The sequence below is a fragment of the Panthera pardus genome, unplaced genomic scaffold (assembly GCF_024362965.1).
Source record: "Panthera pardus isolate Hobbes unplaced genomic scaffold, ASM2436296v1 HiC_scaffold_1, whole genome shotgun sequence".
Lineage (NCBI taxonomy): Eukaryota > Metazoa > Chordata > Mammalia > Carnivora > Felidae > Panthera > Panthera pardus.
In genome coordinates this window covers 4,821,978-4,894,066 of record NW_026526654.1, presented here as the reverse complement: position 1 = coordinate 4,894,066, position 72,089 = coordinate 4,821,978, and the positions used below count along the sequence as shown (strand labels likewise).

The following is a 72,089-nucleotide window of genomic DNA, read 5'->3' as shown; positions in this document are numbered from 1 at the left end:
CTGTCTCAAAGTTTTCATGGGTAATTGTTAAGATAACTTTCAAGGTCCTTGGTAACCTGAAACTTTCCAAATAGGATGGGATGCTAAAGCTTTGATTATTGAACATAGGTTTGTGTTTTTAACTTCTTATTGCTGAGAAACTAAGGCTATTTGGACCTATTGGAAAACATGCTTTGTACTTAATTGGTTCATGAATTTACCATCTAAAAAATTCTGATGTAAACACCTCTCAGTCGGCTGCTAAGTCCTCAATTGGAGACTAAGGTTTCCTAAGAGTTAAAATTTTGCTAAGTTTACTTAAGACTGAGGAAAATAAAGAAAGCAATCCTGTATGTAGGAAAGTAGGAGGTATATAAGAAAGATATAAGGAATGGAAATACAGTTTTGTTGAGGGTAGAAGAAAGTAATTTTGTCCTAAATGAGACTGGATATTTGGAAAGAAATGGCTTTGGGATAAAATTTGAAAGCAAAAGAAAGTTGTAGAAGGTTGAGATGAATGGAATTTTTATTTTTTTTTTAAATGGTCTTTAACGTTTATTTATTTTTGAGACAGAGAGAGACAGAGCAAGAATGGGGGAGGGGCAGAGAGAGGGAGACACAGAACCAGAAGCAGGGTCCAGGCTCTGAGCCATCAGCTCAGAGCCCGACGCGGGGCTCGAACTCATGGACCATGAGATCGTGACCTGAGCCGAAGTCAGACGCCCAACCGACTGAGCCACCCAGGCGCCCCAAGAGATGAATAGAATTTTTAAAGTACACTGGTATAAGGTTGAAATTCTGCTTTTCTCTCTGCTCAAATTACAAAGTTTTCTTGAACTGTTGATCTGCTTTTGATAAGACAATGCAAACAAAGGTTTATCCTCTGGGAAAGTCAAAGTTTTAGGTTACATCTTTTTCAGGTCTTTGATTACTTAGTTAAAACTTCTCAACGTTAAAGGAGCTAGGTTTTGATAACAACTGTATAATGCTATACATTCATCTTTGGGATCTTTCATTGCCACTTTGGTTGAATAAATAAAATTTTAAGATTTGTAATGATCTATAATCCTATTTAGGATGCACTTAGGACTTCTGAGGTTTTAACAAACTTCTCAGGATTTAAATGGTAAATGAAGTCTTCTTGACCAATTAGGCCCTTTTATTTGGGATGCTAAATTACTTGGACAGGCACTGTCATACAATTGTAAACCTTAGGTTGTATTGCACAGGTAAATGCTGTAACTGCCCAAATATATGCAATTCCTAAAGTTTTAATGTTTTGATATAAGGCCATCACTTAATATTCTGATTACTTGAAATGTTATGTGTCACAGAGATAACCAGATTTATTTGTCAACTGCAACATAATGAACTCTCATCAGATCTTTACCGATGTCCATTTCTGAGATTTTGCCATTTATAATCATTCTTATTCTCTCACAAAACATGTTTATCCTTCAAGGATATTTATAAAAAGGACTTTGAGTACAAATACACGTATTCAACACCTTTAAGATTAATACTAAAATGGGTAAGAATTTCCAGAACTGAAAAGCTGCATTCAAATTGAACAAGAATTAGGCACATGGGATTAAATGAACTGAGGAAGATTATAGTTTTGTGATTCTTGTTGAAACTATTGCTGGTTCTCTAATGTTTCTTCTTCCAGGTAAGGAAACTTTCTCTTAAGATATCTATGATATACAAAAATGTCATAAAGTATTCATTTGTAAACTAAAGCATTTATATTTTCTCTCTACATAATTCCCCTGAAACTCAAAAACTCTCAATGAATACTCTTTCTTTTATGGCAATTACAATTGTTTGCATAAGTTCACTAAGAATCTGTTCATCTTGTAACAGGTCACCATTGGAAATACTGGTTATTTTACTAAGGCTTTGGCTGGAATGTCATATTTGAGGGTGACATTCATAGACTCAGATATGACCAGACAGCTTTAAGGAATTAGGGTTGGCCTTATTAAACATGGTGCCATAAAGCCTCTTGGAAATGTTGGTCTGGTGCCTTGCTTACAGAGTTCCCAGTAGCCTCACCAGGTGAGTAAAGAAGGTCACTTCCTGGCAGGTGCAGGGACCTCAGGATATCTTGTGGAACACATGAAGAGGAATTTGCCCAATTCTACAGTTATTGCAGGCCTGTCTGATGGCAAGTATTTGGCTTGGCTTCTGGCCTGGAGAGGCTACTAAAAGTTCAACCTGGAGATTCCTTATAAAAGATTCCAGCAAAGCAAACTTTAAAAGGTTCTCATGATCAATCGCTATTCTTGCTGAGCTTATGTAAATAATTAAGCCAGATTTGTTAAGACTGGATTTGTTCTACAAATGTATTAGTCTCAATTTGGCTATCTCTGGAAAGGAGGGGTTTTTAGAGAGAACAACTATGTTTCAACAATACACCGTTACGGATGTTAAGTTCTAGTTATGATTGTCTTTAAATGTTTGTCATTTGCCTAAACTAGACAACTTGAGGTAAACTTCAGAAAAAAATGTCACAGTATTTTATGTATAGGCAATCTTCTGTGCTTGTTATTCTATGGGGATAATAATAAGACCTCATGGGCATATGATTATTTAAACAACTGGAAAACAGGATGGATCTCTAAATATGCAAACCATGTTTTCCCTAAACCTGATCTGACAGTTACCAGAATCCCGCCCCTTTCGAAGACTTGGAGGTGGACTTTACAGACTCACAACCAAATAGATGATTCAGTTTCAGGTATCACCACATGGATCCAGCACTCCAGAGTTAAGAAGGCCAACTCAGAGGAACCCTCAACCTGGCAAAGTGCTCCAGATCCAGTCAACACGCTTAAGTTGATCCTCAAAAAGACACTGGCCCCTGAGATCTTCAGCCCTACCCCAGCCACACACCAGAAGCTGGTTGGCCTGCGCACAGCAGAAGCTTTAGGAATCAACATGTTGACCAAGCCCAGGGGTTTGGATGCAACCCTGCCAGCCCTTGCCCCTTGCTGGCATCATAGTCCTGATCTTACTTCTTACTTTTGGGCTGACAGAGACTACACCAACAAGCTGGACATGAGACAAAAGATGCATGCTGGGTCTCACATACCTCTTCTGGATGGGAAGATTATTAAGTATTGCCTGTATATTATGGTAACCTCTCTCACCCTCACAACTGCCTCTTACCCATTTTGCTCCCAGGATTGTTATATGACAATATGGGGGTTAAGGGCGTTCAGCTCCTTCACCTCCTTCCACAAAAATTGCTATTATGGAAAAACACCAACTATCTGTCAGTCACCCAGTGCCCCAAGGACTAAGTATTGGACCATAGCGATAACTCAAAATAACCCATGTCACAACAAAGGGCTCCAGAGATGGAATCGAGCTTGCTACACTTACCTTCCTGAATGGGCAATCTCAGGAGTGGGAGGGGCGCATGACAGGGCCCTTCAAAAGTTTATAAAGGATACCCAGGACAGGGAAATACAAGCCATAAAGGCGACCACTCCCCAGGCAGCCTACCAGGGTTCGAAACTTTCAGCCCTCAATCAGATGCTTACCAATTCTCCACTTCAGTGTTGGGCCAACACAACTCTACAAATCCTCCATAAAACAGATACTCACACCCAAACCTACCAGATGTGCTTGCCCCTCAGGAAAATGGCTTACTTAGCCACTACTATACCTTTGACCTGGGAACCTCCTGAAAATCTCAAAACCAACACCTCTGTCTTAATTGGACCCCTGGCCACTGGGGTCCATCTCACAAATGCCAACAATCTAATCTGTACAGTCCCTGAAGGTATGAATGGTACCTCTCTATGCGGAAGAAATATAACCTTAAAGAGGAATGCAATCCTATGTTTAACCCCTGGGGTGTTCTATCTGTGTTCTAATTCAGCCTACTGATGATTAGAGGCCAGCTGGACTCAGATATGTTATTTCATCTTCCTAACCCCAGAGATATCCATATACACTGAAGATCAGCTCCTAACAGACTTTAGCCCCAAGTCCTGGACTAAACAAGCAATCCTGCTACCCATTCTGATAGGAGCAGGAATTGTGACAGGAATAGGAACTGGAATAGGGGGTGTAGGTTCATCTATAGGACTATACCATAGACTATCTCAAGAGCTAAATGAAGACATGGAACGGGTGGCAGATTAGCTGGTAACCTTACAAAGCCAAATAAACTCTCTGGTGGCAGTGACCCTCCAAAATAGGCAAGCCCTTGACCTCCTCACTTCAGGAAAAGGAGGGACTTGCATCTTTCTGGGGGAGGAATGTTGCTATTTCATAAACCAGTCAGGAATAATTACAACTAAGGTTAAGGAACTCAAGGAAAGAATTCAACATAGACAACAGGAAAGTATCAATCAATGGAAAGGATGGGATCTCACAGATTGGGCATCCTGGCTTCCTGTCCTGGCAGGGCCCCTCCTCTCCATAATTTTACTTGTATCCATCAGCCCTTGTATACTTAATGCTGTGGTATGTTTTATTGAAAACACTGTTGCTTACCAAACTACTGCATGTATCTTAGCCTTCAGAGAGTACCAACCTGTAAAACTGAAGGGTGATGCCTACTAAAAGTATTTTTTAAAGGCATCAAAGGGGGGAATGTTGGAGAAGTGAATAAAGTATGCCAAAGATAGGGATAAAATGGGGATAAAACAAACTCTGGTCTCGAGTTTACAGACCCCTCCTCCGGGCTCTTCTTCCTTTGTTTGCTGTGTGCACAAAAACCCCCACAGATATGGAAGCTGATGACTATAAATTACCCTCCCCACTTCCATTCAGCATTCAGACTTTGGAGAAATGGTCTCCTCTGAGCCTGCCGGTGTTAAATAAATCTCTGATCCATCAAGATCTCCGAGTGCTGCTTGGTTTTTCCGCCAACGTTCCAGCCTGGTTCTGTAACAATTTTAAAAGAAAAAACAAATGTAAAAACAAATAGCCACTACTAGGCCAGGAGATAGTCTAACCATATCATAGAATAAATCAGTGGTAAAACTCCCAGTGCTGTTTTGAAAGTAAAGATTGACCTAATGCACATTTTGTTTTTAAAAAAAACAAACTTATTTTTTTTAAGTATATTTATTTATTTTGATAGACAGAAACAGAGAACACAGTGGAGGAGGGACACAGATGGAGAGAGAGAATCCCAAGCAGACTCCACACTGTCAGCACAGAGCTCAATGTGGGGCTTGAACCCACGAATCGTGAGATCATGGGTTTAACCTGAGCCACAGTCCAGAGCTGGAAACAACTGAATGAGCCTCCCAGGTGTCTCCCAAAAGTTTTTATTTAAATTCCAGTTAGTTCACATGTAATATTTGTCTCAGGTATAGAATGTGGTGATGCAATACTGTCATACAACACCCAGTGCTAATCACAAGTTCTCTCCTCAATCCCTATCACCTACTTAATACATTCCTCCCCCCCATATTCTTGAGTTGTTTAACAGGATTTAGACCACTTGAGCACTTAGACAAGGAACTGATTTGGAGCCAGAGAACTGAGGATGCCTACCCTTGTTGGCCCTTGTGAACTAGGACTGGGACTCTGTCAACTTAGGATATTTTTTGCCCAAATTCACATTTCATTCTCCTTTGCCAACCCCCTTTATGAATATACATGCACACTGAGCTTAAAACTTTCCCAATTTTGGGGGCACCTGGGTGGCTTGGTTGGTTAAGCATCCAACTTTGGTTCAGGCCATAATCTCATTATTTGTGAGTTTGATCACTGCATTGGGCTTTGCACTGACAATGCAGAGCCTGCTTGGGATTCTCTCTCTTTATCTCTCAAAATAAATAAATAACTTGAAAAAAAATTCTGATTTTGTTGTTCATGGAGATAGTGCTTTGCGAAATATCCCCGGTGTTTTCCTTATCTTTTGAAAGTACAATCCTTCATTTTCCATTCTTAGGCTTGATTATGTCTTTTGGCTTGATGGCCACCAAGATGTGAACCCAGTTTTAAGATTACAATATAAATGTGATTGCATGAGTATTATATTATGGTAGCAAAACTATCTTCCCACATTGTGTGAAGTCCTATGTGTTGTAACCTCCTTCCATTCCCTCCTTGTTTCACATCAACTGAAATTGATATATGTATCACTATGCTTGCTTTTAACATGGCTTCTTAAGGGTAGGTATTGAGTGAGTACCTGGGGCATTAGGATGGTTGGAATCCCTGTTAGGAGATACATCCGTAGCAAGTGAGGGAGGCAGGCATAAGACAAGGGTGAAGCTTCCCCACAGTATGGCTATACCTGAGGCCCTGGGCATGCCATGGAAAACTGGGGGAAAAGGGAAGGTCTTTGTATCTAGTCAGTGGCTACAGAATTCCCCTGAAAGGGGCATAAAATCAGATTCAGCAGCCCAGTGTACATCCCATAGAAAATGCGGGTGTGAGTCATCATCAGCAGGTAGGTATTGTGGCCTTAATTGGGAACCTGTATTGAATATCAATATATCCACTCCACAGACAATCCAATATTACAATAGATAATGTAATATATGCAGAGCTCCCTGAAGGAATTTACATAGAAAACTATTATGGGGTGAATATTATTTTCCTTATTTTAAAATCTGAGTTACTTAAAGGTGACATTGATTAAATGGTATATGACATGTCATGCTCCACATGTGTGGAAGAGCTAGAATTTGAAGAAATGAATATCTAATTCACATGTCCTTTTGACCACTATGTTGTGTAATAAGTATTCATTGTTAATACTATGCACTAAATGAAATGATAATCTAATCAGCCCAACTCCATTGACAGATATGACAGATGTTATAGGACAATGGGTCAATCAAAAGACACTGTGGGCTGGTATGGGGTCAACAGTAACTTGTCTCTCTTACTTCTGTCTGGTCCTACATCTGTGTCCATTCATTTTCTACCTGTTGTGAGTAGGATGATGAGTTAAAACCAGAGATAAAGTCATAATCCTTGTTTTCAAAAGACATATTCGGGGTAATTAATCTTAAAGAAAACATATAAGTCACATTATCACATAGAAATGGGTCAAGATAGGGGCTCCTGGGTGGCTCAGTTGGTTGAGCGTCCAACTTCAGCTCAGTTCATGGTCTCTCAGTTCATGAGTTTGAGCCCTGCATCAGGCTCTGTGCTAAGAAACAGCTAAGAGCCTGGAGCCTGCTTTGGATTCTGTATCTCCCTCTCTCTCTCCCCCTCCCCTGCTCATGCTCTGCCTCTCTCTGTCTTTCAAAAATAAATGTTAAAAAAAAAGACATGGGTCAAGGTCTAGCTGGAGCCATTGGGAGTCAAAATCACTTTTAGTTCTGTGTTTGCTAGAGATAGAAACAATTGAATGTCAATTTCAATGTTCTTTAAAATCATTATAGTGTTGGTAAAATGGTATATTTAACAAAAATTGATGTCTACATCATATTGAATGTTATTTTTTTATTTTGTACATTTAATAGAAAGATCAACTGTGTGGAAATAGGTTCTACTTATGTAAATGGGTTAGAAAAAAGCTTAAAGAAGAAAACCGCCACCACAGGGTTAAAGTGCCTAAGGTTAGCTAGCAAGATATTGTGATGGAATCACGAGTAACTTGTTCTATCACCTGCAGGAAATTACTTTCCATTTAACGCCAAAATACTATTGTACTTTGATCATAAACTCCACTTGCCCCCCAGACCCTTTGCTTCTTACACATACAAGTTAAAGATTACTGTCTGATTGTTTTCTCCACATTCACACGTGTAAGATCTTGTTTTCTTCATGTTTACCACGTGGCTAATATCTTGTGAGCTCAATAAATACAGAGATGAAACCCCTGTTCAGGGCTTTTGCCTCCTCCCAGACATTAGCCTCTCTCATATTCAATTCTCTGTCCACTCTCTTACTGGACAAGAGAGAACTCCTGATTCAAAGTCTGTGACAATCAACCACCTGATTAAACAACAATTAGGAAAATGATATATTGTTTGTTTCTATTGGTAAAATGTTTAATTACAGAAATTTATTTGCAGTTAGCAGGGATGAACTTCATTAACAGCTCCATGTAGTTTTCCTGGCCCATGCTATAACAAAAACATTTCTAATTTCTGAGATGATTCCTTCAAGCATATTACCCTTCAGTGTATCACAGTTTTTGAACAACATAGAAAAAAAGTAAATAATCAACAACACATGTAACATTGGCTCTTTTAATGCCACAACACAATGGCCTAGAGTCCCTCTTAAAAGAAACTGAGAATCAAATTGTGTTTAACTTAAAACATGTTAAATGTACTTCCATCAAAGATGGAGACTCTGACATGTTCCACCTGGCATACTCCATGCAAGGAATGCAAGGTTGGAATATGCCAGCCTTTAGAGAATGGTGATGGATTCACATCACGAGATGTCTCAGAAAACTGACAGCCCGAGATTCACCACAGTGAAGCCCTGCCTTTGGAACTCATGTCTCTTTCAGCTATCATTTCATGAATCTTATCCACCTCCTTGCCTGAATGGAAACCAAACACTAATTTTCTTAACTGGAACTGCTAAACTTTTCCCCTTCTCTGTTTTTCAGGGTCAGTCTGTGGACATGATAAACTCCTTGTCCTTGGGATATTTCTCTCCCTGTTAACACACTTGGGGCACCTGAGTGGCTTAGTTGGTTAAGGGTTTGACTTTGGCTCAGGTTGTGGTCTCATGGCTCACTGCTGTCAGTGTGGGACCCCTTTGGATCCTCTATCACTCTCCCTTTCTGTCCATCCCTAGTTCAAGCTCTCTCTCTCTCTCTCCCAAAAATAAAATAAATACACACACACACACACACACACACACACATAGATACATATACACACATATACGTATATACATATTTTTTAAGTTTCATGATAAAAAGATATTGAATAAATTCCCCCCTCATTGAGATGATTTACTAAACTACTGACTACTCCCTCAACTACTGACTATATGATAAACTACTGACTACAAGAACCATAGTTTTTCTTCCTGCTGGAATTCTTGTCCCCAGCCATGTGCCCAATCCATCTTTCTTCTCATGATCCAATTTCTCTCACTTATTCTTATAGCCATACTTTTGGCTTTGTTGTCACCTAAAACTAAATCTTATCTTAAATTACTATTTTAAGCCAGTAAACTTTCATGTGTCTCTTCCTATCAATCCATATAACACAAATATCCTATAATAAATAACACAGTTCTATAAAACAACCCTGCTTTTTTTTTTTTAACTCTGGAATTCTAGTCATTATTTGCTTCACTTCCCTACTATATATATTTGCTTCACTTCCCTACTTGATATGTCTTCTTAACAGTCTGAGACTCAAAAGTGCATTCTGTCCTTGCATTTATTCCCAACTCTATCCACAGACCTAAGTCTCAACCCAAAATGAACACTGTCTTTCACTGTATGAGCCTGAGCACTAACAGCTGAGTGGTCTTTTTAAAAAAAAAATTAATTTATTTAAATTCAAGTTAGTCAACACAGTGCAGTATTGGTTTCAGGAGTAGAAGCCAGTGATCCATCTCTTACCTATAATACCCAGTGCTCATCCCAACAAGTGCTCTCCTTAATACCCATCACCCATTTAACCCACCCACCCACCCACCTCTAGCAACCCTCCTTTTGTTCTGTGTATTTAAGACTCTCTTATGGTTTGCCTCCATCTCTGTTTTTATCTTATCTTTCCTTACCTTCCCTTACATTCATGTGTTGAGTTTCTCAAATTCTACATATGAGTGAAATCATATAGTTGTAATTCTCTGACTGACTTATTTCACTTAGCACGATACACTCTAGTTCCATCCATGTTGTTGAGAATGCAATATTTCATTATTTTTGATCACTGTGTGTGTGTGTATACATATATATATATATATATATATATCACTATATATATATATATATATATATATCACATCTTCTTTATCCCTTCATCAGTTAATAAATGGGTAGAAGACATGAATAAACACTTTTCCAAAGGAGACATCAGATGACCCACAGACACATGGACAGATGCTCAGCATAACTTATCATCAGGGAAATACAAATCAAAACCATGATGAGATACCACCTGATAGCTGAGTGGTCTTAAAGCTGTGGGCAAGACCAGCAGCTTAGTTTCACAATATATCAGTGTTATCCTATTTCAACCAGGCACTCCTTTTGCACCCAATTTCACCTGTCTTCAGATACCTATCAATTCCATTAAAAAAAATGAATTTGGTGGGGCACCTGGGTGGCTCAGTTAGTTGAGCGTCTTTGGCTCAGGTCATGATCTCACAGTTGGTGAGTTCGAGCCCCGCGTCAGGCTTTGTGCTGACAGCTTGGAGCCTGCTTCAGATCCTGTGTTCCCCCTCTCTCTCCACCCCACACCTGCTTGTGCTCTGTCTCTCTCTGTCTTTCAAAAATGAATAAACATAAAAAAATTTAAAAAATGAATTTGGAATGCCATTGCCACTTTCTTCAAACCTAAAGGAGAGCAGTTGACCTTATCTCAGAAACACAAGCCATGTAAGTCCTCAGGTGAGAGTGTGTACAAGTCCCAACTATTTCTTTGAATGCCCATCAGATTACAATATCCTCTCCCTTCAGCCTTTCACAGTAAATATTTTTTTTTTCCTATTGAATGTTGATTTGAATAACATTTGCCTCAAATCGTTCTCTTTTCAACTTTGGACTGTCAGTTATTACTTCTATGTCCATTCTTCAAACTTTTGCTCACTAATGGATTCTTACTAGAAGTGTTCAAACCTACTCAGATGTTAAAATCTTACATCTTGCAAAATTGCAGTGATCCCTCCAATATAGACACTTTTATCTCAGTCTTTCATAGTTTCATTTCTCAGGGTAATTGTTTGCATACACACAATTGCCTTCCTTTCCTTGCAATCTACTCCCAGTGAAAAGAAGCTTCCATTTCCAGGAACAACAGCAACTTCTGAGTTGGGAACTTCCATGTAACCTCTTAATCCTTACCTTCTATGCTCACCACCTCCTCCTTCCAAAACATTTTCTTCCCTTAGAAGAGTCTACACAGGGGCGCCTGGGTGGCTCAGTCGGTTGGGCGTCCGACTTCGGCTCAGGTCATGATCTCCCGGTCCGTGAGTTCGAGCCCCACGTCGGGCTCTGTGCTGACAGCTCAGAGCCTGGAGCCTGTTTCAGATTCTATGTCTCCCTCTCTCTCTGACCCTCCCCCGTTCATGCTCTGTCTCTCTCTGTCTCAAAAATAAATAAACTTAAAAAAAATTAAAAAAAAAAAAGAGTCTACACAGCCACCTTACAAATATCTTTCCATCTCTATGGCTGTTCCTTCTTGGTTCACCTTTAGGTACTTCTACTCCACTTAAAATTTGTGATTTGTAATTCCTCCATGCTCTATCATTTTCAAATATGATCTATATGTTTTTAAAAAACCTCCAAATTTTGGCTTTCATTCAGGCTACTCCTCTGAGCTCCAGTTTCAGGCATCCAAACGTCCACTTGGCATCAAGTTTTGAAATCTCTCATATATGGTCAATAATCTTTTGGAAAGACATACACAGAGCCAGGTACCTATCAAGTTTAAAATTAGAAGAAGCTTTTGGATAGATAACAGAAGTCTGCTTAAATATAAGGCACATAATATATTGATCAGTGATGGACATCTGAAAGGTAAGATATTTGTTTGTTTCTTGATATTCCATCCAAAAGCCCAGAACAATGATAATTCCCTTCCTATATCACCCATTTCCTGTTCTATCTCAGATTCCAATGCCTCCTTTTCCTTTTATTCAACATTTGAAACAGTTGGATCTGATAACGACTAACAACAGTCCTCACAGGTCAAATTCTGGGAGAAGAAGAAATGAAGGCTGGAAGAAAGAGGGTAAAAAGAATGAAAAACATGCGGTAAGAAGAAATTTCATGATTAAAGGGTCAAAGTACACTTACTCTTAAAGCTTGGGGGTAGATGTGGAACATATGAATCTGTGAAGAGACCTCAAAATGGCCCCACTGCAAGAAATTAGTGAATGAGTCCAGAATTTTCACTCCTAACCTCACCATCTGGGAGGATTTTCCTGTGCTGAGTTGCATAATCAAACCTAAAATCAAGCCAAGCTCCTCTCTCATGTGGACTACTGCTATGGCTCCAACAATTCTTGATTTCTTTCACTCTTTTCTCTAAATGGCATTGAGATTTGCAAATGTAAAATATATAATGTCATATCCTATTTGATACCCTTTGATAATCATTTTCTTGGTGTAAAATCTAAAAACCCTAATAGGGCTTTTAATGACCTACAGGGACTAGCTCTTGCCTTTCTCTACAAACTTATCTCCTTCCATCCTCAAGTCTGCAAGCTTCTTCTCCTGACATTCATACCACGCTCTCTGCCTGAGCTACTACTTCCATTCTTTTCTCCTCACCCTTAAAGTGTAGGTTAAAGTACAATATAAACTTAGAAACTTCTCCTAACCCTCTATGCTGATTCAGACCTTATTGTTCCATGTAGATGCATTATCTTACACTTTGTTTCACAGCAAACATCACAAATAGTTATAAGTCAATTATTCCTTTTATAAGTCATTACATCTCTCTCTCCTTCAAAAGTAAAGGCTCCACTAAGGCAAAACCTTCCTTGGCCATTTCTTTACCATTATGTCCCAGGGGAATTCAGGCTGAAGCAGGGGATTGGCTAGATAGAGTCCTTGAACATATTTGTGGAATTAATGAATGAAATAGTAGGCAGGATTACTAGATGTCTTCTAAATATTGGCTGAATAAAAGAAATTTTGGGGGCACCTGGGTTTCTCAGTGGATTAAGCATCTGACTCTTGATTTCAGCTCAGGTCATGACCTCACAGTTCTTGAGATGGAGCCCTCCCACCCCCGTCAGGCTCTGTGGTGACAGTACACAACCTACCTGGGATTATCTTTCCCTCTCTCTCTCTCTCTCTTCCCTTCCCCAACTCTCAAAATGAATAAACAAACAAAAAAGAAACGTTGACCTCTCTTCTCTTCTTTTCCTTTCCCTTTCCTTCCTTTTTTTCCCTCTCTCCCTGCTTGCTTGTATGCTTGCTCTCTTTGTCTCTTTGTTTCTTTCTTTCTTCTCTCTCTGTCTCTCTTTGTTTTGTCTTTCTCTCCTCCTCCCCCTCCACCTGTCCCTCTGCCTCCACCTATGCCTCCCTCCCTCTGTCTTCCTCCTTCCCTTCCTTCCTTCCTTTCATAGAATTTTATTAAACACAAAAAATATGTAAAGTCTAAGTTACTGTAAATAAATCTTTGGCACTTCAAAATTCTTTCTTTGTTCTTTCACTAGGAGATGATTTAAGTCAATGATCATTATATACCTTCATTCATTTATTCCAATAAATATATTTTATTAAATAGGTGCAGGCTGAATGTGGGGCTTTAACTCATGACACTGAGATAAAGACCTGAGCTGAAATCAAGAGTCAGATGCTTAACCCACTGAACCACCCACAAGTCCCATTCCACAAACATTTAAGAAGCACCAATAGCACCAGGAACTGAATTTATAAGGCCAATCTCCTAACAATGCTTAAAAGATGTATAACATGCTGCATTCATGAGGAATATTACTGAAAAATCCGAAAGTAATGTTTGAAATCATCATGTCCTGGAACTGTACAATTAGATTCTCGTTAGAAGATGAAAGAACATGTCAAAGGACAAAATTCCCCCCAAAACGATTTGATAGAGGCAATTTATTTTCTGAGCAATTGTTGGCAAGGGGACATGAAAAAACTTTCATTATGGCTTGTGGAATTTAACATAGTGGCAAGGGTGACATTCAAGTTTGAAGTCTCTGAACCTTTCACTCATGTATTCCCAAACTTAATCTATGGCATGTTCTGTGCTAATTTTCCTTACCTAATAAAGAAACTGCCCTTCACTTTTCCTCCATAGATATCACACCTTTTTCTCATGACTTTTCTAACAGCCTCTTTGAATTCTTGATTCCTCAAGCTGTAGATAATAGGGTTCAGAAGTGGAGTGACCACAGTGTAGAAGACAGAAATAATCTTGTTGATTTCAGGTGACAGGTGGTCATTGGGGCAGACATACATGGAAATCATGGTGCCATAGTAGATAGTGACAACAGCCAAATGGGAGCCACATGTGGAAAAGGTCTTCTTCCGGCCAGAGCCTGAAGGAATTCTCAATATGGTAGACACAATGAAAACATAGGATACAAGTGTGAGAAAAAAGCAAATGCACAACACTGCAATTGACAGAATAAAGATGACCATCCTGGTGATATACACACTGGAACATGAGAGCTGCATGAGGGGAGGGAGGTCACAGAAGAAATGATTGATCCGGTTAGGCCCACAGAAATCCAACTTGGAAATCATTAGGGAGGGCAGAAGCCCTGTGCCAACACCTGTCAACCAGGAGATTGCCACTAACTTGGTGCAGATCTCAGGACTCATCAGGGAAGAGTAGTGGAGTGGGCTGTAGATGGCCAGATATCGGTCATAGGCCATCATGGCCAGAAGAAAACACTCAGTAGCTCCAAAGAACACAAAGAAGTAAAGCTGTGCCATACAGGTGGAGAAGGAGATGACTTGTCCATGGGAGAACAGGTTGGCTAGGAGAAGGGGCACAATAGTGAATGTATAGCAGATCTCCAGAAAGGAGAGGTGTTTGAGAAATATGTACATAGGCAAGTGGAGTCGCTGGTCCTGGCTCACCACTGTAATAATGACAACATTCCCTGTTACTGTGAGAAAGTAGATGAACAAGAAGATGGCAAAGAGTAGTGTCTGCCATTCAAGAAGGTTCTGGAATCCTAAAAGCTGAAACTCAGTGACACTGGACACATTTAGAGGCATCATTACCTGTGGAAGGGAAAATATTTTGGAAAACCACTTTACACAAATCATGCAAATATTTGCAGCTATTGATGTTTAGAGCTTCAGAGATGATTAAAAGTAGTTCAGAACTTTATATACAACACTTTGTTGGGAAAAATGCATAATTTCATCTTGATTTTATGCAAAAATATTTTTCATATCACAAGTTGAACGTGGATGATAGATCTTGGAAAGAACCTCAGCAAATTCCATGCATTGTGTTTTCTGAAATTTAGAAGTCTCTGGTCCAAAGATTAAAAAAAATAACAACAATAATAATAAAACTACAATAACAAAACAAAATGAAAAAAATCTCTGATGGACATCAAACTTGGAAACTAAGAATAGCAACAACAACATTTTTTTAAAGCAGGTACATATGGAAGCAATGGTTTTCTTTTCTCACCTATGGGTTTTGTCTGATAAAGAAGTCAGACAAAGCATATCTCCTATGACATCTTGGGGAAATTTATCCATTCTCCTCACAAAGAGTATTTATGGATGCCTTGCTCTCTCTGTCTCTCTCTGTCTCTCTGTGTGCACGTGCATGTGTGTGTGTGTGTGTGTGTTTGTGTGTGTGTGCACGTGCGTGTAAAGCTTTGTGCTGAGCTAACCTGCATGTCCACTGTTGTCCTTTCTTGCCCAGGTGGATACAATGCTCAGCCACTGTAATCACTCTTTGTTATATTCATTTAACGTGTCACTTTTCTTTACTTTCCTTTTCTTCATTGTCAGGGCTAGTCCTGGTTAAAGGCAACATCCACCTGCCATACATGAGCTTCCATGCAATAAAGGAAATGAGAGACAACACATAATGTTGCTATTTCAAAATTCATAACCAATAACTCCAGTGTGTCTCTAGTGCCATGGAACAATGAGTGCACACTTCCTGCATCTATTTACTCTTCCATTCTCCTCAGTGACTGTTTCATATGTGTTTTTCTCTTTTCGAACTTTCAACACTTCCTTGTCTATCTATGCCTTTGGCAAAGTTCTGAAGAGAACACTAAAATCCTCCAATGGGAATATCCAAATCCTCAGACCACTAAATTCCCCAACCTCCTTTTGTTCCTCTGTGTCTGTTTCCTACGACTTACTCCAAATAAGAGGGCCACTTCTTCTCACCTGGATTCTTTGATAGTCTCCTTACAGCCCTCTGTATCCATCTGCCCTGGTTCAGGAAATTCTCAATAAAGCAGCCAGAATGAGACTTTGAAACACAGTGCAGAGTGTGTCACTCCTCCGCTCAAAGCCAACAGTGGCACTCAGCCTCCAGAGTGTCATGGGAACATATGGTCCTGTGAATCATTCCTGACAAGTGAATAAAATAACGTGGCCAACCGATTTATCCACACATCAGGAATCAATTGTTCTGTCAATTCAGTGTTGTTTTAGTTTACTAGTTTTGCTGTCTTCTGTTTCCTCCTTACATACTTGAGCAAAATCTTTAGGAAGATTATCTTCATTTGACCAGGAAAAATTCATATAGAATGAAAACAATACTGTAACAAAATCTATGCACTTGTTATCAGACATAATACTGGATGTGTCTTATACATCTTGAACTATACAATATGTGATTACTTAAAGCCTAAGAAAGAAAAGCCAAAGACTTCACAGTGTATGAGACCCTACTTGTCTCCTCCCATCTCCTCTGCAATCTCTTTGTATACTTTTTCTCATTCTGCTTCCAGAATTCCAGCTCCCTCAGTATTGTTCAAACAACATGGGTCTTTTTTTTTTTTTTTTTTGAGAGAGCATGAACCAGGGAGAGGGGCAGAGGGAGGGAGAGAATACCAATCAGTCTGCACACTAAGTGCAGAACCCAACACAGGGTTCAATCTCACGACTGGGATCATGACCTGAGATCAAATCAAGAGTGTGATGCTCAACTGACTGAGCCACCTAGGTGCCCCCAAATAGCATAAGTCTTGACTCCCTTTCTATTCAACACATTCAGTTTTTTGGGACATTATACCTGTATATTTCTAAGTGGCTTATATCCTTTCAGTCTGCTCAGATATCACCAATTCCATGACACCTTCTCTAAGCCATTCTGGGAGCTTAGGACATCAATTCAAGATTCAAATGCTAGAAGTACCTTAATTATACTGAAGTAAAAAATATTTAAAAATATAAAATAAAACAAATAAAAATGAAAAGGTCTGCCTCCCAAAATGCTGAGTCCACTTTAGCAGCCAGTATAAGCTTAGATGTAATTCCGTAGCTCTTTTTGAAACTATATGAAAATAAACATTAAAAAATGTTATTGTTGTGGGGCGCCTGAGTGGCTCAGTCAGTTAAGCATCTGACTTCCGCTCAAGTCATGATCTCACAGCTTATGAGTTTGATCCTCACACCAGGCTCTGTGCTGACAGCTCAGCTAATAGCTTGGAGCCTGCTTTGGATTCTGAGTCTCCCTCTTTCTCTGCCTGTCCCCTGCTCACACTCTCTCTCTTTCAAAAATAAATAAACGTTAAAAAATAATTTTAAAAATGTTATTATTGCAATCTTGCCTAGGACCAACTAAATGGCCTTTGACTCCCTAAGAATTCTTTCTTGATTACTTTCTGTTACTACAGATTTATATGCTAGGCAATTGAGGTAAAATCATTTACTTAGTTTTTACATCAGCAAAGGCTCCAACTGCCTTGGTAGTGAGGAATAATTTATTGAAGTCTATAATTTTAGAATTCAACATCAACAACCAAAGCAAACACTACAATAGCGTTTATGTCACGTGACACTAAAACATACACCATGTTGATTTCCATCTGAAAACCTTTGTGCCTGTCTACATGAACCTCCCTTACCTGTCTTTCTTCCCAACGTGGAGAGCCCTAATGAGCCACTGCTCCACAACCTGCCTTGCCCTCCTCATACCCAAATGTGGGCTTTCCTCCTGCAAGTTGGAATTTGCCATGTCCTCTGCTGGGGTTTGATGCTGGGTGAAGCAGGCTTTTCCTCTCAATAACTGGGTATCTTGGGGACCTGACCCTTCTGAGAATCCTGGTCCCCAGATATTTTTCTGTAATTTGTTGATCAAACAACGGAATGAATCTTCTGAGATTCAACTCTGCCCACTGAGGCTTGGATATCTATAATACATTCAGGATAGATGAATTTTTACATTCTTTTGGAGTTTTTTTTTAATTAGAATTTGTCTCAAAAATTGAATCAAACAAGAATTCTTTGCTAAAATATTGCAAGCAGGCAAATGGTGAATCACCTATCCTGAGAATTGGACATTTGACAGTCACTTTTTGTTGAGTGGCATTTTGCCATCATATTTTAATTGCAATTACAACTAAATGAAAAGCAAAAACATAATTTATGATTGAAATTTAATTAATTCATGCAACAAAAGCAGTCAGTACCCAAGCTTAATCTAAATGTGACTCTGTCAGTTTAACAACAACAACAAAAAATGCAGTATCTGAGTTTGTCTGAGAGGTTGTCTTAGTTTGGGTTTTGGAAGATGGAATTGGAACGGAAAAGGTTTTCAATCTGCCTGTGGCATAGCAAGACTAAAAACAAAACAAAAGATGTGCCAAATATATACAATGGAATATGAGTTGGTGATCAAAAAGAATGACATCTTGCCATTTGCAACAATGTGGGTGTAACTAGAGTGTATCATGCTAAGCGAAATAAGTCAGAGAAAGACAGATATTATATGATTTCACTTGTATGTGGAATTTAAGAAACACAACAGATGAAAATAGGGGAAGGGAAGGAAAAATAAGATAAAAACAGAAAGGGAGGTAAATCATAAAAGACTCTTAAATACAGAGAACAATCTGAGAGGGTTCTTGGAGGGGAGGTTGGGGGGGGATGGGTTAAATGGTTAATGGGTATTAAGGAGGGTACTTGCTGGGATGAGCACTGGGTTTTATACGTAAGTGATGAATCGCTGAATTCTACTCCTGAAGCCAATAGTATACTGTATGTTGCCTAACTTGAATTTAAATAAATTAATACAAAATATAAAGTCATACAAAGTAAAAAAAAAACACTAAACAAAAACTAAAATAAAACAATAACAAGCAACACACACACACACACACACACACATAAATCCAAGTGTATGAAAGGCATTATAATCTGATGCATTGATATGTTATTTAATTAATATATATTTTTAATTTTTAATTTGTTTTAATATTATTTATTTTTGAGAGAGAGAGAGAGAGAGAGAGAGCAAGTGGGGGAGGGGCAGAGAGAAAAGGGGACAGAATCTGAAGCAGACTCCAGGGTCCGAGCAGTCAGCACAGAGCCCCATGCAGGGCTAGAACTCATGAACTGTGAGATCATGACCTAAGCATAAGTTGGATGCTCAACTGAATGAGCCACCCAGGTGCCCCAATATAACTTTTTTTTAAATAATATGATTCATGTGTATAGTTTTCAGAAAACTTGGAAATAGATGTAGACAAAAGTATCAGTAAATTTATTTTGGTGTGATGCACATATATGGATGTTTATTTTTAAGTCAACATCTTTCTTAATATGTAGTAAATTACAGTAAAAATAATTTTAAATGAGAAACTGTGGTGAAATAAAATGCATAGCAAATTGCCTTGGGATGCTCCTTCGGATGTGTTGTATACCATACTATCAGAAGCTATGGTGCTCACAGGTAATAAAATATTATGAAGAATATCCAGGTTACTTGGGGGTTGGCTTTATAGTACTGTCTTCCAGAGTTATCTACCTGATGTCTTACCTTCCAAACTTTGTGTGTGTGTGTGTGTGTGTGTGTGTGTGTTCTACATATGGGTAATACAGTTGGGTCAGTACTGTATAGCCTATATCTTGGCTGTTTTTATAGCTAATTTTATATAGTCTGTATATCTTGGCATTTTTGACACTACTTTTACAACTAATTTCCATAATAGCTGTTTTATAGTGCTATTAAATTTGGGAAAACAAAGTTAAGCACCATTTATAAACGACATAGTCTTAAGTGAGGTGGGTTTTTCATATCCCCCCCCATCCCCTGCCTTTCTTAAGTAAGCTCCATGCTGTGCATGGAGCCCAATGCAGGACTCAAACCTACAACCTTGAGGATCAAGACCTGAGCCAAGGTCACAAGTAAGACGCTTAACACACTCAGCCACCCAGTCACCCCTGGGCTTTTCATATCTAATCTCAAATCCAGATTTTTAATTCCTGTATGTTTGCAGAAAAAAGAAAAAAGACATGATAGAGTCTTCAAAGCAGATATATACTTTGACAGTTTTCACTAGTACTTTTATCTATACACCTCAGCCACGGCTCTACTCATGGAGATGGAAGAGTGTCCATTCCTACAAAGATCATCACTGCCAATGCATGAGGGACAGCCAGCCAGAGGGCGCATGGAACATGAGCAATATGTATATATATATATATATATATATATATATATATATATATATATACCTACTACCAGAAAGTGTTAGGCTTCACAAATCAGCCTGGCTGCCTAGTGAGAGCGAACCATGGGAGATAGGGGGCACCAGGAAGCTTCTTTCTATCATTTAAGCATGTTGTGACAACGTGGGTGTCTCTTCTCTGTCAAGAGAAGATATTAGAGCACAGGTGGATAGACATCGCCTCTATGACTAAGGTGGATAATGAGAATTAAAAACATATCATGAAATATATAAATTGCAAGCTATGGTGTACATTTGTAGGTTTCAAATGATATTAATGACATAAACACTTAAAAACCTACAAATGCGTACCTTAAGAACTTAATTTAATTTTTTTTAATGTTTTATTTATTTTTGAGAGAGAGACAGACCACGAGAGGAGGAGGAGCAGAGAGAGAGGGAGCCACAAAATCTGAAACAGGCTCCGAGCTCTGAGCTGTCAGCACAGAGCCGGATGCAGGGCTTGAGCTCAGGAACCATGAGATCATGACCCCAGCTGAAGTCAGACTTAACCAATTGAGCCGCCCAGGCACCCCAATAACTTAATTTTTGAGGTCTCTTTCTGTTTCTCTCCTTCACTGGGTCATCTTTCCCTCACTACTGCTGGCCCTCAGTTATCTTGGGTATTCTATCCAGTAGCTTTTATTTCCCAGAAGCATCATGGCTTCTGATAGTGCAATACACAATCTATCCTAACAAATGTTTATGATGGCCATTTGCTCTGTATTTTATTTCATAGTGCAGGAAGAATTCTGTTATTGATTTCTTATTTCAAAAATTATAAGCTTATTTTAACTAAAGTTTATTGCATATTAATTAACAATATTGTTGCCTTAAAAATAAATATCCATTTCTATCAAAACAAATTTACAGATAATTTTAAATATTCAAAGTTTCATCCAGAATAACATTTTAAAATTCCTCTTTTATATTTCCCAGTAAAGTTGATATTTTAGAGTTTTTTTCATTGACATATGATTGATTTGTTTATCAATGCACAGAGAAATTTGAAATTCAGTAATTATCACTTTGATATGAAGGATTATGTGAAAATTATAGATATTAAATAGTAACCAATATATATTCATACAGATATAGATAAAAACGGATGCTTAGAACTAACCAAATGTTACTAAAAATCCTTTCAAATGTTTCAAAAATCCTTTCAAATTAAAAAAAATTGATAATATTCCATTGTATTAACAACGTAATTTCAATGTAAAATGAAAAATAATCATTCTTTTATTATATAATAGAACCAATATTTCTTGACCATTTGTTTAATTTGAGTCATGGTGCTTTATATGTATTACTTCATCTCACATTAACAATAGGTCTACATATTGGGCACCAATCTACAAGTAAGAAAGCTAAGGCCTAGAAATAAGTGATTCAATCAAGGTAACTGAGCTCAAGGACACTACGAAACCATAAATTCCAACTAGAATGTCTGGATATAGAGGCCATGTTGGAACAGAGTTCTTTCCTGTTTCTCTAGGTATAGAGTGATAGAGCCTTGTCTTATGAAATATACTTGTTTACAAAATAAGGAAGGAGAGGCAAGTATGTGTAAATCAATAGACGACTCACATTTAACCATGGAGACAGACAGCTTCATTTGCAGCCTTCCTGGAACCCACTGCCTTTACTTTTGAGGGTATTCTTGAGAAACTCCTAGACAATATGGTACATGCTCAATGGTGAAAGTTGTGAGGTTTTACAATTATGGAATGAAAAAGAAGTGGGAGTATCTCATCTGATTTGAAGAATATAAACATGGATGATTTTATAGGAGGTATTAAATAGTTTTATAAGAGAAGTTAAAATGACTCTATTTCATCTTAAAAGTAGAGATACCATTAACAGATAGTGCCTTTAGCAAAATATATTTTCATTCAATAAAAACAAGGACATTCTAAAACTCAGGGTTGATATTGTTCAAACTCAGGAAATATCATCACTTGCCTAGGTATTATACAGGGAAACAATTATTGAATAGAGAGAATAGATATCCAAGTGTTTTGAAAAATGTGATTCTATGATATCATAGACAAAAGTGTTTTTTTTTTTTAATTAAATTAGGGGCATAGTTTTCTGACAACATCTAAATTCAACTTTATCAGTATGATACTGCCTTTGTAGAACTACAGAAATGAGGGGGATTTTCCAGAATGCATTCATCACAGAACTTTATTTCCAAAGTGGAGTCACCACCTCCCTAAAATCCCATTCTAATCCCGTAACATTGTTTATCTTTTATAGGGGCTTGAAGAATGAAGGATGGAGACAGAATTCTCAGTCCATCAATTTAAATTATTTACAGAGTTATTTTCAAATCTGTTTAACTTTTTTTTTTTTGTAAAATAACAATGAGAATTATCCAAACATTATATCTCATTGCTTGTTGCATTCTGTACATATTCATATAATGTGGTTAGTCCATTATAGGTATAAGGGATGCTTTGTGCTATATTTGCAATACAGTGATTGATGATGTTGTATTTTTTAGAAATCCCTAATATCCAAGGACAAACTTGGGCAATGTGTTTTTTTTAATAATTTACAGCTACTCTCTAGATTCAAGTAACTGAAAAAAGCTGATGAAATAACTGAAGCAACCAGCCAAAAGCCAGTACAGACGTCAATAATTATTCTTTTCAAGACAGCCATGTTCTAAAATGAGCAGATAATGTGTTATTATCTTGATAAACTTCCAGCACATAATGATGAAGAAAACGTTGGCTTCTGAACATCTCCATGTTGAACAGACTATAGAGACAAGGAAATTCAGAACAATTACCCCTGCATGGAACTGAACAGATTATGTCCCCAAAGATTTGCACTTTCCTTACTTTCTCTCAGGTGTATTATATGACTGGGGAGTGAGGGTTTTAGACAAGACTTGTTGAGTGTGTATTAGATGCCAGGCCCTCCAAGCACAAAAACCCATATAAGGCTTGTGTAAGGACCCATTTCACCCACAAAGACAGTCAGAGAGGCTTGCATAATTCACCAGGGTCACCAGAGGGGTATTTGCATAACAAAATGCCACTCACCAGGGTCAGAGCACCAATATTTGAATGCAGATCTATTTCAGCTTCAAATCCATAGTAATGTTCTGCTCTTAGGGCAATTCTGAGAATTGTACCAGCAATATTAGTGGAATCAAGCTCAAAGGATACCAAAGGAAATGAGTAAATGCTCATTATACTAATGATAGAAGGTTTGTTATCCTGCTGGCTAATGCAGGAGCTACCCAGAGACAAAAATGAGGAAGAAACTTATATCTGCAGTAAAAAGAATTTCTACCACAGAAGTGGTGAGGTGGCATCTGAGGGGATGGGTGGTTAAAAAAGCCCTCCTCAGGGAACTAGGAAGAATGTGCAGATATAGCTCCTGGGGCTGATACCAAGACATTCATCTAGGAAGATCTGCTTTTCAGAGAAACTACTTTGAATTGTTTCTGATTTTTTTTTAAATTTTACTTTTAAGAGGCCCAAACCGGATATTACAGGTATTCCCTGCTTTTTCAAAGTGTGAATTTCTACATTTGGCTTTTATGAGAGACATACATCTGCTTTTGCTAACCAAAAGAAATCTGAGGAGGATTTTCACTTTTACAAAAAATGGTGAAAAGCAAAAATCACATTCATTGTTTGTTTTTTTGGGGAGCCATTACAGAGGTAGCATGCACCCTGTGCACAAGAGTGGCCCCACCAAGCTCCTTCCCCAGGAACTATACTCAGCATCAAGCCACCATAGCTTTGAACTTTGTGAACCTCTGTGTTTTATCTCTATTTAGTTTTGTGAGTTTGTCAGCAAGATGCATCCCTATCAGACAAGCCTAAGATTATTTTGTGGGTCTGGGAATCTTCAAAAATGTTTCTGTGTAAGTTTTTTTTATGCTATTTCAGTTCATGAAAGGTTTCATATGAACATTACACTTCTTTACTTATACTTTCAGAAAACGTTCACTTATTTTTTAAAAAAATGAGGCTAAACTTGGTAATTTTTTTTAAATTAAGTGCTTTGTGTCCTGCTATTTCCACTCTTGGGAAACCCTCTTCAAATATCACCATGAATTCTTCCTGATTTCTCTCTCACCCTGCCACTAATTAAAACTATGTTATCTTCTCTTTTAAATCTTATAGGAAGCTGGAAAAAATTCTCTTTTATGTCTCATTTTTTTCTCCCTATGCTATAATGGGTTTGTAGAAGACTGTTGAATTCAGGCATTCTTAGCATAGGGCATATCATGTGAGTACTAAGTGACAATGCATATGTTTGTAACAAAATGATTTAGAACAATAGCATTATATGAAACACTGGATTCCATACTAGACCATTAATTGTGAGTGTGTGAAAATCTACATATAAATGAGGAAATGCCTCAGTGCCTTTTCTCATGTAGAATGGAGATAGACTAAGGGGTTGGGATAACATTGCACTCATTGAAGAGTCTTTCATGGGCCTTGCTTGGCGTGGCCAGAGAGGTCTAGAAGGTCTATTGGATACAGATTAATGGAATCTATATAAATACAATTGAGTCCAGACTGCCTCTACAATTTTGGAAAAACATATGTGTACCATTTCCCCCCATGTCTCCAGCCACACTGGAGCATCCCTGAGGACAGGCAAAGCCTCTAATTCACAGTGACTCATAGGGCTCCAACACCCAAACCACTAGGAAAGACAACAGCAGGGGCTGGGCATAAATCTGTCATCAGTACTAATTCACAGTGACCCATAGGGCTTCGACACCCAAACCACTAAAAAAGACAACAGCGAGGGCTGGGTATAAATCTGTCATCAGTAACCATTACCCACAAATAAAAATCTAAACATATTTGCATAGCATGCAACACTGGTCATCAGCTGGTCTTGCCTCAGTCCCAGTCTGAACAGGAGCCACATCAAACTACAGGAAGTTCCAAGACACCCAATGTTGCTTCATACCTCCCTGGATTTTGCACTTGTGTTTATTCTGGCCTGATTCCACCAGAAGTACAAAGGCAAGCTGACAGTTCCAGGTCTTCCTGGACACTGTGTTCCAGTAGTAGTTACTTTATGAACTTTTTCAGACCCCTTTCTCCACATGCTTACACATACATGGTATCTTCATTCTGGTTGCCCTGCTTGTCCATCCTACAAACACCTGGTAACATGTGCCATCACCTTGTTATTTTGTCCATGTGCCAGTTCTCTCTTATAGCTGGATGTAACTCTGAGTCCTTCCTCTTAATTTTTTTTAATGTTTATTTATTTTTAAAAAAGAGACAGAGACAGAGACAGGCTCCACACTGTCAGTGCAGAGTCTGATGCAGGGCTTGAACTCATGAACCGTGAGAGATCATGACCTGAGCCCAAATCAACAGTCAGGTGCTTTACCGACTGAGCCACGCAGGTGCCCTCTTAATTAGCTCTGCATTTGATCCCAATACCTGGCTCCACGTTTCTAACCCTGTCTACGGAAGAGGAGTGTCATATCTGCACAGGCCTGCAGAGGACACTAGCATCATCATCAAACATTAGACATAGAAGAACAGTTAAGACAGGGTCTGCTTCCACTCCCTGCATGTGTTCCCATCTCAGATATCTCCTAATATATGGATGGGGTTTACAACATTTCTTTCAGAGAAAGATTGCATATCTCACCTGGGACATTGTATTTGTTATTTTATTCCAGAAGCTGCATGGGGCCCTTACTCTGGGCAAACCCAGAGTGAAGGGACTTTGGAATAAAAATATGAACAGGATACATTTTTGTCCTTCAATACATCAAATTAATTACAAGAAAATTATAATGTAAGTCACTTTTTAAATATAAATTTACTGGGGCACCTGGGTGGCTCAGTCTGTTAAGCATCTGAATTCAGCTCAGGTCATGATCTCATAGTTCATGGGTTTGAGCCCTGCAACAGACCCTGATTTGGATCCTCTGTCTCCCTTTCTCTGCCCCTCCCCTGCTCACTACCCCCCCCCAAAAATAAAAGTCATAAACATTAACAAAAATATAGATAACATTACTACATAAGTCTTTATCTGTCAACAAGCACAGACAGAGCTCATGTGTGTGTGAAACTGGCCAAGTGGTGGCATTTGCCCACTGTACCCTTGGTTCTCCCTTATAGTCATGAGGAAACTTCTCTACTTCAACTTTTCTTTTTGGATTCCTTCCATGAAAACACGGAGGCACACTGGATGCAGGTGCCTCTTACCTAACTAGGAAAACTGAGGCTGTGTCCATAGAAGACATTTGAAAATGTTAGCTCAATGACTCACCAATGTGGTCTCTGGGGAAAAAGGAACCACAAAAATGCAGGGTGTAACTGCTGAATGAAAACCAACCAAGATCCTTTTAAAAGCCACAAACAGGAAGTAATGTGCTGTGTCAGTGGCTGTTGCTTTTGAGGTTTGCACTTTTTTTTTTCCTGTGGAGTAGGATGAGCTTGGGTCCAGGAGATAGTGAATCCCCAGAGCTGAGGCAAATGGTATGACCAGGGAGGGCTGAGAGTCCTGGTGAAAGGACATAGAACTCAAGCTGGGGGAGAAAATATGGATGCCTGAGAGAGCCTTCTTTTATGCCTAAGAAGTTAGGAAAGGTGATTAGGGAGGAATACTAAAAGGTGGAGGACCCCATATTGTTAGAGATGGCAGGACACAAATGGAGAGAATTAGAGAAGGAATATTAGTGAGGTTTGGGGAGGGCATTTGGAGCTATGCAACCTGAAAAAGAGCCCAAAGTAAGAGAGGAGTTCACCAAAATATGGTTGTATCAACACACAGAGGTGTTTTATTCACCTTAGAAGAAAGATCATGAGAAAATACAAATTTAAGTTAGACCAACCCTATTAAATAAGACAGTGCTCAGGGAGTCCCTTCACATAGCATTTTAATTACAATGAAATCAAATTATAATCCAGTCCACAATTTATCTGTACAAGGGAATGTGTTTTTCTAACAGCAATGAAGGCACAGACCTCATTCCTAGGCTAACAAGTCTGGAGACAAAACAGATCTTAAACGCTGCTAGCCTAGAATCAGTGGGAAGAAATGCCATCTGACATCAATTCACTTACTATGCCTCACCCTTCTGAAAACCACTGTGATTCTTAAACTGGAAGCCAGCAAGCTTCTCTAAGCCTCCTAAGAATTAGGAAATCTACACGCAAGTGAGCTGTGTTACAAATTCATCCATACATTTGAGCAAATATATTGTTTTATTGTGTCTCCCAATAAAATGCAAAAGTTTCTAGCATCACTGAGAGTCTCAGGAATATAAATAAAACAAACAAACTAATATTTGTAAACTTTAGAAAAATATAGAACTCACTTTTTAATTTTTTTTTTCGTTTTATTCATTTTTAGAGACAGAGCACAACTGGGAGAGAGGGGCAGGAGGGAGAGAGAGAGAGAGAGAGAGAGAGAGAGAGAGAGAATCTCAAGTAGGCTCCACATTCATCCCGACTCATGGTTTGATCATAACATGAGACAAAATCAAGAGTCAGAGACCCAGCCGACTGAGCCACCCAGGCACCCTGGAACTCACTTTTGACATAATATTTTCATCTTTGAAATTCCCTCATCCATTATCTTCTAAGATAAACTGTACTGATTCTTCATTCATTTATTATTTATTCAATTAGTATTTACTGAGTGTCCAAATGTGCCAATCACTCTTCAAGGTACCAGGGGACACAGCATTGAAAAAAACCAGAACCCCCCACCTTTTGCAAAAAAAAACAACAACAACAACAACAACAACAACAAACAACCTCCTTATTTCAATGTGCTTAAAGTGTCTCACCAGGCTTCTTCCATTTATGTTGCTACTTTTCTTTTCTCTTTTTTTCTTTAGGTTTATTCATTCACCTTGAGAAAGAAAGAATGTGCATTAGTGAGGGAGGGGCAGAGAGAGGAGAGAGAGAGAGAGAGAGAGAGAGACAGAGACAGAGACAGAGAGAGACAGAATCTCAAGCAGGCTCTATGCTTCCAGCACAGAGCACGATGAGGGGCTTGAACCCAGGAAACCATGAGATCACAACCTGAGATAAAACCAAAAGTCGGATGTTCAACTGACTGAGCCACCCGCGCACCCCCTTTGCTATTTTGCTATTTCTTGAATTAAATATACTTACTGCCAGAGAGTGACCTGAATGTGTGGTATCTATGAATTCATTTGATCCTCTGAACAGTCCTGTATGAGTGGCACTAACAATGTCCTCATATTTTAGAGGAAGTTTGGCACAGAAATGTGGACTTGGCTTTATCTAAACCTCGTTAGCTAGAAAATAGAATTTCCCTAACTGGTGCTCTTAAAAATAACCAGCTCATTCAGCCTGGGCCAGGGTCTGCTTTTCTAGCGAGAAGCCCTCTGTTTTTTGCTTTCTTTTCTAACTCCACATCTCTGTTGTTCAGCTCATACCTGTATCTGTTTGTTCTCAAAGGATCTTTTTTTTTTTTTTTTTTTTTTTATCCACCGATACTCTGGATAGATAAACCTTTCAGACCCTGCCCACCACCAAAACTTCAGGCTAAGAACTTATCCTTAGAATAAGGACACACAAACCTCACATCAGCCCCAAACACCTGAGTCATGTGTCCCAGCCTCTCACTGGGACCTTATCGGCAGCCACTCATCGTCATCTGGTCCCACATACCAGCCTGCCTGGATGGCTGTCAGGTGGTGTATGTTGCTCCCTCCCATACAGTTCAGTTCTGTGCACCCTGTGTCCTCTGTGTGTGGCTTCCCTTCCTGCTTTCTGCTTGTACTCACACCTCAGTTGTTAGCTCAGAGACTCCCTGAGGGCTACAGCCCAACCATGCAGGCTAGTTCAGAGTCCTCTATTATCTTCTTGTGCATGGGTGAACATCCTTTCTCCTAGTTAGTTCTTTGTAATTGCCTGAGTGCTCATGACGTGTCTTAAGGCTCCTTGAGAGATGCCGGTTATATCTTTCTCTTACACTTGTGTCTGAGACTCTGACTACTGACACACGTGTGCTGAGGGAGACCAGATAATTAGGTCCAGGCATACCCACCATCACTCCAAACTCCACAGAATGGAAATTACATGTTGCACAGTGACAGACACTCCCTGTATTTGCCACCTTCCAGATGACCTAATGGCCTCACCATGCTTATCCTGAGTGGCATCATATCCTGTCTTCAAATTATCTTGCTCCTTATGCCTCTTTCTCAGTCTCCCCATCTCAGAGGTGAAGGAGCAGCACTGATGGACTCTGCTTGAATTATTCCTTCTGAGGAAAGCCTCAGCCTACAGTTTTGCAACAGTAATAACAAGTATGCAGTCCTTATGGGACCCTCATTGAACTATGCCAGATACTTACGTTCTGAATCATTGCTGGTCTATACACCTATCATTATCCTACACACATTTGCAACATCTGCACAGCAGCCTACTTCATCTACTCATTTCATTTTTTTGTTTTTGTTTTTGTTTTTTAATTTATTTATTTTGGGAAAGAATGAAAGAGAGAGTGGGGAGGGACAGAGTGGGGAGAGAGAATACCAAACAGTCTCTGTGCTGGGAGGGCAGAGCGCCACCCACTGTTCCAACTCACAAACACAGAGATCAAGACGTCAGCGTAAATCAAGAGTCAGGTGCTTACCAGACTGAGCCACCCAGGTTCCCCTACTCATTTCTTTATCATGAGCTAATTAAATGGGAGTAGACAAATTAAAGTTTGGAACATATTTTAAGAACTTATTATGTCTTATAAGGATAAGGAGACCATGGAATAGTTCAGAAAGTAACGAAAGGCAGGAGCTCAGCCATTCTCCAAATGCACTGACAGTGAAAACATGAGATTAGGGGCTCTGTTAAGGTACAGTGTGAGGGATTCCGTTAGAAATGTTCAGTTTCCCAGGAGGCCAGGGTTAACATTATTAAACACTATGTTAAAATGTTAATTTTATCCTTGTAACTGAGGGTTGTCTGAGCTATGACTTTTCCCAGGGAGTGGCTGGTTTGGACTCTTGGAGCTGAGCCAGTGGATAAAACCCTTCCTGGGCCTGCATCTTCTGACGCTGTAGAGTCCCTCCCTTCTGTGCCAGAGCACTGGCCCAGATAGCGTGCGCAGCTGGGGAAGAGAGCGCTGCTATCAGCGGGGCCAGGCGACTTCCAGCCTGCCATGGCCTCTGGGGCACCTGGGGAGCGGTTGCGCGAGGAGGCTAGGTGCCCGGTGTGTCTGGATTTCCTTCAGGATCCGGTCAGCGTGGCCTGTGGCCACAGCTTCTGCCTCAGGTGCATCTCGGAGTTCTGTGAGAAGTCTGACAGCGCGCAGGGCGGCCTCTATGCCTGCCCGCAGTGCCGGGGCCCCTTTGGGCTGGAGAGCTTTCGGCCCAACCGGCAGCTGGCCAGCCTGGTGGACAGCGTGCGGCAGCTGGGGCTCGGCGCGGGGCGGGTGGGAGTGCGCCTGTGTGCGCAGCACTGCGAGGAACTGACCCTCTTCTGCGAAGTGGACCAGGAGGCACTGTGCTGGGTCTGTGACACCACTGCTGAACACAGGAGTCACCACACCATGCCTCTGCAAGAGGCAGCTCGGTGTTACCAGGTGAGAGTCCCTGTGCGCACCCTGCAAAGCGCACGTGGAGAGGCCCCCACTGCGAGTCTGCAAATGCGGCCCAGACATCCGAGCGGACTGAGCCACAGGTGTTAGTGACAAACCCTAGGGACAAACCCACATGATACCATCCTGATCTGTGCCCTTCCCACATCCTGTCTCTCACAGCCCACATTCAAGTTCGGTCTCCTTGCCTTATAGTAACCCCCTTTTGGGACCTCTATTCAGGAGTTCAAATGCACCCTTATTTTAGACTGTCCTTTTTCCCATGAAGCCTTCCCTAGCTTTTTAGTTTCATCTTTTTTTTTTTAAGTTTATTTATTTATTTTGAGAGAGAGAGCAGGGGAGAGGGCAGAGAGAAAGGGAGAGAATCCCAACCAGGCTTAGTGCAGAGCCCCTAGTGGGGCTCAAACCCATAGGCCTTCAGATCATGACCTGAGCCAAGTCAAGAGTTGGATGCTCAACTGACTGAGCCGCCCAGGTGCCCCTTCTCTTGGTTTTATTCTTGCTGATGCTGACATTCTGGTTCCAACAGCAAGACCTCTGGTGTGGAGGGTTGTGTTATCCAATTGGTTCTTGGCTACAGGTGTGTGTCTTTATTTTAAATACTTCTTAATAACTCCCAGTTGTATAATGCCTTGGTTTTTCATAATGCTTCTATGTTGATTAATATTGTCACCAAAACAATGCCGGGGTTTGGACACGTGTTAAGAATAGTGTCTGTGAGTACACAGCTCTGATCACTTGGATGCATGTGTACCCTGCAGATGCATGTGTACCCTGAAGTAAGAGTCCAGTAGGTAAGCACACAGGCCAGTCTCTATTCAACACCTATTTGGCAGCTGATGATGTGAGCATCCTCAATGCAGACAGGACTCGTATTGGAGTATTTGGCCCTCAAAGTGGCATCTGTGAAACTCTAATAGAATTTTCCCTACTGTTGCTTTTCAAGAGTTCTTTGACATATCTTGATTATGTCTTTTTTTTTTTAATGCTTATTTATTTTTGAGGGAGGGACTGAGAGAGAGAGAGAGAGAGAGAGAGAGAGAGCAGAGGAGGGGCAGAGAGAGAGAGAGAGGGGACAGAGGATCTGAAACAGCTCCAGGCTCTGTGCTGGAGCCTGGAGGATCTGTGTTGTCAGCTCAGAGCCCTGATGCAGAGCTCAAACTTACAAACAGTGAGATCATGATCTGAGCTGAAGTCGGATGCCTAACTGACTGAGCCACCCAGGCAGCCCATCTGATCATGTTTAAATTCCCAACATCTGGAACAGCTACTACCACAAAGGAGATCAAAGTCATCTTTAATCTACTGACATGTCTAACTGAATACTATCACAATGAAATAATTTGCAAACATTGAATTTCTAAAATAATAATAATGTTATTATTTTAATTTTGTTTTACTTTTTAAATTTTTTTTAATGTTTATTTTTGAGAGAGAGACAGACAGAGCATGAGCAGGGGAGGGGCAGAGAGACAGGGAGACAGAGAATCGGAAACAGGCTCCTGGCTCTGAGCTGTCAGCACAGAGCTGACTCAGGGCTCAAACTCAGGAACCTGAGATCTTGACCTGAGCCAAAGTTGAATGATTAACCGATTGACCCATTCAGGTGCCCCTTAACTTTGTTTTAAATTAAGGTTTTGAGACATTTCTTACCTCAACTTCCTTGTTGACATACCTAGAAATATCTCTTAGTTTTTTGTTTGTTTGTTGGTTTGTTTGTTTGTTTGTTTGTTTTTTGTTGTTGTCATCTACAAAATTCAGGTGCCAGCTACTTCCTACCTACACTTTTGAAGCATGTTGTCCCTGCTTTCTTTTTATCCAGAAGTTACCTCAATCTAACTTGATTGCATGTAATATGTCTCAAGAAGTTCCTTATATTTCAGTAGTCCTTAATTAAATGCCAGATAAATATGTTTTAAACTCCTTCACCTGTCAGTCAAGACTTTCTAGGGCCCCAACTTCTGTTTCCACAGTTCTTGTCTTAACCAACCATGAGGTCCAACAAAACCAGCCTGATCACTGTGGTCCCCAAACAGGCCACATGTTTTTCCCCTCCTTGCTTTTGCTCACAGTTTCTTCTGCCCAAGGGAGCTTTCCTCTCAGTGTCACAGTTCTATTTCTTGCAAACACTAAAACCAATGTCACTTCCCCCATCTTGTCAAACGTTTCCATAAATTCTACTGCTAGTTTATGTAGAGCGCTATGGATAAGATTATAGAAGTCTCTTTTTAAAGTCAGTTGTTGTTTAAGACTTATTAAATGGCTTTAGAAAGAGTTCCCCCCCCCCCATTTTTCCTAAGATTTATTGAATGACTTGGGACAAATTTAAAAATATGCATATTGCGTATCTTTATGGGTGTTCTCTGTAGATAAAATGTATGTGTTTATTTCTAGCAGTGGTTGAAAGGAGATATAGTTTCTGGGTTTTTTTTGTTAATTCCTCATAAGATTTATGACATTCTCTATCTTCTTTTCATTTAAGCATTAGTAATTCGCAAGGTTTCAGTTGACCAAATAATAATAAACAATTTTCTTATTATAAATCAATAAATAATTTTAAGAAGTTTAAATATATAGATACAAGGAATTAAATCACTTTTGGGGTGCCTGGGTGGCTTAGTCAGTTGAGCATCCAACTTCAGCTCAGGTCATGATCTCACAGTTCATGAGCTCAAGCCCCACATTGGGCTCTCTACTGTCAGTGCGGAGCCTGCTTTGGATCCTTTCTCCCCCTCTCTGTCTGTCCCTCTCCTGCTCACTCTGTCTGTCTCTCTCAAAATAAGTAAATGTTAAATCAGATTATTTTAAAAAAAGGTACACACTTTCAACCAAGCACTAATTAAGATGCAATTTTGTCTACTGAACATTTGATGCTAACTAATTTTTATATATCCATTGCAAGTACTTTTTTTTCCCCCAAAATTGGTGGTGTATTATATAAAATACACTTATTTCAATTTATTTTATAGTTGTGAATATTTCTTGTCATTCAGTATTTTGCAACACACTATTTTAGTTCCATCATGTTAATATAAAATATATTTTTCTCACTCTCTTATTGTTGACACTTGAAGTTACAATTCTACTATTTTGTTTATTTTATTTCATTTTATTTTATTACTTACTTAATTTATTTATTTTGAAAAGCACTTGTTAGCATTTCAAGCTACCAGGATGCAACCTCCCAACACCCCATCACCACACCCTTAATCTTCTTCTCAGCTCTTCTGCTGAGGAATTTGACCTTCTCCACAACAGATTGTATTGGGACCTTTCTGTTTCCCCAAACTTTGTAGTAGCCGGATCATACCACCTCAATGATAGGGGCAGCTCCAGTCTTGTTTCTCACAGCATTTCCCGGTGTCTGCTCACTGACGTGTCCACTATTTATCAAGGCTAACAGTAGGGCAGACACTCTGGTTCCTCTTTAAGTGGTAATGTCTCATACCACCTTTTCCAAAGTAACCTGGGCAATATTTGTGGAGGTTGGCTGATAACTATGGTGATTCAAGAGGCCAGCATTACCCTGGCCTCCTGGGTGCTTCTGTGCTTCCCAGTGCAGCCATGGCTGTGGCTCATGTGGCCCCTAAGCTTCAAGATCTTCTGCAATATGGATGGTATGTTCACAGCCCAAGGGAAAGAGAGTCCTACTATTTTAAATTATGCTGCAATGAACATATATTTAGATAAACATTTAATTATACCTGGCATTAATACTTAAAAATATATTTATATTTTACTTAATCCTTAATGAGGTTAAACATTTTTATGTGCTCACTAAAGCCTGTTTTAATTGATCTTTGTATTTCCTGGTTAACCTAGTTGATGCCAGGTACTGAAATAGGGCATATACAATGGGTTCAGTGTATCTTTCCAAACAGGTAAAGCTCCAGAGGGCCCTGGAAATGGTAAGAAAGAAGATGGAGGAGGCCTTGACTCAGGAGGTCAATGTGGGGAAGAAAACTATCATTTGGAAGGTAAGAGATTCTTGGAACTTCAGGAGGCTTGCTTTTCCAAAAGATCCAAGTTTGGGTCATTAAATTACTGTTCAACCATTTTCCCTGCTCCACTACTTTTGTTCCATTTATATACTTGCTCTTGGGAAACATCTCAGTGTCATCCTGGGTCATCCCATCCCCGCAAATTACATCAGGTATGTGTGTTCTTTTTATCTCTATTAATAGTACCCCAATCCAAATTGTAAATAGAGAGTTTTACTGATCTTAATCTTACTATAATTTACTGCTCTATTCCTAATACCTAGAAAAGAGTCTCATACTATCATCACTAGTTTAAAATATATGTATTTGTGTGTGTATATGTGTATATATATATATATATGTATATATATATGTATATAGGATGAATGGCATAATAAATACTTCGCAGCATTGATAGATATGAAATATAGCTAATAGTGATCATCTTACAGATAGGAAGATAATGTGAACTTTCACCTCTTTTCAGTAATTCATATATATGTCCTTTTTTTTTTTAAAGTTCATCAGTTTTTTCACTTAACTCTTCATACACACACACACACATACACACATACCACACACAGTGATTTCAATCTGCGGTGATTTTGCCCTCTAAAGGATATTTTACAATATATGTATTTTTGGTTCTCACAATTCGGCGGGGGGGGGGGGAGTGGGCTCGCTACTGGAATTTCATGCGTGAAGGGCAAGCGTGCTGCTAAACACCATACAAAGCACAGGACAGCCCATGGAAACTCATAATTTAAAAAAAAATAAATTTAATGTTTATTTTTGAGAGAGAGATACATCGTGAGTGGGGGATGGGCAGAGAAAGAGGGAGACACAGAATATGAAGCAGGTCCCAGGCTGTGAGCTGTCAGCACAGAACCTATGCAGGTCTCAAACCTACTAACCTTGAGATCATGACCTGAGCTGAAGTCGGATGCTTAACTGACTGAGCCACTCAGGCGCCCCATTAAAAAAAAAAAAAAATAATGTGAAGCTCATAATAAAGAATAATCTGGTAAGATATCATTAGGGTCAAGATTGAGAAACTATACATAGAAGTTATATGTAAATAATATATAACATATATAGGATTTATTTTATAGAGTATTTCTATTATTTTTCTGTCTCCAAATAACCCTTATTCTGTGATCATATTCTATAATTTTTCTAATTATATTTTTAAGTTTATTTATTTTGAGAGAGAGAGAGAGAGAGAAAGAGCAAGCACATGAATGCACACCACAGTGGGGGAGGGGCAGAAAGAGAGGTAGAGAGAGAATCTCAAGCAAGCTCTGTACTGTCAGCATGGTGATGAGCCCAACGTGGGGCTTGAACTCACAAATTGTGAGATCATGACTTGAGCTGAGTGAAATCAAGAGTCAAAGGCTCTTTCACCTATGGACTGAGCCATTAGGTGCTCCTATATTTTTCTAATTCTTTCCTTACTCTTTTCTTAAAATTTTTGTTTTACACACTATCCTCAGACAGATATTTCCATAAGGACCATTTAGGCTACATTTTTCTTCTGTGTTGAGTCTTATCTTTTTCTCTTGCTATGCAATATATAGTTAATGTATGTAGTTACATGTAGTTAAATACTTAATGATAATTTTTGTTATTTTTGGGCTAATAATCCAAGTCTCTCTCCCTCCCTCTCTCTCTGCTCTGCTCCCCAACTTGTGCTCTCTGTCTCTAACATAATAATGATAATTAAAAAAATAAAATAAAAAGTGATAGCTTATGCCCTTTAATCAAACCAAGGCATTATAATGTTTAGCAATGAGCCTGGGAATCCAAAATGAGAGACTGTGGGAGGTTAACTTGCCTCCTATACTCAGTTTAAAGCTAGTTTTACACATATCAGTATGAAGAGAATAAAATTTATGTCTCTGTGTATAATGCTGCAACAAAGTATATTCCTTAGGTCTATTTAAAAAATGTAGATGTGAGATTTGGGTGGAAATCAGTATTAATTTCCTGAAGTCAACTCTGCAGTAAATAGTCTGACAATCATTTATTTACTTTTGGGCTATACAGAGAATGTTAGCCTTAGGTTTCACAATTACGATATTACTAAGTAATATTCACATCTCTACTCTCTAAGACTCTTTTTCACATTTACAAATCTAGGTCTCTGTAAGCTCTTTTTATAAGTTATTTTCACCCTGTTCTCATTCTAGTGACTATTTTTTTTTTAAATCAGGCTCTTTTTTTTTAAGTTTATTTATTTATTTTGAGAGAGAGTGCAAGTGGGGGGGGGCGGGGCAGAGAGAGAAGGAGACAGGGAATCCCAAGCAGGCTCTGCACTGTCAGCACAGAGCCAGACATAGGGCCTGAGCCCACCAACTTTGAGATCATGACCTGAGCTGACCCCAGTGCTTAAGGAACTAAGCCACCCAGATGTCCCTCTAGTGTAATAATCTATAATGTATTTTATGTATAGTATAATAATGTATTTTAACTTCATTGTGCAACTATTCCTTGCTAGTCATTCTGCTCAGCAGTTTAATAGATATCCAATTTTAATTCCCATACCATACACCTGTTTCCCCATATTTTATTTATGTTTTATTTTATCTTAGAGAGAAGGCACAATCAGGGGAGAGGGACAGAGGGAGAGAGAGAGAATCTTTTTCTTTTTTTAAATTTTTTTAACATTTACTCATTTTTGAGTGACAAAGACAGAGTATGAGTAGGGGGAGTGGCAGAGAGGGGGGAGACACAGAATCTGAAGCAGGCCCCAGGTTCTGAGCTGTCAGCACAGAGCCTGACGCAGGGCTCCACTTCATGAACCGTGAGATCACGACCTGAGCCGAAGTTAGACACTTAACAGACTGAGCCACCCAGGTGCCCAGAGAGAGAGAGAGAGAGAGAGAGAGAGAGAATCTTAAGCAGGCCTCATGCTCTGCAAGCTCAATCACATCACCCTGGGATCATGATCTGAGACAATATTAAGAGTTAGAGGCTCAACTGACTGAGCCATGCAGGTGCCTCTCTCCATATTTTATTTTATTATTTTTTTAAATAAAGTTTATTTATTTTGAGAGAGACAGAGTGAGTGGGGGAGGGGAAGAGAGAGAATTGCAAGTAGGCTTCATGCTGTCAGCACAGAGCACACAGGGCTTGAACTCATGAAGTACGAGATCCTGACCTGAGCCGAAATCAAGAGTGGGATGCTCAATCAACTCAGCCACCCAGGTGCCTCTCCCCATATTTAAAATGTGGCACCAAAACTTGCCTATAAAAGTGCCTTGCACCCAACTCCATGGCAAAATGGGAACCCAAATCCAACTGTCTTCTCAAATTCTAGTGGCCTCTGGTTCTTGCATGTTGTTAAAATGCAGCCCATTCATTCACAGACATTGCCTCCAGCCTCACTGTCCCATACCTGTATGGGGAAGCCAGACGCTGTGCCCCCACTGCTGATGCTCTGATCCCCTGTGTCACTCCAGGAAAAAGTGGAGATGCAGAGGCAGCGCTTCAGGCTGGAGTTTGAGAAGTATCGTGGCTTCCTGGCCCATGAGGAGCAGCTCCAGCTGCGGAGGATGGAGGAGGAGGAGCGAGCCACCCTGCAGAAACTGCGGCACAGCAAGAACCTTCTGGGGCAGCAAAGCAGGGCTCTGAAGGAGCTGGCTGAGGAGCTGGAGGAGAGGTTCCAACGCCCAGCTCTGGGGCTGCTGGAGGTAAGCCTGGGCGCCTCCGGCACAGGGAGGCTCAAGTGCCAGACCACAGGGACAAATAGCCGCTTTCAGAGACAAGTCACATAGTCATTCATGCTTTTTAGCAAAAGGACACTCTAGAATGTATGTGTGAGGCACCTTAATTCGAAGTCCTAGCATCAGAATGAGAACGGACCCTACACAATTCTATAAAATAGTCATAGTAGAGAGAAAAGTTTAAGTATTTTTTAAAAAGTAAAATTAATTCGGTATCTTACCTATAAGGTTAACCAGAAAATGGACAATCTATGCTGTTTCCTGCAAAATACTTCTTTTTAAATTTTTTAACATTACCTTTTTTTTTTTTTGAGAGAGAGAGAGACAGAGAGAGAGAGAGAGAGAGAACAGGGGAGGGGCAGAAAGAGGGAGACACAGAATCTGTAGCAGGCTCCAGGCTCTGAGCTGTCAGCACAGACCCCAATGCCAGGCTCAAACTCATGAACCTTGAGATCATGATCTGAGCCTAAGTCAGACATTTAACTGTGAGCCACCCAGGGGCTTCATGAAAAACACTTCTTAAAACTTCACAGTCAATCTGTCAATGATGATATGCTGTATTTCAGTGATGGCCAATTCCAAAAGTCTTTGGTAATCCATTTCAATGTCAGAGCTGAAAATATGAATGATGGTTTAACTTCTTCAGCTTGAAGTTTTCCTGTTAAATCTTATGGCAAACACTAATTTCCTTGTCCATATTGCATGCCTGTTCCAGGCAAAGTGAAGAGGGATTCAGTAGGTTTTGTGCAGTTTCCTTATAATCAGTAGGGATTATACAGCAGAGACACAAATAACAAGAAAAAATATTTGTTCTTAACCCTCCAGGAGGTCATCAAAATCCCAAGTGAACTGAGAAAGTCATTGTTGTTAATGTACGCATATTATCATGATAGAATCTACTGCAGTCAAAGATTTCTGGGCATATCTCATTCTGTCTCATCCCCAGTGACTCATCAGGATATTCTGAACTAAGTAATTCATATCATCCCTTAGCCACTGACCCACAGATTCCACCTTGTCTGAGTTAGTTCCAGACACTGAAAGTACCATGAAATAAATATTCATATTAACTATCTATATAATGTTTACAAGTACAATGAATAAACAGCACTGGTTACATAGTTGGGGGAGGTCATTGAATGAATGAACTTACAATGCATTTTTATTTATTTTGTCTAATTTAATTCATTTTGTCTTCAATATATCTGTATCTACACAAAATTTATTATTATTATTATTATTATTATTATTACTATGGTCATTTCCTTGTGAGCAAACTAAGTATGAGAAAGGAATTAATTTTCTGAATTTCAGACAGTAAATATACACAGAAAGTTTAACATTTTCCTTTTTTCTAATTTTTATATATATTTTTAATGTTTATTCATTTTTGTGTGAGGGACAGAGTGTGAGCATGGGAGGGGCAGAGAGATAGAGGGAGACACAGAATCCAAAGCAGGCTCCAGGCTATGAGCTGTCAGCACAGAGCTCGACACAGGGCTCAAAAACACAAGCTGTGAGATCATGACCTGAGTTAAAGTCAGATGCCCAACCGACTGAGCCACTCAGGTGCCCTTAACATTTTCAATAATAATATTCATCATCTTATCTTACTATATCTCAAAACACACCATTACTTTTTTTTACATTTATTTATTTTTGAAAGAGAGAGAGCACAAGTTGGGGAGGGGTACAGAGAGGGAGACAGAATCTGAAGCAGTCTCCAGGTTCTGAGCTGTCAGCACAGAGCCAGATGAGGGGCTTGAATTCACCAACCGTGAAATCATGACTTGAGCTGAAGTTGGAAACTTAACCGACTGAGCTACCCAGGTGCCCCACAAAACACACAATTTAAAACTAGCATTTATTAGCACCAAAAGTTGTTAAAATGATTTATAGTACAAATCTTAGGGAGAATATATTCTAAAATTATTTATGTTGATTGTTATATCCACCTTTGCCTTTCTTCCTCAGTACCAGTAAGCGGCATTTTACCCTCTCACTCCCCAAAGCCTGCCAGTCCCATAAAAAGTAATTATTTCCCTGCGTTTATGCCTTCTGAAAATTATCTACCACGTGGGTATTTTTTAGAGGGAAAAGGAAAATTTAAGGCAGGTGATTTATTTAAATAATCTCCTTTGAGATAAAATGTTGCTATTAATTAATGACTTTCTTTTTTATCCAGTTAGTAAACCTACTTCCATATGAGTTCGTAGCTATGGTAGGTTGGTTCAACGAGTGAGGAATTTAGGGTTTTCTTACAGAGACATTGAGAGTAATATTTTTTTGTCTATACCTTTCATCATCCCTCAAATGAATTCTGGAGACATTTATGGTCTATTTTTACCTTCATTTCATCCACATTAGTTACCAGAATGTATTTCTCTATTAAAATATCCAAATGTCAGAATTATCAATTCAAAAAATAATTAAGTTGGTTGATATCATAGGAGTTAACCTAAACTTTGTGTAGTCTGATTCTATTCAAATAGAGGCAAACTGATTCTATTATGTTAAAATTCATGAGAAAAGTCAACAGCCAAGTTTTGGATTTGGTTAAGAGAGATTCATGTCTCCTCTATTTTCGTCTTCATAGTTAATTATTTCTGATCATTCCTAAAGAGATGTTCATAGTTTGTTTCCAATCTGTCAAAAGCAGTTCAGAGGGCTGACTCACACCTGCTTGTATTTCTCTTTTACTTTCAGGGTGTGAGAGAAGCATTGAGCAGGTATGTTTACTTTCTGAATCAGGGAATGGGTTTGGAGATGACAAGGAAGGTGGTTGATAAGTCCTACTGAGAATTATTGGTTCTGTGTCCTTCTCAGAAGTAAGGATGTCATGCAGCTGGAACAGGAGAACATCCCCATGGAGCTGAAGACAATGTGTCACATCCCTGGGATGAGGGAAATGTTGAGAAAGTTCCAAGGTAGGCTGCATCTTTGAGCTTGGAGAACTATGGAGCCCAGGGTTTGGCTGTTTTTGTAATGTGTTACTGCAGAAGTCAGTCTGCAGAAACAAACAGAACCCAAAGTTTACTGACTAAAATCAGTAAAGGGCTATTTTTAAATCATGTCATTGGTTTCTTTCTGGATTGTGAAGGCTTTTGTTTCACCTCATCTCCCTCTGGGAGCCATGCAGATAGAGCCCAACCTCCTTTCTGTTGCTGGTAGCTTTGGGAAAGGGCACGGTTATGGTGATTTGGGCACTGCTCGTAAAGGCAACCACACTACAGTGGAACACTGGCTTCCCTAAAGATTTTATTAAGTAAAGTGAATCACATGGCCATGCCAAGTTATAAGGGTGGGTGGGAAAGAACACTTTGTTCAGAAGAAAGAAAACTGGGATATGTGTATAATTATAAAAAATATCAGAGGTACTAACACACATTTTAGCTACATTTAGTTAGAACAATATAGACTTGAAAGTGTGGTTCTTAGTTTATTAACTGTGATTTGAGTAAAATTAGTTCCAATGAATATTCATTTCCCTGTTTATAAAATGCTGAAAAATGTATTATTGTTTGGAAAACTAAATGAATGATATTTGAAAGCAGAAAAATAACCAATATAAAAGCCTTAAGGTACATCAAATAAGAGATTTGATTTTTTTTAATTTTTTTAACGTTTATTTATTTTTGAGACAGAGAGAGACAGAAAATGAATGGGGGAGGGTCAGAGAGAAGGAGACACAGAATCTGAAACAGGCTCGAGGCTCTGAGCTGTCAGCACAGAGCCCGATGTAGGGCTGGAACTCATGGACCGCAAGATCATGACCTGAGCCGCAGTCTGACGCTCAACTGATTGAGACACCCAGGCGCCCCGGGATTTGATTTATTATCTGTCACTTGAGGAGGAGCCAATGATATTCAATCAATTACTTTTGTGTATGAATAACTGTGGTGACATAAATTTGTCTGTCAGATTTGATTATTCTGTTCTTTAAAACAATATAGATTCAATATTTGTATTTATTTTTTATTTTGTGTTTTTTTTATGCTTATTTTTATTTTTGAGAGAGAGAGAGACAGAGCACGAACAGGGGAAGTGCAGAGAGACAGGGAAACACAGAATCTGAAACAGGCTCCAGACTCTGAGCTGTCAGCACAGAGCCTGATGCAGGGCTCGAACTCACAAATTATGAGATCATGACCTAAGTCAAAGTCGGACACTCAACTGACTGAGCCACCCAGGTACCACTGTATTTATTTTTTAAAATTCACGTTATATGCAGCAATGAAAACAAACTGTGGCTAAATACTGGTTTCACTACTTACAGGGAGACAGCTTTGACCCATATTGAGAAAACCCATATTACCAGTCCTGCTCCTGCTTAATGATGGGAAAATTAATATATACCAACTGCATGAATTGTTACAATTTATTAAACTCTCATAATCAGTGTCATAATATTCCCATTTCTTTTACTGAATTAAATAATTAATGAATCAATTCAATAAAATGAATTTATGCCACTCACTACTCTAAGTATTGAAATATATTATTGAACAATAACAAAAAATCTTACAAATCCATAACTTTGTGTTGTAAATATTTACTTAAATTATGCAAAATACACAGAATGTTAGAAGATTATACAGAATATAAGGTAAGGGTAGCCAGAAGTTCGTGGGGTAGGGCATCTAAACTTGAATTTGACAATAAAGGAGGGCCCCTTCAGGGATAACTCAGCAGATATCTAATCTGAAAGAAAACATTCCAGGCAATAGGAATGATGAGTGCCCATGCCTGAGACAGAAATATAGAAGATGTGTTTCAGTAACTATGAGGTCTTTGTAGCTGGGGAAGAATTAACAAGGGGAGAGTCAGAGAGGCCAAGACAAGACCAATTAGCACAGGGTGGTATGGGCAGGTCACTGTGAGCAGGATGCTTTACCTTTGAGTAAACAGGAAGTCAATAAAAAGCTGTGAATGGAGGAATAGCATGATTATATTAATGTTTTGAGAGGCTCACTCTGTATGCTTCACTGAGAATAAATGCAAAGGGGCAAGGCTTTAGGTGGGAAAAGCAATTAGGAGCCTTTGCAATAATTCCATTAGAGATGATTGTGGATTGGATCGGAGTGGTACTGTTGGAGGTGCTGAGGTGTGTACAGAATCTTGGCATATTTTGAAGGTAGAGCTGGCAAGATCTGCTGTTGGATTAGATGTGAGTTGTCAGAGAAAGAGAAAAGTCCGAAATGACCCAAAGATTTAAATCTCTAGAGCTGGTGTAAGGAAGTTGCCATTTATATTGATGGTTAAAAGGGCAGGTGAGGCAGAAGGAGGGGAGTTGGGTTTTGAGCATATCAATCTTGTGATGAGTATTAAATATCAAAAGTTTCATGTCAGGTAAGCAAATGATTTTGCAAATATGGAGTTTCAGGAGAAAGGTCTAAGGTAGAGATATGCATTTGGAGTCAGTAAGCATTTGAATGGAATTAAATTAAATCAGTGAGCCAACCAGCCCAAGAACTATTGTGTGCTGAGTCAGAAAGAAGAGGTCCAGGTCCTGAGACCACTGGTTTTTCCAATGGCAGTGATGGAGAAGAGGAGAAAACAGGAAAGGGGATCAAGAACGAGTGAGGAGAAAAGAGGGAAGGAAATCATGATGATGGCTGTCTTTGGGAAAGAGAAAGGAGGTTTTTCAGAACAAGGGTATTCTCAACAGCATTAATGCTACAGAGAAGTAATTTAAGGTGAACTCATCAGTGTGGAGGTCACTGAGGAGATGGACACGGACAGTTTGATTACAGTGTTGTTATATCATGATGAGCAATTGAATCTAACAGAGAAGTGTTGGGGAAAGAATTGGAGACAGACCATATTAAAAACCATGTCACAGATTTATTGTCTTATAAATGGAGCAAGGAAGTGTGGTGGCTGGGAAATAATGTGTAAAGACATAACACACATCACATACACCTAGCACAATTCCATGGAAAACCATGTCTCAGTCTGTTATTTATGACTTCTAGAATATGGAGAGACCACATAAGCTCTGATTCTGAGTCTCCTCAGCTGTAATGTGGGGATGATAATGGCCACCCTGTGGGTGGGTAAATGCATTAGCAGAGATGAGGTATTATTTATGTGACCAACTCAGGTTTGGGTTTCAACACAAGATCACTAGAAGTGGTCATTGGAATAGTATTTGTTATTATGATATTAAAAATAAAACTATGTTGATGAAATTTATTATTTTGAATATTTATAAGACACGACACTGAATATTTTACATCCTTCCTTCTTCACTGAGATTTCACACATGCACAAGTAAAACTTCACATCAATCTGACTGGGACTTCACAGCATCAATATTGGTTTTCTATTGGTGTATAACAAATTACCACAGACTTAAACTGCTTAAAACCTCACATGCTTATTAGCTCATAATTATACAGATCAGACATCCATGTGGGATCAGCTAATTTTTCTCCTTATGGTTTCACAAGATCAACATTAAAGTGTTGGCCAAGCTGGTCTTCTCTGAAGAGTGTGGGGAAGAATCCACTCCCAAGTTTATTCAGTTTATAGGCATAATGTAGTCCTGACAGTTGTAAGGCTGAGATCCCCATTTTAAGAGTTCGTGTGATTATATTAGATCCACTCAGATAATCTTCCTCTTCTGAAAAAACATAACATAATCCTGAGAGTAGCACCAGGGTCTGAAGGTCATGGAGCTCATCTTAGAATTCTGCCTACCACAGTAACATAACTTTGAAAGTAGTGGATTTCAAATTAATGAAATTTTCCTATGGATTTTGAGAAAAAATAAATAAATGCGGAAGATCTTCCTAAGAACACCCAAGTGCTCTGAATTTAGATGAAAGGAATCTAAATGGTCATGCACATGGTTTGTCATATTATCAATGGTTATGTTTTTATTGAGGCAATAATGAGTTCTGAATCATGTAGAGGTAACTGAGGAATACACAAGTGAGTGATGAAGAAAATAGTCAGCCACCTGCAAGGTAAAATATTTATTTCGCTTTCTCTAGGAGTTAATAGAGAGAGAGAGAAATGGGGAGTATTATGGACTATTATCCATAATATTGTGGCTTCCTAAGTTTTCACCTGTCTTTTCTGACGTTTCATATGTCCCACAAAATTCTTCCCACAGTTGATGTCAAGCTGGACCCTGTCACAGCGCATCCTAGCCTCCTCTTGACTGCTGATCTGCGCAGTGTGCAGGACGGAGAGCTGTGGAGGGATCTCCCCAACAACCCGGAGCGATTTGATACATGGCCCTGTGTCCTGGGTTTGCAGAACTTCTCCTCAGGAAGGCATTACTGGGAGGTCATGGTAGGAGAAAGAGCAGAGTGGGGTGTAGGTGTCTGTCGAGAGACGGTGCTGAGAAAGGGGGAGACCACACCCTCTCCTGAGAACGGAGTCTGGGCCATGTGGCTGCTGAAAGGAAATGAGTACATGGTCCTTGCCTCCCCATCTGTACCTCTCCTCCACCTGGAACGGCCTCACTGCATTGGGATTTTTTTGGACTATGAAGCAGGTGAAATCTCCTTTTACAATGTAACAAATGGGTCTTACATCTACACATTCAACCAACTGTTCTCTGGTATTCTCCGACCTTACTTTTTCATCTGTGACACGATTCCTCTTACCTTGCCACCTATGACAGATGTGGAGTCAGAAAATTGGGCATCCAGGGGTCATCTTTACTCTGCTTCTAATGTTGGACATGATCATTCCTAAAATTCTGTTCCTGAGAATTTTATGCCTAGCAAGTTTTCCTGGAGTGGAATCGGGAGGATGCAAATATGCTAAGCCCCAAAATGTCCCCATTTAGATCAGCACTTTAATCCTTATTGCTATGGACATTTTTCCTTGAGGACAAAACAGAAAATATGAAATATTTGCATCTGGAGGAGGATTACAGAGCATAATAATTTTAGAAATGCAGCAATCTCCTCAAGTCTTTCCAGGTGGTGCTACAGCTTTTCTTGATGAGGCTTTCTTCAAGTGAATGGACCTGGTGTTAAACAAAGATTTCTATTCATTCATTATAATTTCACATTCATTTTTATATCCTTTTGTTCCAAGTCTTCGATATATTGAGAATAAGAAATGTCATTTTTTTTTTTTTTTAGAAATGGCAATTCCTAAATTGGAGAACAGTCCAATACAGCATCAGATCTATAATTCTGTTTCTCCCTCTTCTTATTTCCCTTCTCTTCTCTCATTCTTTCTGTGTGTTTGTCTCCGTCTCTAACTTTTTTCTCTTTCTTGCTCTTTTTTTTTTTTTTTTCTCTCTACCTCTTCTTGTTCAGCCTTCCATTTTTTTCTAGATTAACAAATTCAGGACCATTTCTTTTTATTCAATTTTCCTATGACTACATTCATTTACTCTTTGAATCCTCTTTGTACTGAGACTAATTGGATTCTGGAATCCATTTCTTTCATTCTGATATAACTGATTACCACACCAGACCCCTCTGAGACTGTCATTTTTCCCTTTATCTTTGGAGACATGTTTTAGAATAGGAATTTCTCAGAATTCTGATGCAACTAGTTCTTTGACTTAGCCATTTACTAGTTTAAGACCTCAACACCTTTCTCTTTAGGTCTCAGCTACTTAATATGGTTCCTATATGTGGAAAAAATGATATGAATCTTAGAATTCTATGGCAAATACTTAAGATCATGATTGATATGATTGGTTTGAATTAAACTTTCTACTTAAATACAATATAAAGATGATGATGACGATTATGATGATGATCTGCTAATAATATTTCACTTATCTTTAAAATATACTCTCTACTTTCCTAACAAAATTCTTAAGTCATTGAAGGCTAACTTTGCTGTTATATTTCTCTGTATCTGTCTAATAAAATGTGAGGCAAATGCTAAAATTCAAATGTTTAAGTGCCAAACAATTACTAATGAATGGCAAATTTAGTTAACAGTATTTTGATAATAATCTGCCAACATTTTAATCTTCCACTTTAATTCTACCTTGAATTTTAAAGTATTTTTCTCTTCCAGAGAGATCTCTTTGACTAAAATCTTTCACTTACTTTCCAATAATATTATTAACATAGTTTTCTTTCTGCAATTTTTCAATATTTTTCTTTCCAGACATTTTTCTTACATTTGGAGGACTATCATGAAATATAATAGTTTTAGAAATGGTATGATCTCATAAACTATTACCAAATGACTCTATGAACTTTATTGATGAATCCTTGCATTAAAAAAGATTTATATACATTCATGTTTGGTATGTTTATATTTGATCATAAGCAAACAATTCCTCTCTCCATCCCTCCTTTCCAAATGGGGGTATTAATGTATTCTTATCTCCATCTTGGTGACATTTTATAGACCATGAATGCCCTAGGCCTCTTCCATGCATGGTTTGAGTAGAGAAGAGGCTCATGCCTTGGGTTTCAGCTCATGCTTCCCCATCATCAGGGATTAAACAGGAGCTGGCAACTTACTGTAACACCTGAGTGTTGATGTTACTGTAAGGCCAGGATCCATGACAGGAGTCAATGCAGAGAAAATACACTCAGAGCAGTAGAGACCCTTCCACATAGACATCAGGAGAAACAGAGTCACTTTTCTGAGATCTCACCTCCTTGGGGGTTCCAACACCCATTCACTTATGCTTAATGGGTAGAAGGACAACACCACATAGTCAGGGTGTGAACAGAGAATAACCAGTTCCTATGAGAAAGCAAACATCCTGGTTTCCACTGTTTCTCTCTAATGCTGTTATCTTACTTTGCATCTTACTATGATTTATGTCAATCATTAAGCCAACTTAAGTGTGCCTTCATCCCTTGTTTCCTAAACTTTGCAAGGTTTTGTGTGTCTTCCTAAAGGTTTCTTCTGTTCTTTATGGAATTCTGGTTCACTAACAGCAAACTTCTTTAAATCCTATTTAAAGATTTTTCCTATTCTCCTGAAACATATAGGAATGTGAGAGTGTGCATGTACGCATGCATGCACACATACACACAGACTTCTCCATCTCAGTGGAAAGCAACACCATCCTTTCAGTCACTCAAGCCAAGAATCTGGTTGACTTCTCTCTTGATTTCTTTGGCCCTCATCCAAACCATCAGCAAACCCTTGGTTCTACCTTCAGAACATATACAAAGCTTAGCCAGTCCTAACCACTCTGCTGCTATAACTAGTCTGAACTTCCATCCTCTTCCACTGAGTTGCTACATTTGGTTCCTAACATTAGCTGTACTCCAGCCCTTTGTGCATCCATTATGGATGCTGCAGCTGGGTTATCCTTCAGCTCCCAAGACAGTACTTTGCAATGACTTTCCATTCAACTTAGATAATCTTTACAGTAAAACTTCAAACCCTGGAGTATCTGAACACCAGCTCCTTACCTGATTCTGATTTTGTGTCCCTCCACATGCTTCTGTTTTTATCTTCCTCCCTCTATCCTGGCACCTGGGCTGGGTTTACATCAGACAAGGCACTTCCCACCATGGGTCTTTCTCCCAGATGAGCCCTCTACCTGTGGTTCCATTTTCCCACATATCTCCTTTACTTATCCCATTTTTTTCATTAATCCTGCTCAAATCCAACTTCTCAGTTCAACTAAACTGTCTGAATCACCTTGGAGTCCACCCAGAACCCACTCTCCCAGTCCCCTTTACCAGGCCCAATGGAGCCTTTTTTTCCAATATTGTAGTTAACAATTTCTAAATGTATTCTATTATATTGTTATCTTATTTATTGTGTTTATTTTTGTTTGTTTGTTTTGCCTTTTATTGGTAGAATGTAAGCACTCTGAAGGGAGGGATATCGGTCTATTGATAACAGTATTCCCAACATATCTCAAGCACCTCAGATACTGGTTTGTACATGGTTATCACTCAATTCATATTTGTTGAATAATAAATGATTGACTTTCAGGGGAAGCATTAAATCATAGATCTAAAAGTGTTTTCTGAAATGTAACATATTATACTATTTTAATTAGTATTTTATTATTATTACTATTATTTATAAGTACACAATCACTGTCCAATAAAGTTTAATGTCAAGTGCTAAATGAGTAGAATCCAATTTTAGTTATACAGAAAATTTGAAAAGAAGGATCAATTTGTGAAGGTAATAAATTCTAGGAACATGATGACTTGCCATTCCCAGGTATGGTCTTATTGAGCCTCCGGTAGCTTTGATTCCCTATGACAATATGCCAACACTTTTGAATTATGCATTACTTCATATGCACTCCATATGCCACCTTTCATACCCACTAAGGGTGTGGGGAGAATTCTGTAAAATTATATGGACTAAAACCTTTTTTTAAATTGAATCTTTCATGCTTTATGAGACCCTCTTGATCTGAGGTTCACAGAAGAGCCAACTCCAACAGCTAAAGGGTGTCTTGGGTCTCCTCTCCTCCCCATCACTCCTTACCATCATGCATGTCTCTGTTATTATACATTGGACTTTTTGTCTGGCCCAGGTCACTTTAAGGAATGACTAAAATCATAAAGAATGATTCAAAAGTCAACTACAAACCTTAGATTATAGTTTTTCTGAAGCTACAGCTCTCAGAGTTAGGTTTACAGTTTAACAAGACTGGATAATCTATTCAAATACCTAATTTGATAATTTCCTACTCCACCCCCTCAATCAGGTGACTGGTTTGTCAAGTGAGTTAACCAAATAAGCTAATGATTCTAACATGTTAAGAAGGTCCTGAATGAAGAAAAAAGGGAGGAGAGAGATATATGGGGCTGGTTGGACATAGGAAGTGAAATAGCTGCATTAGGAGTTAGAAAGAACTTAGCAAATTGAGAGTTGTAATTTCAACTCTTAGTGTCCCAAAGGGCACAGAAATTGGGAATGCTGGGATTTATTAAACCTGTCTGCTCTTCAAGCATGGACCCCTCCATGCACATTTTCTGTGCGCTACTGGGTCCCTCTGTGGAATTGTTCAACAGGGAAGAAGGAACAATGGAGGTGGTCTGAATATGTATGGGCACATTCTAGAAACCTACAAGTTATATTGATTCATTTATATGAAATATCTTCTTTGTTCCCTGACTCTGTAACCATATGTACTCAAAAGTACCCAAATAATCCTTTTGATAAATTCTCTAACTAGTTGATTCAAACTCGTCTGATTTTTCTCTGATATTTCTTGGCTGATTGCATGGATTCAATTTCTATTTATATATTTACTTTAGTATTATTAAAAAAAGTCCAACCTCATGATGTCATATTTGCCTCAATAAGGGCATTAAAAACATGGTCATGTATCCACAATCTAATAAAGTTAGAATTTCATAATAACTGCTCAAATTACCTCTAGTGTTTTTTTTTTCTGAAACTATAAGGTATAAATTAATATATGCTGACATCTTCCTTTCAGATCTAAAAATAAATAAGTAAATAAATGAATTAAACAAAATAGTTCACCCTATTAGCTCCTTAAATTAATAATAAAATGTATATTAGTTAATGCATTTATGACATTTTTCACTAAGACAAAGAGTTCTTTGTCATCATACATAAAATTTTTTAGTAAAAAAAAAAGTCAAAATTCTTTTGCTAAGGAGGAAAAAAAGGAAAAAAAAAAAAAAAAGCATGATCTTATTCCATGTAGTATGGAACTGATTAGTCCTCAATTGTTTTTCAGGCACATAAAAATTCTTGGTAACAGGGGAGCAAATGGCCCATCAGGATTTATGTTTATAAAACAACAATGGATTGAGGCTTTAGTTTTACTTACATGAAGTAATAAATCTTTTTTTATACAAGGGACAAATTATCATGGTACTCATTTTTTGTCTGGACCTTATGGGAGATTGAACACAATGTGATAGATATCTACAGCACACCTCAGTGTATGTACTAATGACCCCTGTGGGCTCAGAAGTTTTCCCAGAGCTTAAGGCTGTTGATGAATCAAGACCACCATTATAATACCTCCCCAGTCTTTCCTCAGGAGAGCTACATCATACTATCATTGCCCTCAGCATAAATATTGTGGTCAATTGCATTTAAAGAGGAATGAGCCAAGCCAAGGAGAGGTGCTTTCATTTCCTCCACATCTGGAATTACACCTGGCTAGAACACCCATGTGAACTCAGTAGTCATGGAAAGGGCATTGTAAAATCCATGGAGGTCCTCCACCTAGATCTGTACATTCTGACTTCTGACTTTTAGTGGAACCTGGTGCACACAAATAAAGATGGTGAGTAGATTTCTGGATTTAGGGACTCGACTCATAAATCTACAGTTATCTTTGGTTTGTTAAAAAAAAGCTGTATGAGATGAATCAACGGAACACAAAAATATAAAATGAGGAGTATCCTCCTTGCTCTTGGAAAATTTATGGATTATGACAGAAGACCAAGAGAAAAGCTACACATAAGCACATACATCACAACTCATGTTATTTAGCTATAATAGAGCAATAATCTACCAATACAAAATCATTTTAAAAGATAAACAAGTAAAAGTGCTAAAGAGACAAAATATGAAGAAACACAATATACAAATTCACTTTTTTTTAATGTTAGAATTGGTGTCAAGGAAGATAGATTTCTCAGGCAGACGTGAGAAAATGATATCTGAGATGGGAGTTTCATTTTGGTGGAGAAAAAAAAAAAATATTGAAAAGGGTGTTCTCAGCTTCCAGGAGGGAGATGGGGAAACGTCATCCCTTGCTTGGGAAGATATAAGTCTGAACCGTTCCTGCATCAAAACATCAATCCTAGTCCCTATCATCTGCCATTGCAGCTACTTTTTGTGAGCTTAAAACTCTTTAATCTTTATGGATGCCTGAATGGCTCAGTCAGTTAAGATTCCGACCTTGGCTCAGGTCATGGTTTCACCTTTCTTGAGTTCCAGCCCCACAATGGGCTCTGTGCTGACAGCTCAGAGCCTGGAGACTGCTTCCTCAGATTCTGTGTCTTCCTCTCCCTGCCCCTCCCCCATTCATGCTCTGTCTCTGTTTCTCAAAAATTAATAAATGTTAAAAATTTTTAAAACTCTTTAATCTTTAAAAATACTTTGTAAATAAACTAAAATCTTTGATTATATGACCATCTACTTTCCAGGAACTGAAAAAAGTACAATTTCTTTGACTTATGGTTTCAGTGTGGGCATTTTTGCCATAGAATGGTGCATTTGGATGCAATGGTATTTCCAGTGTTTGACCAGCACCTACAGGGAGAAATGTATTTTATCCTTTGGTACACACACACTGCCAAATACACAAGTTAAGCGGTTGTTTTACAAGGTAATAGTTCCCTTTGTGCAGGTGAGCTGCTCTTTTATTTCCAATTCCACACAAAATTATGTCTGAAAGACCAAATCGTTAGTGTGTGGGGAGAGGTCAGTTCTCTCCAGTTCAGAGTTTGATACAGCCTTTAAGTTTCTCTGGTTTTGTTCAATGAAGAGGAAATGCTTCTCCAGGGTAAGGCAAACCTGAAAGGCCATGTTAAGCAATTCGTTGTTTATTCTTTTGAGCTGTGTCCATGTATAAATGATAAAATGATAGATATTGCCCAATCTCTCTCCTCACCAGGAGAATAATGACAAATTCACGTAACATACGGTAAAATTTGCTATGTGCAGGAACAGGTGCACAATTAGGTTAAATATGAAGATATTCACAGTGGTTATAGAAGGCAGTTATGAAGAGAAAACTGCATTGGGAGGTGGGGAAGGTGGGGAGGTTGTTCATGCAGAACCAATATGCTGAGAATGATCTCTACACAGAGAAAAGAAAACTGCTTCTATTCCTTTCAAAGTTTGAAATTAAAGGGAGAAAATATTTGTCCCATCCCCAGAACCATTCAGAAAATGACCATATTCCATATTCCCCATGAGAGACCTGTTTCTTCCATGGAGAGAAGTGTGTGCTAGCAGCTGGCCTCATGGACCCTCCCTGTCAGAGCCCCAGGGGCAGGACAAGTGACTTCTGTCTCATTCTAAAGACAAGCAAAGAGTGGTGCCTGAGCGGCTCAGTCTGTTAAGTGTGGGACTTCAGCTCAGGTGATGATCTCATGGTTTGTGAGTTCAAGACCTACATTGGACTCTGTGGTATCTGCACAAAGCCCGCTTCCGATATTCTGCCCCACCCCCTGCCCCTTCCTCACTCCCTCTGTCTCTCTTTCTCAAAATAAATAAACTTAAAAAATATTAAAAACCAAAAAGAGGCAGCATCCTGGTTAGAAGCTGGAATGGTGTAACATAATAACATTTATTCTGAGTTTCCATTGTTGCAAGTCTTTTTGTGAAGTCATTCTTGCCTCCCCATAGAAGATGTGAACACAGGTGCAGTGGGGGGCTCAGTAGGTTAGCGACAAACTCCTGATTTTGACTCAAGTCATGATCTAGTGGTTGGTGAGATCCAGCACCTTGCTGGGCTTCAGGAGACAGTAAGAAGCCTCCTTGGGATTCTCACTCTCTGCCTGCCCTCTCTCTCTGCCTCCCTCTCTCTCTGCCTCTCCCCTGAGCTCCCTGTCTCTGTCTCTCTCTAAAAATAAATACATAAACTTAAAAACAAAGTTGTGAAAACAATTCAGGAGATTAGAACTCAAGTTATTTTGAAAGACAAACCCATGCCCTTTCATAAGCATATGGCTCATTTTCTGCTCCTCTTTCTACTGTTCTCTTATTTCACAGAAAACATAATTTTAGGACCATGAAGTTGTGCAGTTGTTTGTTATAAAACACTGACACCATTACAATGATTGAAAATTTGTTCCTGCCTTTCTTCCTACATCATGCCTTTTTTAGTTTGTTAATAAAATCAGATTTTCTTAAGTCAGATGGGACAATGATCTCTCTAAAGGAGGAATGACAAAGTTAAAAAGACATATTAACAAATTCAGAAAAATAACCATAGGGGAATTTCCTAAATATTATATTATACTAAATACATGCATGGGCATGTGTTCTATCTAATTTCATAATTCATGATTATTGATGATTATTTAATAAAGAAGGAATCATGTACAAATGAAAGCCTTGTTTAAAATGCATCATACTCTTGAGAAGTAGGTCTTTTCAACAATTCAGTGCATACTTCCAGATATTGTTTCTATTTTAATGTACATTTTATACATAGAAAAATATATAATACATAGAGTTTGTGACCAAAAAATGGCATCAAGGTACATATAATCTGATTATACATTATATTTCACTTTTCACTAGTTTGAAATTAATCTAGGTTTTGGAAAAAAATTGCAGGTGAAGTTATGTACCTATACTTATTTTCATTTAGTAGTTGTTTCTAGTTCATAAAATTGTCATTTTTAATCTTTTCAATAACTTTAAACATATTTTTCTATTATCCATTTCAATCAATGTTATAATAAAGATTCTTGATTTTTATTTACATAATGTGGGTTAATAAATGCAAAATAGATTGCTAGATTCACAATTAATAAGTCAGAAAAATAACATGTAATTTTAAATTTTATAATAGGTGTTTCTTTTGTTAAAATTACATATACAACCTCAAGATATATGTGTACTTTTAATTAATGATCTTTATAAAGGTGTTCCATAGTTAATATTCCAATTTATTCCTATCAAAAGGTAATGAGTTTATTTCCCCATACTTTCCCAGCTGTGTATGTATCACATCTTTAAATACTTACCAATCTAAAAAGTAAATAACTTTATATGTTATACTCTTAGTCATTAGTGAGAATGATTTTAATATTTTTAAATCATGTTTTGTAAATCATTTGTTTTCCTGTGAACTTCTTCAAGTCGCTGCCTATTTTTCATTACATGTTTTTTCTCCAATTTCTTGAAAAAAATTTACTAAACAAGGTAGCCTTTCAGCTGTCATACTGAATTGCTCTAGTATTATCATTATTCCTTAGGCTTTGTATTAGTATTTTCTGTGGTAGGATTCCTTATAGATTTTTTTAAAAATATGTAATCAACTTTATTTGTATTTTGCTTCATACCTTTTGATAGTTGCAACTTGTTTAGTGAGATCTAAGATAATCAGGAAAAAAAGAGAACAACTATGATTCTTTCCTATATAGTAGTTTTATCTTTTTAAATAAGTCTAAATAAGTTTTTATGGTAAGCTTTTATGAAAAAAAATGAATGAAGGATCTATGGTCTACCCACTCCAAATTCCTCGTCATTGATCATGTTTTAATTATTGCATTTCCATAGTATGTCTGGATGTATATTAAGGATAGTTTCCTCTCACTAGACTTTTTTTTTTTTTTTTTTTTTTTGTCTTCATAATTTCCTTGACTTTTCTCATGGGCTTATTTTCCCATTCCCTATTTGTATAACACATAACCTTTATGTGACATACATATAAACTTTCATATTTGCTATATTTTTTTCATATTAAAAAAATCCCAAAACTTACCTGTAAAATAAATAAGATAGTTTGATTATTACAATTTTAGATGAGAAAACTATAAAACGGTAAAGGAACATTCCAAGGTTTCATAATTGTCTCTTGTTGGCTAAAGGATTGTAACATGGGAGATTGGAGTTATAGCCCAAGATATTTTAAATCTATTCTTCTATATTGATCTGCAAGAGTTGTGGTTTATGTTCTCAAAAATGCTTTGCTTTGAATGTGATTCATTCTTGGAATTGCAATTTGGTAGATGTTTCTACACACATATGTGATTATCACATCAAGTTTTATTATTTGTTGCATAATATTGTGATTTTTCCCCTCAAACACTGTATAATACTGTGGAAGAAAAAATACTCTATTTCTTGAATACCATACCCAAATGAGAGAGAGCAAGAGAAAGAGAGGGAGAGGGGTAGAGAGGGAATAATTTTATGTGGATGTTGCTTTACTAATATTCTATTGTATCATACATTATTTATCTACTCAGGTGCTATAAAATTTCCTCAATAATAATACTGAAATAAATGAGATTTACCTTTTGAATTTTTTTTTCAATGTCTATTTATTTTTGAGAGAGAGAGACAGAGTATGAGCGGGAGAGAGGCAGAGAGAGAGAGGGAGATACACAGAATGGGAAGCAGGATCCAGGATCTTAGCTGTCAGCACAGAGCCCAATGTGGGGCTCGGGCCCACAAACCGTGAGATCATGACCTGAGCTGAAGTTGGACACTTCTCCAACTGAGCCACCCAGGTGCCCCGAGATTTGCTTTTTGGATAAAGAGTGGATAATGTATTCTGCATATAGTGGAGATATTGTAAATACTATTAATTGGTTATTGTGGGGCTCCATCTGGGACCTTTGAGATTTGAGCAGGAACTTAGGAACATTTTCCTGTCACTGGAATTAGAATCAGTTCCAGCAGTAAAGGAAGAAGGTTCTCAGTTCCATTCCCTGGGTTCCAAACCAGCTCTGCTCCTTTCTAGAAAATGATAATTTGCTTAACACATATCTGTGTCAGTTTCCTCTTCTGTAAGTCAGGAATAAAAAGAATGCCAACTGCAAATCATTGTAGTTGGAGGTTAAATGAGTAAATAAATGTAAAGAAGCACAGAAGAATGTTTGGCTCATTGTAAGTGTTCCCTTATAATGGATATAAGTATTATTAGTATCACTATTCCTCTCAGGTGCAGTAGAGATGGATGGGACCAATGACAGCACCCAGGGAAATTTCATCCTTTTGGGGTTTTCTGACCATCCCCATCTCGAGAGGATCCTCTTTGTGGTCATCTTGATTGCATACCTCCTGACCCTTGTGGGCAACACCACCATCATCCTGGTGTCCCGACTGGACCCCCACCTCCACACGCCTATGTACTTCTTCCTCACCCACCTATCTTTCCTGGACCTCAGTTTCACCACCAGCTCCATTCCTCAGCTGCTCTATAACCTGAATGGCCGTGACAAGACCATCAGTTACACAGGCTGTGCCATCCAGCTCTTCCTGTTTCTGGGTCTGGGTGGTGTGGAGTGCTTGCTTCTGGCTGTCATGGCATATGACCGGTTTGTTGCGGTCTGCAAGCCCCTGCACTACCTGGTAATCATGAATCCACGTCTCTGCATGGGCTTAGTGTTGGTGGCCTGGGGCTGTGGTGTGGCTAACTCCTTGGTCATGTCCCCAGTCACCCTGCAGTTACCCCGCTGTGGGCGCCACAGTGTGGACCACTTCCTGTGTGAGATGCCTGCCCTGATTCGGATGGCCTGTGTCAATACAGCTGCCATTGAAGGCACTGTCTTTGTCCTGGCAGTGGGCATTGTGCTGTCACCTCTAGTGTTTATCCTGGTGTCCTACAGCTACATTGTAAGGGCTGTGTTACAGATTCAGCCAGTGTCAGGGAGACAAAGGGCGTTTAACACCTGTGGCTCCCATCTCACAGTGGTCTCCCTTTTCTATGGAAACATCATTTACATGTACATGCAACCTGGAAACAGCTCTTCCCAGGACCAGAGCAAATTCCTCACACTCTTCTACAACATTGTCACACCACTCCTGAACCCCCTGATTTACACCCTCCGAAACAAAGAGGTGAAGGGGGCACTGAGGAGAATGCTGCTGGATAACAGAGGGGTAGGAAAGGATTAAGTGAGAATGAAAGACCAACATCTCCATCTGGCTGTCACGCCATCAGGGGCCAATGACGGCATCTGGAACTATTGGAACAGACCAGACAATAATCTAATCTATTCTTCCCAACTTATATAACTTTTCTTAGACTTCTATAACTGTTTCAGTTCCAATACTATGTTTTAATGAGTGAACTGCACAACACATAGCATTCCAAAACCACCAAATGATCTATCAAACAGGTCTGAAGAACAATGTGTGATCAATAGTTATAAAGATGAGTTTTCACAACTTATACCAGAGTGCCAAATAGAAAACTACTTTTCATAATCAGATTTTTTTTTTCTTTTTTGTTGTTTGTTTTTAATTGGTTAACTTTCTGGTTGTTTTTTTTTTTTTTTTTTTTTTTTTTGTCAGAATGATCACAGATTGATCTTTTACATGACAGCCATCCAATATGGGAATTTAACACATTGAGTATTTTTTTTTTTCAAATTCTCATCTGAAGCCTTTCATCAAATCATATTTTTTTCTACCCTTTGTCCCCCAAGTCGGGTTTAAATTTTAGATAAACCAAGAAGTTAACTTGTACAAATGACATGTGGGTCATTCACATCTTAATGTACTATTATTTCTCAAGTATGTTTTTATTTCATTGGTGAGAAAACCCTGATATTTATTAAGTTCCTACTATGAGTCAAGTGCTCTTAATTCATCTAATCATCTCCACATTTGTCAGAGATCAGCATGATTATCATTATCTTTATTTTTACCTATCTGGTACTTGAGACTTCAGGTTAAATCATTTGCTCAAGTAGAAATGAACCAGAGATTTACTCCAAGTTTTGTCTGACCCCCAATTCCTGCTGCTTCTACTGCTACAAGAACATTTAGAGAGCAAAAATCCTTAAGAATTTAAGTTGTCAAAAACCCTGTAGGTGTAAGGAGCATGACTTATGTAATACAGAGTGTAGGGGACAAATAGTTTCCTGGACGTTTTTCATGTCCCTGTCTTGGTCTGAAAATTAAACTGACAAAGATATATTAATTAGAGAAAAGCAGACAGATTTCTTTGATGTAAGTTTTACATGACATGGAAGCTTTCATAAGGTGAAAACCCCAAAGTATGATTGTCATGCTAGATTTGATAAAGAGTAGACAGTGATGGAGAAATACAATAGGACAAGTGGAGATATGAACAAAATTTAATAAACAGGGGGAACCTTAATAATGCCTGTGTCCTCAGATTCATTTCAGGGTCCCTCCCTCTTGGAAATAAAGATGTCCCTTTCCTCCAGGAACAGGGAGGGCTCCCACATGAGGATCTTCTGACCTGCTTCAGGGAGAAGATCAGAAAGTCCTTCCTCCAAAGCCATTTCACAAATTCCTTTATCTCAAAACATTCAGTACACCAAAGTGCCATATTTTGAGGTAGTGTGTACTGAACCCCATCAAGGGCTTCTTCCACTTAATGTGCAAATGAATTCTCTGCAATCTTACTAACATGCAGATTCTGATTTAGGTGGTCCTAGGACAGGCTTGGGATTCTATATTTCTGCAAACCTCCCAGGGGATACTCTTATTCACAGCTGACCCTCAGACCACACTTTAAGGACATAGCATAAAGAACACCCTTAGCTCTTTTTGCAAGCATTTGGAGAGCAGACACATTCTAGAATAAGCTGAGATGGGATTCATAGACTAAGGGGAGATAAGATGAGGAGGAAATGAGGCAAAGAGCCTGGCTGAGGGATATCCTTACTTCCATTCTCAGTAACTAAGTTTCATATTCTTCCCTATTTCACAATGACCTGTCATTCCCACCCTCACTTTCTAACATCCTTTATTCTCTCACCTCATCTCATTTCAAATGGTGCCAGCCCTAGTGAGGATCATTTAATTGTGGAAAATCCAGGGCCTTTTGAAAGAAGGCATACCATGTTTCAAGGGGATCCCTATCTGAATATTCAAAACTGCTGTTTTAAAGAAGTAGTGGTATCAATAGCTTGATGGGAGTTATCTGTAGGAGAGTTAGGGTTTCCTCCCAATGCATCCTTGATACACAGTCTAAGGGGTGATTTAATAGAGAATTGAGAAGTGGCCCCAGGACTTCTGCAAACCCATATTCTTTTTTTTCCTTAAAAATTTTTTAAATGTTTACCTAAGAGAGAGAAAGAGAGAGAGAGTGTGCACATGAGCAGAGGAGGGGCAGAGAAACAGAGGGAGATACAGAATCTGAAGCAGGCTCCAGGCTCTGAGCTGTCAGCACAGAGCCCAACATGGGGCTTGAACTCACTAATCACAAAATCATGACCTGAGCCGAAGTCTGACACTTAACTGACTGAGCCACCGAGGCATCCCTCCCATATTCTTTTCTTAAGTTTTATTTATTTATTTATTTATTTATTTATTTATTTATTTATTTTTATTTTGAGAGAGAGAGAGAGCAAGCAGAGAAGGGGCAGAGAGAGAGGGAGAGAGATAATCCAGGCAGGCTCCCCACTGTCAGCACAGAGTCTGATATGTGCCCTGAACTCATGAACAGTGAAATGATGACCTGAGAAGTCAAGAGTTGGACATTTAACCAACTGAGCCACCCCACCCCCTGTAAAAACAATACCTTGTTGGATGCCCTGAGTGAACCTGAGGAGCAGCCACATGGGCTCTGAAGTTGCGATGTTTCTATCTCTGGAAAAATGTACCAGAGGGAATAAAGAAGGTTTGCGTAACTCTAAGAAATAAAAGTAGTCCTGTGCACTGTGGTAAGTAATTTTGTTGTTTCCTCTATTAAGAGCAAAACCCAGTTGAATACATTTTAAGGATCTTATTGGCTTTATTCAGTGACTCGTAAATTGGACAGCATTCAATCTAATAGATAGAAAGGTGCTCCAAAGAGCTGTGCAAAATAAGAGGCTTTTATAGGCAGAAGAGAACAGGAACAGGGAAATCATTCTAGGCAAAAGTGAACTGATTATTGCAAGATTGCTTTCCTTCAAGAGATGGCAGAGGCTTCTCAGGCAGACCACCTAAGGAATGCTGACCAGGCAATTTCTGGTTGGCTGGTGAAAGTTTCGATCTCTGAGAGACGTGAAACTCCAGTGAATTTTTGTTATTTAAAAGATTTGGGTCAGTGATGGTGGGATCCAAAGGAAAGTTCTCACAGTGTTTCCATTTGGGGACAATGGGAAACACAGGCATGGTGCCTGTGAACCCTTTTGAGTTGTTTTCCTCACCATTTCTGAGGGCTGTAGGTAATTACGTTCTTCTCAGTATTCTGCTCTTTTTGCATCAACCTCTTTAAATGGCTTTCCAGTAAGTTCCCCATTTGTTTGAAATCACTATTTCCACAGTAGGAACTGCTGAAAGGTTAGTCCACAATTCTCCATTTGATTGGAAACCTCGGCCCTCTCTTCTGTCCCTATCCCACATTGAGAACTGCTGGCTGCAGTTCCTCATTTGTTTGGACTCAGTCAGCAGTCGTTATTTATTAAGTTCTGCCTGTTCAATCCATTCCCCAGTCCCAAATTCTGAGAATTGTTGGCTGTGTACACAGGGACTTCTCTTGGTCAGGAGACAGTAACATCACTTGGTTACTGTGATAAATAAGCCCACTGACCCAATCAAAGTAGGAATGAGGAGACTCAGAGCGCAGAGAAGCAAGGCTTTAATCAACTTTCTTGTAAGAGCAGATGTCTGATGGACAGACACGCTGGGGGCAGTTATGGGAGGCAACTTATCTCCTAGTATGCAAGTCCCTCCCCTGATTCCTCATTGGCTGAGTTCTACAGACTTACAGCCTTACCAGGAAGTCGCCTATGTGACTGGCTTGGTAAGCATCGGGCTGTGGGCCTCCAAATAGAGCTGGACAGAAATGTGGTTTGCATCCCGTTTGTAACCAGGTATGACTGGACAGAAATGTGGGTTAAATTCCATTTACAGCTAAGGGTCCTACCAAACTATTGCTGGCCCTCAGGGAAATTATAAGGGCCATTATGAGGAAAATTCCAATTAGATAAGATTAGTTAAGTGCAATTGAAAGTAAGGGTGCCTCCAGAATTCTTCAAAATTCCAAAATAGCTTCATTACAAAGATTTATTACAAAAGGCTAATAAAAAAAAAAAGTAAAAGTGCAAGAGGTACCTAATACAAAATATTGTAAAACTGATGTAATTCCTACTGCTCCTGTATTTGAACACTCATTTTAATAACCCTCTATTGAGTTGTCTTTACAATCTGAAGAGACTACCAGTCTATAAACAGAAGTCTGTCTGTTAATGGCCTTACAGATAGCCCCATATCTACCTTTGGAGGGAGGCCCCTGGGGGCTCATTCCAGAGATGATGAGACTCTGAGGGATTTTCTGATAAACAGCTACATCATTCCCTAAACAGCTGAGGGAAACTAAATTAAAATAATAATAATAATAAAGTTCATTTTTGAGAAAGAGAGACAGAGCACAAGCGGGGAAGGGCAGAGAGACAGGGAGACACAGAATCCTAAGCTCTAACCTCTGAGCTGTAAGCAGAGGCCAGTGTGGGGCTGGAACTCATGAACTGTAAAATCATGACCTGAGCTGAAGTCTGGTACTCAACCAACCTGAGGCACCCCGGTGCCCTGGGAAACTAAATTTAAAATTAATAAATCCTTTCCAAATTCTGGTAAATATTGAAGTTATAATTCTCCACTAAAACCCCACTCAGAAGCTATAGATCAGATTCTTGACAAACTGACAAAAATATCTAAATATTCTTATAAGTCAGCCCTCCCAGATTGCCTGTATTTGTTCTGGCTCAAAAGCAGCAAGATATTTAAAAGAAATTTATAAGTTGCTCTCTAAACAAAGGTTGGCCAAATTGGAAGCTCATATTCAGAGCCTGATAGTAATCATTGTTTTAGACCTTCTCGTTTAAGCAACTGAAGGTAGTGTAGTTGAATGTGTGGATGTCATTTATGAGGCCTTTTAGTTTGCAACTCAGTACTCAGAAATTGACAGCTTAGAAATCTTTGCAAAACTAGAAATGCAGCTCTAGAGGCAGTTCAAACTTTACCTATTCCTTTTTACCACTCCTAAAAACCTTCCTTATCTCACAAGCCTTGTAAATATTGACATTGGGAGACCAAAGCTCTATTTGAGAAACTTGTATTCCTTCTACATGATTCCTTCAGGAATTCTTATCTAGACCAGCCCCAATTACTAAGATGAAAGAAACAAAAAACAATAACAAAAGGTTAAAGAAGTTTTTAAAAACTAAAATATGTTCCACAACTTCCATAAATTTACTTATCAGAACATTTACAAAACTTTTTTTTTTTTTTTTTAAATATGGAGAAGTACTACACTAAGGTATTAGATTGATGGGACATGTTTGGACAAGTTGGAAATAAAGACTAGAGTGGACTCACATATTCCTGTCAGAAATTATTTGTTTTTAATGTTTATTTATTTTTGAGAGAGAGAGTGTACACACTCCCTTTACCTACCCAACAAGAACCCAATGTGGTGCTCAAACCCATGAACAATGATATGACTTGAGCTGAAGTCAGATGCTTAATTTACTGAGCCATTCAGGCAGCCCGAACATATACAAATCTTATGTGTTCTCTCCAAAAACATTAGTAATAAAAACCTTTAGCCACATAAACTATGAGCTGTCTGCATCTGCCTATATGTTCATGTATGTGTGTGTGTATGTATATATATTTGTGTGTGTGTGTATGTTGTAGATGTGTGGTATTTTCTACATCTAGATGATATTGCAAAAATTAATTTGTGAAACAGCTGTATCTAATTCACTTAAAAATAAAGTTGTTATATGAACTAAATACCCCTAAAATTCTCAGAAATGTAATAAAAACTATTATGTAATAAAGACATGATATGGGAAAATATTCAATATGAAAGCTAATTTAGTCTTGTGGGTTTAATTAAAATGGAATGTCTAGAGTTATCAACATTGAATATAATGCAGACATGTACTTTTTGTTTATTTGAGTTTATTTGTCAAATAAGTTTATGTTACCTCTGCCCAAAAATTGTCATCAATAAAAACAAGATATTATGATGAAATTTCATAAGTAATGCAAAAATAATTGTTGAGAACAAGATAAAAGTTTTAGGTGATTTTTAAAAGGTTTTCCTCAATTTTTTTTTTTTGTAAACTGAATCCTTGAAGTTTTACCAAGTTAAACTGAATATTGGATAATCATTACATAGCTAAATCATTTCCAAAAAATGTAAGACAATGCAACATTAATTATTGAACATAGGATTACCTAGTTTTCACTTCTTATTGCAGAGGAAATAAATATTTGGAGACTATTAGTAAATATATTTTATGCCATGCTGAGAAATTTTCATTAAAAAGCCCATGTTTCTAGAACTTATGAGAAGTATTTATAAATTTGCCAATCTACAGAATGCTAATATAAAAGACAATTCATAATTGCTTACTCTTTAGTTTTGACTAGAGTTTAAAGAATTCTAAGGGGGAAAATTATAATATATGTAATTGAAACACTAGAACTAATAAAAAAAATAGAGCTGGCTAAGAATGGAATAAATTTAAGTAAATTTAATTGAATAATTTTTAGTATTGAAAGTAAGTTGGTATAAAGGGCAAAGTTTTTTTGTTTTTTTGTTTTTTAGAAATTTTGCTCTGCTTTTAATGAGGAATTTAAATAAAGGTTTTTTTTTTCCTTTACTTTTTAACTTATCTATCCAGAAAGTACATATTTTATGTTTAGTCAAAATAATTCCCTGCATTTTTTTAATCAGGTCTCTAATTACTTTAGAAAATTAAGTATTCTCTGTTATAAAGCTAAGTATTCTTTAACAATGAACTATGATTCTGTTTGACCAAGTGTTTTAAACCTTTTGATATTTTGACAAACTTCCTCCAATCAAATTCTGAATGAAGTCTCTTTGATCTCAAACAATTTTTAGAACTTCCAGAGGGTCCCTGGAAAATTTCCAAAAGCTTTCTTTCTTTACTAGAAATATATATATATATACACACACACACATATATACATATATGCATATATATGTATATATATGTATATACACACATATATATACACACATATATATGCATATATATGTATATATGCATATATATGCATATATATGTGTGTATATATATATACATATATATGTGTATATATATGTATATATATATACACACACACAACACACATACATATTAGGGGCGCTGGGATGATTCAGTTGCAGTTGGTCAAGCTTCCAACTCTTGATTTCAGCTCAGGTCATGATCTCACAGTTTGTGAGTTCAAGCCCCATGTCAGTCTCCATGATGACAGTGCAGATCCTGCTTGGGAGTCTCTCTCTCTCTCTCTCTCTCTCTCTGTCTCTCAAAAAATAAATAAATAAATAAATAAACTTAAAAAAAAAACCGGAAAAAAAAAGGACATGTTAAACTACTTAGGCTTATTTGATAAGTTAAATTATGCGGGAAGTATTGTCAAATAACAAGTAATAATAAGCTGTTTTTATAGGGCATCTGGGTGGCTCAGTCGGTTGAGCATCCGACTTCAGCTCAGGTCATGATCTCACAGTCTGTGAGTTCCAGCCCCGTGTTGGGCTCTGTGCTGACAGCTCGGAGCCTGGAGCCTGCTTCAGATTCTGTGTCTCCGTCTCTCTCTGCCCCTCCCCTACTCATGCTCTCTCTCTGCCTCAAAAATAAATAAAAATATTAAAAAATTTTTTTTAAAAAGACTAAAAAAAAGACTAAAAAAAAAGAAGTAATAAGCTGTTTTTATGTAGTACTTGTATAACTATGTTATGAGTTTTATAAATAGTATGAAATTCCTGAAGTTTGATATGTTCTTGTATAATGTTATCAGTAAGAAGTCCAGTTGTTATATTAAAATGTGGCATGTTGCAGATATAATAAAATTTCCTTGTCAATTTCATTATAAAGAACTCTCACTAGATCTTTAACAATGGACATGTAAAAAGTCTTTTTTAATTGACAGTTGTTGTTTTACTCTGATACTTTGCAAAAGTGTTCCTGTGAAAGTGCTCCATATTCAAGAAGATTCAAGGAAAAGACTTTTCACAAGTACAGGCTCTCATAACTTTAAGGTCATAAAACTGAACTGAGTAAGAATTACCAAAACTTATAGCAATATTTGATTAAAGTAGAATAAGAATTAACAGCATGGGACTGAATGAACTGAGGGAAACATAATTTTTATGACTTCTTGTTTGAAACATTGTTGGTTCTTTAATGCTTTGCTTTTCCAGTATTAAGGAACCTATTAGCTTCAGCTATCTATGACTTACAACAACATGGTAAAGTATACATTTGTAGACAAAGGTGACGCATTTACTTTTTCCCCTAACTGCCCCAAATAGATTTCAGAAAACTCTTTTTAGTAGTCTCTTCCTGGCAGTACCGTAAGCTATTTTTATAAGTTCAATGAGAACCTCTTTTCCTTGTAGTAGGACACATTTGGAATTATCAGCTATTTTGTCAAGGATTTGATTAGTTTGTCACATTTGAGAGAGATGTTCATATGACTGGACAGGTTTCAGAAGTTAAGGTGGATTCTATGAAACCAATAAAGCCCCTCAGAAAATTTTCTTGGTAGCTTACTTACAAATTTCCAGCAAAACAGTCTTAAAAGTAGCTTCAAAAAGAGTAAAATCACTATTCCTGCTGCATCTATGTCATTAATCAGGCCAAGTTTGATTAAAAAAATATTTTTTTACTATTACTATCTTTTAAAAATTGGGGGATGGTAGAAAGAAAAATATATTTGTACCTTTGAAAATATTAGATTCTAATCTTGTTACTTGTTTCTGAGGTTTTGTTACATACCTGTAAACTGGGATGTATCCTGAATTCTCCTAGTTTCATCAAATATCTGGCTATATTCCTCCAAACTAACCTTTCCAGTTTTAGCTAACTGTTCTGATTTGAAATCACTAAGAACAAAGACTGCCATTGTATCTCCTTGAAAGGGACTCTACAAAGTCCTCTTCACTACTTGGATGACAGCCAAACTTCAGGGCCTTGAACCCAAGATATACGTCTCACAGCTGTAGAAGACATTGTGTGACATTAGGCCCTATTTCACTACTGCAGACCTCCAAATCAAATAGACTAGGAAGAGATGTAGTTGACATCAAGGCAGGCTGCTTCCTCCTGAGACAGTGTATCAAAACTTCATGCTTTAAATAAACATAAAATCCTATTTCTCTCTTCTTTCCTTTATTCTGGCATTGGCCTGGAAAGATAATGCCATAATCTTCCAGGCCATTGTTAATGGGAATAAATTTTCAGACTATTGGATTTGTCAACAAAACAAAACAAAACAAAACAACCCTCTGATCTGTTTATGGTGCTAGAGATCCCCTGGGCCCTTTCCTTGCCTCTGGTTAAGAATCCCAAACTTGGGGAATCTTATGTCTAGACTCTGTTCCAAGAAAGGGACACAAGTCATGGGTATCCAGAATAAAACTACTTGTGTCCTGAGTGACAGATTCCAATGAGAACTTAAGGAGGCATTCATGATTCAGATTCACTTCCTTTAACAGGGTCATATTTCCAGGTTTAGGAGTAAATGTAAATGAGGCTATAATCAGGAACCTCTCCTTAATTCTTTAAAGTATTGTGGAATTTTTTTGCTAAGACAATATCTGCCCAAGAAAGAATCTTAGATTCTCTGTCCAAAGTTATTTTTGATAATAGGATAGCCCTTGATAATCTTTTAGTTGGACAAGGTGTCTGTGCTGTGAAAAATACCACCTGCTGTAATTGGATTAAAACTTCTGGGGAAGTTGAAATTCAACTAAGTAAAATCACTGAGCAAGCCACTTGGCTTAAAGAGGTAACTCCAGTAGGTTTTATCTGAATTATTTGATTTTTATTGACTTGGATCTTGGAGACCATGGCTCCAAAGTGTGCTCCAAATATTGGAAACCATCCTACTTATAACCACCATAGTAATCTCCATGGTGTGTTTTATCCTCTCAAAAACCTTAGACACATGTTTGAAGCTGTTAGCCATCAACAGATTATCTCCCTAAGACTGGACTGCCAGAACAGGAATACTAAAAAAAAAAAAAAAATGTTTACCCGAAACCATGACCCATGAATATCACAGAGATTAAACAAAAATGTCATGGCCTATGGATACTACAGAAAATCAACCAAAGCAGTAAGCAGTAGCTGAGGATAGTGCTAAGGCCTTAAATTCTGATCACACTGTCAGATAAACAGAGTTTGATCAACAGTGGGGAGATGGTTAAAACAAAACAGCAGACCCAAAATAGAGTCACTTATACTAAGTCCACAAGAGTGAAACAAGGCTCAATCCCAGTTTCCACCTTCCCCAGGAATACAGATTTAACTGGTCAGTCTGGAATTTTCTGTTGGTACCAGTAAGGTAATCTGCCACATGGACCCTTCCCATCCCCCCATAGGTAGATGAGGTAGTCCACTCTTTCCTGATAACTTCCCCTTAGGCTTTTCCTTCTACTTTTCTAGGTTTTTGTTTGCTCTAATAATCAGGTAACATAAGACAGATTAATAAGAGAAAAAGAAACCAAAACATTAGTGACATGTGTGTAGAGGTCCCCTAAAAATGTGAGACCTAAGGACAAATCAGGCAATTGAGGCTGATATGCCCTTTTGAACTAAGGAATGGGATGGCTCCTAGGGAGGAAAAGTGATTCACAGGACAGAAAGAAGAGCAGATGTTTGGGGCACCTGGGAGGCTCAGTTGGTTGAGCATCCAACTTTGTCTTAGGTCATGATCTCACTGTTAGTTGGTTTAAGCCCTGCATCAGTCTTGGCACTGACAATGTGGAGCGTGCTTTGAATTCTTTCTGTCTCTTCCTCACTCATGCTCTGTCTCTCTGTCTCTTTCTGTCTCTGTCTCTCAACAATAAATAAACATTAAAAAAAAAAAAAAGAAGCTTAGTAACTAGATGTTTTCCATGCCATATAGGTAGGTCATTCAGATAAAATTATCTCTGCTAATTTCTGAACCAGGTCCCCTATCTAAATTCATTTATTAGTTAAGGAAGGATCAAAAATAACTACAATAGCTGATATTTTTCTAAACTCCCAAAATTAATTTTTCTCCTTTGGCGATGATATTGCCAATAATATCTGATCTGGCAGAAATTACGCATCCACCACATAAGGAAAATTCCCATAATCTTTTAGAAAATTTATAGTACAGAAATTTAATGTCCCTAAGAGACCAAATCTTGTATTATGGAATATTTTCAAAGGGAAACATAATCACAGCAGGCACTCTACTGCTGACAGTCTACAAAATTATGAAGTCGAATTTGATGATAAAATTCCTTTTACCTCTGATTTTTGTTTCACTTTCTTACCTTTGCACACGTGTTGGTGTCATTCCCACTGAAGGTTTTTACTGACTCTACCCCTACCCCAGTCATAGGAAGAGCTCTCTAGTGTTCTACTAAATCCCAGTTAATCTCATATGGAATATTTTACATAAAAGTATTAACAACATTTTCTATCTAAAAACACATTATTTACATATCTATTTAATCTGTGACTTATTTTCTTTTTACATATTACACACACATACACACACACATACACACACACAGGTAAAATATATACACACAATATTGCAGGGGCAATAGGTGGGCTACCCAAGATGGGCCATCTGGCATGAACATTATTTGAGTTAAAAGCAACCAAAACCCACTAGATTCTGAAAAAGCTCTTTTTCTACCCCTTCAACTAACTGTCTATACCAGAAAGAGAGCTAATAATAGAGATTCCTCTTTAACTAAAGTATTTATCTACATAATAGGACAACATTTGCTTTCTAAACATCTCCTTTTACCTTCCTACTAATGTTTTTCCTCCCCTTTGTATTCTCAGACTCCCATCCTTCTTAGCTCACGAGCATCATGTTACCTCACTGCCTTTGAAATTTCTATGTCTGTGTGGATTCCCTTATGAGCACTATTAGCTTGATTTTCTCCTGTTAATCTTCCTCAAGTCCATTTGATTCTTAGGCTAGAACTGTAAAGGGTATGGGAATTATTGGTCCCTGACAATATTTATACACACACTTGTGTGTATATCTGTCTTTGCATATACATGGTGTGTGTGTATATGTGTGTGTGTGTGTGTGTGTGTGTGTGTGTGTGTGTTTGTGTGTCTGTTTGTACACATGCACATGTGCATTTAAGATAAAGGAGTTGCTCAGGAAGTTTGTTACAAGTAATGTATATATAATCTACACTCATTGGGTAGCATTAGTGGAGAAAAAATAGTTATTCATTATGCTTCATATGATTTGGGGGGGGATTTTAATGTCCATCAAAACAAGAAATATGGCCTACCTTTTGGCTTATTTTTTTAAACATATTTTGTACTCAATAGCCATAAAACTTATGGATCAACTGACTCAGTATATATTGACATCAAATTTTCCACTACATTTGGACTTATTTGAATTCTTCCTTTATCATAGCTTTTTTTCTAGTTTGAAAAAGTAAAGTTCTTTGTTATTCTGTATCCCAAACATTTGATTACTGTAAGCTCTTCCTTCTCAATTTCATCCATCCTTTTTATTTATTTCAAATACTGCTTGATGAAAATTCCCTTTCAAAACATCTCTCTTGAGTTATTACAACTGGATTATTGTAGCTATAACCTTGTCTTTGACACTGATGTTTTTAACTTTGCTCTTTTGTTATGATCAGTGTCAAATATGTCATATCCAAAAAAGACACAGGCATTTGAAGAAGTAAAATGGGACATGAACTAGGAAATTGTACTTTGTTGTGTTTTGTCCCATCCACACCATCCTGCCAAAAGGGGTGTCATAATCACTGGATTGATTCTCATCTATGAGTCCAATCAACAGTCTTTATTTCCATTGAAGGTATTACCAAGGGGAACCACAACTGCATCTTCCTTCCACTGATGCACTCATCAGTTAAGCAATCTGTTGAGGACCTACTCTTTCAGAGACTAGGGTTATGAAGCCCCCTTGACTTTCTTAATTAGCATGGTGATCTTTAATAGGTGTTCTTAAGTTTATATGATTAATTTACTAACATTCCTTGTGTATCTATAAATCTTACTTTCCTTTCTAGAAGGAGAATAGAAAGCCCCCATGTTCCAGGAATTCCAGAACATGAATTAGATGTCTTGCACAACACTCAAGCAAGCACTGAAAGCTGTGAACAGCCACTACCAAATCTACACACGATTAGGAATTTTTACAAATCACTGTACACTCTCATTGATTAACTACCCCCATTCCTTTAAAGTCCTCTTGGTTAGACACAAACCACCAATTTGGTTTTGGGACAAAAGTCCACCTCTCCCCAGGTAGATGGCCCCCTGAATATGGCTCATATTCTTTTTCAATCAACCTTTATCTCTTGAGTATTGACCTTTGAGTGATGGGCAGACAAACTTGGGATTCTGCAACAGTTATAGAAGCAAATATGACTGCTAAATTCCTTGCTATTGGATAAGATTGAAAACACACACAAATGTATAGATATACAATATAAAAAGAAAGGTATAAAACTATTAGATGAAAAAATTATAGGTGATACATTTGGGGCCAGGTATCTCTGTGCAGGTTACAAACTTTGAGGGGGTGCATTTTTTTTTTTTTTAAGTGAGCTCTGTGCCCAATGTAGGCTTGACTCATGACGCCAAGATCAAGAGCCACATGCACTAGTGGCTAAGCCAGTTGGGTACCCTAAGGTTGCAAACCTTGAGTAATTTTCTTTAAATTTTTTAATGTTTATTTATTTTTGAGAGACAGAGCCAAGCAGGGTTGGGGCAGAGAGAGAGGGGGACACAGAATACAAAGCAGGCTTCAGGCTCTGAGCTGTCAGCACAGAGCCCAACACAGGGCTTGAACCTATGGACTGTGAGATCATGACCTGAGCTGAAGACAGATGCTTAACTGACTGAGCCATACGGGCACCCCATTGAGTAGTTTTTTTTAACATGTTGAGTCAGAGTGCCTTTTGGAAACTTTCATTTGTATAAAACCATCTGAACTTCTATGTAGA

General features: G+C 38.3%; 3 protein-coding genes across 3 annotated transcripts; 2 read left to right on the top strand and 1 right to left on the bottom strand.

The window, feature by feature from the left end:
* Positions 1–13,843: 13,843 nt before the first annotated feature.
* Positions 13,844–14,815, bottom strand: LOC109257117 (olfactory receptor 11L1). The gene has a single exon (XM_019433087.1). It carries the CDS (start codon positions 14,813–14,815, stop codon positions 13,844–13,846), a length of 972 nt encoding a protein of 323 aa, XP_019288632.1.
* A 15,552-nt stretch (positions 14,816–30,367) lies between these two features.
* Positions 30,368–46,758, top strand: TRIM58 (tripartite motif containing 58). The gene is made up of 6 exons (XM_019433147.2): positions 30,368–30,825; positions 34,722–34,817; positions 38,282–38,512; positions 41,252–41,274; positions 41,372–41,472; positions 45,666–46,758. The coding sequence occupies exons 1-6, from the start codon at positions 30,403–30,405 to the stop codon at positions 46,253–46,255; spliced, it is 1,464 nt and encodes a 487-aa protein (XP_019288692.2). The 5' UTR covers positions 30,368–30,402; the 3' UTR covers positions 46,256–46,758.
* A 10,342-nt stretch (positions 46,759–57,100) lies between these two features.
* Positions 57,101–58,045, top strand: LOC109257171 (olfactory receptor 2W3). The gene has a single exon (XM_019433125.2). It carries the CDS (start codon positions 57,101–57,103, stop codon positions 58,043–58,045), a length of 945 nt encoding a protein of 314 aa, XP_019288670.2.
* The last annotated feature ends 14,044 nt before the right edge of the window (positions 58,046–72,089 follow it).

Bases quoted from the DNA above. Each gene is read 5' to 3' on its own strand.
- LOC109257117 (XM_019433087.1), bottom strand. From the start codon at position 14,815: ATGATGCCTCTAAATGTGTCCAGTGTCACTGAGTTTCAGCTTTTAGGA.
- TRIM58 (XM_019433147.2), top strand. From the start codon at position 30,403: ATGGCCTCTGGGGCACCTGGGGAGCGGTTGCGCGAGGAGGCTAGGTGC. The intron at 38,513-41,251 runs GTAAGCCTGGGC...TTTTACTTTCAG, and splicing joins CAGCTCTGGGGCTGCTGGAG to GGTGTGAGAGAAGCATTGAG. The intron at 41,275-41,371 runs GTATGTTTACTT...TGTCCTTCTCAG, and splicing joins GTGAGAGAAGCATTGAGCAG to AAGTAAGGATGTCATGCAGC.
- LOC109257171 (XM_019433125.2), top strand. From the start codon at position 57,101: ATGGATGGGACCAATGACAGCACCCAGGGAAATTTCATCCTTTTGGGG.